Source organism: Pteronotus mesoamericanus, unplaced genomic scaffold (genome assembly GCF_021234165.1).
Source record: "Pteronotus mesoamericanus isolate MK-2021 breed Mesoamerican mustached bat unplaced genomic scaffold, CSHL_Meso_final contig_221, whole genome shotgun sequence".
Classification (NCBI taxonomy): Eukaryota; Metazoa; Chordata; class Mammalia; order Chiroptera; family Mormoopidae; genus Pteronotus; species Pteronotus mesoamericanus.
The window spans coordinates 4,026,021-4,097,573 of record NW_026555092.1 but is presented as its reverse complement, the minus strand read 5'-3'; the positions used below and the strand labels follow the sequence as shown (position 1 = coordinate 4,097,573).

General features: G+C 44.7%; 1 protein-coding gene and 1 pseudogene across 4 annotated transcripts; one reads left to right on the top strand and one right to left on the bottom strand.

The window, feature by feature from the left end:
- Positions 1-16,757: 16,757 nt before the first annotated feature.
- On the bottom strand, positions 16,758-44,731 carry NCMAP (non-compact myelin associated protein). 4 transcript variants are annotated; one of them, XM_054571474.1, is made up of 5 exons: positions 44,543-44,731; positions 30,825-30,950; positions 27,239-27,327; positions 23,593-23,677; positions 16,758-18,568 (listed from the first exon to the last, which is right to left on the bottom strand). In XM_054571474.1, exons 3-5 carry the CDS (start codon positions 27,318-27,320, stop codon positions 18,427-18,429), a joined length of 309 nt encoding a protein of 102 aa, XP_054427449.1. In that variant the 5' UTR covers positions 27,321-27,327; positions 30,825-30,950; positions 44,543-44,731; the 3' UTR covers positions 16,758-18,426. The 4 variants fall into 4 exon arrangements, with proteins under 4 accessions (XP_054427449.1, XP_054427450.1, XP_054427452.1 ...); XM_054571475.1 differs by lacking the exon at positions 30,825-30,950; XM_054571477.1 differs by lacking the exons at positions 30,825-30,950; positions 44,543-44,731 and adding an exon at positions 29,993-30,043.
- Positions 41,706-42,471, top strand: LOC129069444 (rho-related GTP-binding protein RhoN-like; annotated as a pseudogene).
- Positions 44,732-71,553: the final 26,822 nt, after the last annotated feature.

Genomic DNA, 71,553 nt, shown 5'->3' with positions numbered 1-71,553 from the left:
TAATCGAGCTCTGTAGTACAATGAAATCTGCATTCTGACCCAGTGTCACGGGCTTACCCGTCTCCACACAAGTCTGGTTTTTGGAAGGAGTTGGAAATGCCCATTAGATGAGTTTCGGTTTCGACTGCCGGGGAACCACGCTAACGGGCAGGAAGTTGATGGGAGAGCCGTGGCCATCCGGGTGCGTGTCGGGCAGGGCTCAGACGGAGAAGCCAGCGGGCATCCAGGTCGTCGGCCACCTCGGAGCCCACCTTACCCCGCTTGGCCTCCTCGGTGCCCCGCTCTGGCTGTGAGGGCCTTAAGCACTGGACACATTTTGCCAGAATTCCACTAAGCTCTTTCTCTGGGGGAAAGCACGTGTCCCTACCCTGGCCATCTTTTGTAAAGGATCGCCCCCCGCCCCCCCCCCACCCCTCCACACACAAACACTCGCCTCCCTTTCTTGCTTTTGCCCCATGGCACTTAAATCACCCCTGAAAATATTGATATGTATTTGTCCACTCTCCTGGCTTTAAGACCACCATATGCAGACGACTTCCATTAATCTCCAGCTCCGATCTTCATATAGGCAACTTCCTGCTTGACATTTCCACTCGGGTTGCTATCACAAACGCAACATGGCCAGGAACTGAACTCCTGATTCCTCCCCGTCCCTCCATCCCCGCCATCCCACCTCCTCCTCCCAAAGCCCTCCCTGCCTCAGTGGATGACAGTTTCTTTTCTTTATGACAGTCTTGGTGTTATTCTTGGCTCCTCTTTCACATATCACTTCCAAACCATTAGTAAATCCACTCTGCTATTCAAGGCACCATCATCTTTTGCCTGAACTTCTGCATTGGCCTCTACTGGTCTCCTTGCCACTCAGCATCTTATTCTAAAAGCAGCAGTCAGAGTGATCCTATTAGAAAACCTTAAACATGTCACTCTTAACCTCAAAATCTTCTAATAGCGCCTCATTTTCTCAGAGCAAACGCCAAAATACTACCTGACTACCCCCCCACACACACATTTCTTCTTTGATTTCATCACCTGGTACCCCAACACTGTTCACTGCTTGAACTTCTTAAGCTTATTATTTCTTCCTCAAAACCCTTGTGCTGGTCATAACTTCTGTCTGGAATACCCTCAGGTATCTGGTTAGCAAATTTCAACTTTTTACCCAAATGTCACCTACTCAATGAGGTCTACCATGGGTGTCCAATTGGAAATTGCTCACACAGCCTCTCTGTACCCCCTGATGCCTCTTAATCAACTCTCATTTTTTCCACAGCATTATCACCTAATATTTGTTTGCCTATTTTTAATGTTTGTTTATTGTCTGTTCCCTGCACTAGAATATAAGCTCCCTAAAGTCAGGGCATTTTGTCTTTTTTGTTCTCTGACGTGTCCCTAGCACCTAGAACAGTGTCTGGCACATAGCATAGACTCAATACAATTTGTTGACTGAATGAAAGCTTTGTCAGAGGGTCAAAGATGGGGAAGTGACTGCCTTCCACAGGACAAGCTACTTGACCAGATGGAATTACAAAATCACCCTGCCCCACTTCTCACGGACTATTCTCTATGGTTCTGATCCGTCATTCTGTTATGTCCTTCTTTGACGGTCTCTGTTTTTTTTGCTGCCAATCCTGTAAATGCTGGTTTTCCTGGTGGTTCTATCCTTGACCCTTTCCTGGTTTCCCTTGAAAAAGGTGACCTGTCTGTTCTCTCTTGGTTTAATTACTATTTGTTTTCTCAAACCTATATATCTCAGGCATAGGTCACCTCAGACCTATATTTTTAACTCCCTGCTGACATTCACTTGGACTACTCCTGTGGGCACCTCATACTCAGCATGTCCCAAACTGAATTCAACTTCTTCCACTTGCCTCAACCCTCTGTTTACCCATTCTCAGTGAATGAGCCACTTTTCTCCCCATCGTTATTCTTTCTTCCTCAAAATCTACAACCACCAAATCCTTTTTGCCTCTCCTAACACTTAATACCTTGTAGATATGTCAACTTCCTTCTCGCCCCGTGGCCTCTAACTTAGGCAAAATTGATTATTGTCTGAATCATTGCAACAACCTATTAACCATTTCCCTACCTTCCAGGTTAATATCGCCGTCTTATATCCAGAGTGATTATCTAAGAAGACAATCATCATTTCACTCCGAGGTTAAAGCCCTCCAGTGGTTCTCCGCTGTCATCCAAGTGAAGTCCAAACTCATTGCTTTACCTAGTCCTATATGATTTGTTTATTGCTTCCTTCTCCAGACTTATCACATGGGCCAATGCTCTCCTTCTCCTCATCTCTGCTTTTTCCCCCCTCGCTTCAATAGGTATTTGTTAAATTTTTTAAAATATATTTTATTGACTATTATATTACAGTTGTCCCATTTTTTTCTCCTTTTTATTCCCCTCTGCCCTGCACCACTCCCCTTCCCACCAGCATTCCTCCTCTCCTTCAGTTCATGGCCATGGGTGGTACCTATAAGTTCTTTGGCTTCTCCATTTCCTATACTATTCTTAACTTCCCCTTGTCTATTTTTTACCTACCCTTTATTTTTCTTATTCTGTTTTCCTTTTCACCTATTCTCCCACCTTTCCCTCCCCACTGATAACACTCCATGTGATCTCCATTTCTGTGATTCTGTTCCTGTTCTAATTGTTTGCTTAGTTTGTTTTTGTTGTTGCTTTTTTTAGGTTCAGTTGTTGATAGTTGTGAGTTTGTTGTCATTTTACTGTTCATAGTTTTGATCTTCTTTTTCTGAGATAAGTCCCTTTAATGTTTCATATAATAAGGGCTTGGTGATGATGAACTCCTTTAACTTTACATTATCTGGGAAGCACTTTATCTGCCCTTCCATTCTAAATGATAGCTTTGCTGGATAGAATCGTCTTGGATGTAGGTCCTTGCCTTTCATGACTTTGAATACTTCTTTCCAGCCCCTTTTTGCCTGCAACGTTTCTTTTGAAAAATCAGCTGATAGTCTTATGGGAACTCCTTTGTAGGGAACTGTCTCCTTTTCTCTTGATGCTTTTAAGATTTTCGCTTTATCTTTAATCTTTGGTAATGTGATTATGATATGCCTTGGTGTGTGCTTCCTTGGGTCCAACTTCTTTTGGACTCTCTGAGCTTCCTGGACTTCCTGGAAGTCTAGTTCCTTTGCCAGATTAGGGAACTTCTTCAGTAATTTTTGAAATATGTTTTCAATTTCTTGCTCTCCCTCTTCTTTTGGCACCCCTATGATTTGGATGTTGGAACATTTAAAGTTGACCCAGAGGTGCCTAAGCCTCTCCTCATTTTGTTTGAATTCTTGTTTCTTCATTCTTCTTTCTGCTCCAAATCGTTGATTTGAGTCCCAGTTTCCTTACCTACGCTGTTGGTTCCATGTATATTTTTATTTTACTTTGCATAGCCTTCATTTTTTCCTCTGTTTTGCAACCATACTCAACCATTTCTGTGAGTGCCCTGATTACCAGTGTTTTGAACTGTGCATCTGATAGGTTGGCTATCTCTTCATCCCTTAATTCTATTTTTGGAGCTTTGATCTGTTCCTTCATTTGGGCAGTAATTTTTTTTTGTCTAGGTGCACCTATTGTGTTGGAAGGGGTGGAGCCTTAGGTATTCACCAGGGTGGGCCAACTCAGGGCAGCTACATTGTGGCGCTGTATGTGGGGGAGGGCTCAAAGAGGGAACAATGCCATTTGCTCAGCTCTAGCTTGGCTTTCAGTCACTTCCCCTGCTACCCACAAGCAAACTGGGTCCCTGGTACTAATTCCCAGGTAGGTGGGTTTGTGTACATTCTAGGACCCCATGAGTCTCTCCAACAAATTCTCCTGTGAGGCTGGGAGTTTCTCCTGCCACTGCAACCCCGCACAGATTTTTACAGCCAGAGGATTTGAGGCTTTCTTTTCCTGCTCTGGAACCCTGGGTTGCGCAGTCTGCCTTTCTCCCGAGCTGTTCCTCCAGGTTTATCCACTAGCGAATGTGGGACCGCCCAGTCCACCAGCCGCCACCTCACCCACCTGGTCCTCCAGCCACTGCTTTGCCACGCGTGTGCCCCCCCCCCTGCCCTTCCTGCCAGCCCAGCCGCCTGTCTCTGCCCCTCCTACGGGTCCGGATGAATGTTTCTTCTTTAACACCTTAGTTGTCGGACTTCATACAGTTCGCCTTTCTGGCAGATCTGGTTATTTTTTGTTTTTAAATTTGTTGTTGTCCTTCTTTTGGTTGTGTGAAGAGGCAAAGTGTACCTGCCTATGCTTCCATCTTGGTTGGACTATTTTTTAAATTTTTTATATTTTTCCCATCTCTCACTTCTAAGCTGCAGCCACACTGAACTATAGAACTACTAGTCTAACTATGAAAAGGTTAGGTTTTGAAAGTCAGTTATTTGTCTGTGTATTGATAAGCCTGAAGTGACTAAGAGGTGACTCAAATGTCATCTCCTCAGATAAGCCTTTTCTTTATTTTTCTTCATAGTACTTAACAGTACCTGACAATGTTATCTATCTTGTTTACATACTTACTGTCTTTTCATTTATCTTTTTTAAAAAAGCTCTATGAGGGCAAGAATCTTGTTCATCCTGTTCACCATTAAAGCCTTAAGGGCTAGAACAGTATCTAGTACATTCTTGGGGTTCAATAAATACTTGTCAAATGAATGCATAAGAGTTTAAGGCTCAGTTACCAAAGGCAATCCTACCAGTAAGTGAGTCTGCTCTTTGAGATTTTATAACTTTTGATTCTATCAAGAAGACTCCACATTGAAAAATCTGCTGAGGCAGCTGCTTTTCTTTCACAGGATCAAGTCTCTTCCCTGGAGGTGCAAGCCCAAGGAGGACCTGCAGCAAACAGTGCAAGCACCTCATCTAGGTCTTTATATCTTTAATGTAGTGAGAAAGTGAATCAGGAGATTCACTGCTTTTTAAGAGGTCATTTCTAGTGTTGTTTCTTGTTCCCAAGTTGAGTAAAAGCCTACTAGTTCTCCCATCTTTTTGTCATGCCCTGATTGATTGACTGATTTCACTCATTCATTTATTCATATTCAGCACTTACGTGGGAGTGATCATCTAGAATATAAGTCAGAATCATGTCACTCTTCTCTTCACAGCCCTCCACTGACTTTTCACTTCACCCAAAAGGAAAAACCAAGGCCTTACAGTAGCCAACTTCTGTCTCTACGTGATCTATCCATCAACCCCCAGCATCTCTAACCTCATCTCCAACTTCTCTGCCTGTCATTCACTCTACGCCAGCCACACTGGCCTTGCTGTCTGGAACTCTCTTAATGCCTGCAACTCTCTTATCTCAGGTAGCCACTCCCTCACTTCCTTCAGTTTTTTATGCAGATGTTATAATCTCAGTGAGGTGTTTTCTGGCCACTCTACCAAGAAGTGTAAGCCTTATATGCCCGACTGCTATTCCTGACTTCATTTTTCTTCCTAGACCTTACCACCATCTATCATACTTTAGACTTAGTTTCTTATTTAGTATCTATGTCCCCTCACTAGGATGTAAGCTCAAAAAGGGCAGGAATTTTTGTCTCTTTAGTCCACTGTTGTATCCTCAAAGCCTAGAACAGTGCTTGCTCTAAAGGCATTTATAAAATTGCTGAATAGGTGAACAAATTAGTAATCACTTTAGATGGGCATCAGAAATATCCATTCATCTTCCAGCTACTTTTCCCCAAAGCCAGAGGCTTGGAGCCTCTAGTTCTGTCTCATAAAGTAGGAGTTTAACTTTCAGGGAGCCATTATACTAAGATTTAGGGACTCCCAGAGGCACCATTCCCCATTTTCTCTTTTTGTATTTTTTAGAATTTTATTCTTTAATTTTTGCATCTTTTTTGGCACTATTCCCCTTCATAGAACATTTTCAAGAAAGTTGCTTTATCTGCAGGGAGAGAGAATATTACAATCTCTTCAAAAAGAAAAATAACAAATCAAATTTAGCCTTACCTACATTAAACCCTTTCCTTCATTAATGGCAAAAAAATCTCTTCTAGACTTGATATATTTATTTATTGTGCATTTATTATAGTTTGATGCAGAGCATCACTGAAATAAATGTTTCCTAGTTTAAAAAAAAAGGAAAGAAAAAAAAATCTACTCAAGCAGATAAGCCTCCTCCCTGCAGGCATGGTGAAGAACCACTTGGCAGTGAAGGGTATCTGCAGACCATCTCCTGTTCACCTTGATCCTGTGCAGATCAAAATAGGTCTTAAAATCAAGCAGCACTCCCCAGTGAGCCACTGGTGGCTCTTTTCTGGGTCTTATCTTTAAGATTTCAAACCCTGAGCCTCAAAAGATAATAATAGGCATAGCCCTGGTCGGGTGGCTCAGTTGGTTGGAGCATTGGCCTGTGCACCAAAATGTTGTGGGTTTGATCACCAGTCAGGGTACATACTTAGGTTGTGGGTTCGGTCCCTGGTCAGAGCGAGCGTGTACGGGAGGCAGCTGACAAATGTTTCCCTCTCCCTGTCTTTCTATCTGTCTAACTCTTTCTCTAAAATCAAACATATCATCGGGTGAGGATAAAAAAAATAATAAAGACAATAGGCACACAAACTTGGTGTTGATCCTCTAGGCACAGATTTCTCCATGTCATCAACCACTTTTCCTCTTTGCTTGTTGACCGCTGTTGATGGTGGAGGTGTTTCACCTGTTGCCTATTCTCTCTGTCCTTCAGAATCACCCCTACTGAAAATATAACATCCTAAAATCTGGTATAATTTTTGTAATTTTCTCATCACCTTCAGCTTTTGCTATCATACCCACTTTTGATTCTATCATTTGCCTCATCCTTTTAGTACTTCTTTTGTGTTTCCTGTAGAAAATGGAATTAAGAACCTTTGTAAAATAGCTTAAAAACTAAACACAAATCTACGAAACCAGCTATGGACTAAAATAATCCAATACTCAAGGCTGATTCATTTTGCTCCAGAAAGTGTCTTTGAGCACATCAGTAAGTATATTAGTTATTTATTGCTTAATAGCAAATCACTCCCAAAATTTATTAACTTAAAACAATAAATATTTATCTCATGCCATTTCTGTGCAATAGAAACCTGGAGTGGCTTATTTGGGTGGTTCTGGCTCAAGGTCTCTCAAGAGGATAAAGTCAAGATACCGGCCTAGATTACAGTCATCTGGACCTGGAGATCTGTTTTCTAGAAGGCTCACTCACATGGCTATTGGCAAGAGCTCTCAGTTCCTTGCCACGTTGACCTCTCTGTAGGGCTGCTTGGGTGTCATCATGGCACGGCAGCTGGCTTCCTCCAGAGCAAATGATCCAAAAGAGAGCAAGATAGAAGCCACAACGTCTTTCATGACCTGACCTCAGAAGTCATACACCATAGTTCCCACACTACCCTATTGGTTACACAGGTTACCCCTGTTCAGTGTTGGAGGGGACTACACAATTGTGTGAATACTAATGGCTGAAGATCATTGGGGGCCATCTTGGAAGCTGGCTCCCACAGTATTTGTAATTGAAAAGGTGTAAGCATCGGAGCTTGTATGCTTCCAGATTTAAAGGGACGGTATTATTTCTCTCCTCTTAGGACCTTTGCACTTACTTGGTCCCAGTGGCCTGGAACCACTGTTTTCTCCACTCTTCCTTTGCCCATTCCACCTTGCCTACCTACCCTTAACCCTTTAACTGGCCAGCTCTGATTCTTTCTTTAGGATTTAGTTTAGATGTGACTCCTTCCAGGAAGCCTTTCTGATTAGTGGGACTCAGTATTTATTATCTGATTATCTTTTAGAAAGTTACTGAGTCCCCAAAACCTTGGGCCCAAACCTCCCAAAACAGAAGCCCCATATTCCACCTATGCTCTCTTAAGTGTATTTTCCACTATATTCTAATTATATATATATTTATATATATATATTCATCTCTACTTCTGTCCCCTACAAGAAAAATCCTTTGAAGATAGGAACTATGTCTTTCTCCTTTATTTATACTCAGTATCCAAACCAGAGTTTGGCAAGTAGTTTCCACATAGATGTGCAGAAAATACACATTTTGTTAAAAACAATATTCTGCCAAAGCTAAAGATTTCCATCATAGAATAAAGTTTTAGAATACAAGAACAAACAAGAATATAGAGAAGTTTTAACAACAGGCATGAGTGTAACTACAATTTTATTATTAAAAGTTTTAGTAGTTGATTTCAGTCTGGTTTCATAGCACAGGAATAATCATTTCTTGGCATTAGAGGGTTTCTGTAGTCACCATTCATCACATTTTTTATAATAAATAGATGCTTTATGATGCTTAGGTTGCTCAAGACTTTCTCCGTATTTATTTCATTGTCAATGATAATTGCATGACATTTTTGTGTACTATTTTTCCATTCTATAAATAATCAGATTCACTATGCAGTTAACTATATAAAGGCGAGAACTCTCTTGGCAATACAGGAAAATAAAAGCTTAGTTGAATCTATCATTACTCTATCAAGCTGCCAAACTGTAAGAAGATGTCTAGTTGCTTTTGCATATATAAATATGAAATATATAAGACGCAAGTAGTCCTGGCTGATGTGGCTCAGTGGATTGAGTGCCAACCTGCAAACTGAAAGGTCACCGGTTTGGTTCCTGGTCACGGCACATGCCTGGGTTGCAGGATAGGTCCCCAGTAGGGGATGTGCAAGAGGAAACCTTTCTCTCATGCATTGATGTTTCTCTCCCTCTCATTCTCTCTCCCTTCTCCTCTCTCTAAAAATAAATAAAGAAAATCTTAAAAAAATAAAAATAGACTCAAGTAGCAATCTGGGATTTAACAAATCTCATGCTTTCTAATCTAATAACAAATCACTAGATGGCGCTCTACCCTGCCAGTATAACATACCTCTTTGGCCTGGACTTGTTACTAGGAAAAAGTACACTATCTCTAATTGCTTATAGCCAATCATTTACAGCAAGGGTGTGAATAACACCCCCCACCCCTGGGGGAACCATTGACAGAAATGGGAGCCCACCTGCCCCTCACATTTTTGTACTACTGAGTGTAAGAAGGCTGAGTCTTTATAGCTCCAGGACATCTGCTCCCACAGCAGGAGCACCTGTCATTCCTCCACTCTCCTAAAACCTAGGCAGCACCTGGAAAAACAGTGAAGAGCTTCCACACCTGCAAGGCAACTAACTAATGGACCATCACAAGCATCCACCTAGAGGTTAAGATACGGTGGTCTTTAACCCCACTCCAAAAAGTTTGTGTAAATGTAGTATACATAAATAGGAATGTTAGCCTGGATAGATTAGATATTTTATATTGGATAATCTTTTGTTGGGTTAACTAATCTTAGAATTAAAGATATGAATGTTTTTTAAAGGCTATCTCTGGTCTGTTCCATTTCTTATGTTAAAGCTGTCAAATGAATGTGAAACAATTCACTGCACATCTTAGACACTCCATTATTTTGACATCCAGGAGTAGTAATTTATTTTTCTAGAAGCTGACTTTTCATTTCCCCCTGAACATTTAAGAGACTTTCAAATGTTAAACTTACATCAAACCTTTGCACCCTCTCTCTCCTCACACACCTGGGCGGTTCTTTCTGCTTCACCTCAATTTCCTCGAAATGGCGAGTCTACAAGTCAGATTATTAAAATGCAGATTCTTGGGCCCCACCCCCAAATTCTAATTTCTTTAGAATGCAGGAATCTACATTTTAAATAAGTAGCCCCAGGAAATTCTGATAGGGAACTCACTTTTGGAAACACTTGATTTATCACTAAGACCCTGCCAAGGACTGATTCCTAAAGCCGGAATCTTCTGCTTTAGACTCTGAGCATAATTAAACCTTTACCAGTTTTCCCTGGTAAATCTTTGCAGGCTTCCACAATGGAAAGCCAGTGTTTATCACGTCTCCCAGATGTTCCTTCTCCATGTAGTCCACCTTGCCCCAGCTTCCTCTTAGAGTCCACTGCCAACCTGAGCCATCAAAGTCCTGGCTCTCAAACCTCAGACTTAAGAATGGGGGCCTCAGAATGAATGAATGCATTAATTAATTAATTAATGAGAAAAAAAAGAATGAGGTCCTCTGACATCAGATAATGGGACCCTCACAGGTACAGAACACCACTAAATACCTCTCTTCAGCTACAATCCCTCAAAACTTTGGGCAATCTCGTGTTGGTCCCCAACAAAGACCTTTTCTACCTAAGGGAAATGTAAGAGGTGAAGATCAGAATGAATGAATGAAGTGGTCCCAAATTTGACCCACCACAAGCCCCAGATACTTCTGGTGCTGTCCTGATAAGGAAGGGTTACGTGCTGATTCTTCAGGACCTCATTCATTATCTTCTAAAGGTTTGGGCATCAGTCCCAGCTCTTCAAGACCTGGCATCTCAGGTCTGAACCTCATTTGACAGTCTTGTTTCCAGGAAAAGCCATGGCAGTCTTTCTTTTCTCCTCAGCCCTTAGTGATGTCGTCAACAGCCATATATTTTTGGCGGTGGAGGGGTGGTTAGGAGTTGATGGTTGGCTTGAAGCCCAAGGTTATTTCTCCTTGATTATAAATCTCTCTCAACACCAACATAATTCCAGATTGTCTGAACCTCTAAGAATATTCCGCACCTTGGTAGACGGTTTTCTGTGATCACTCTGGTATGAACTGAAGACAAAGCACCTTTCCCCCTCTAACGGATACTTGTGAATCTGGTCATGTGTATTGTGTCTGTCACAAACATCTGACCTAAGAGGCCATCTTTCTGGGAAAGGGAAATGTTTGGGCCCTGACTCACAAAATATGGATGGGAAAAAGGATAGAGTCTCACATTTAGATCTCTTGGATGATTATGAGGATTACTAAGGAATATTAGTTTGTTTGGTTTTTTTTATTGGTTGCCTCTCACTCACCCCCAGCCAGGGACCTGGCCTGCCACCCAGGCATGTGCCTGGACTGGGAATAGAACCAGTGACTTCTGGGTTCGCAGGCCGGTGCTCAACCCACTGAGCCACACCAGCCAGAGCAAAATATTAGATTTTACAGATAACTTAGTTAATAGTGTCAAAGTTGTATTATAATCTTGTTACAAGGGAAAAGGGTTCTAGTAGGCCAAATTTAAAAAATTGCTTTATTATGGCCAAGTGAAAATGGATAATCATTGTTATAACAGATAAAGAAAGAAAAATGTGGCTGGTTTAGGATTACTAGGCTATTCATAGGAGATTCTCGTACACTCAGATAAAAGTCAGTTGGGTAAGTTAGTAGCTAGTTTCCCCGAATGTCTAAATCCTATTAAAATTCATCAGAAATTTGCTTAAGCATTTTCTCAGGAATGCTATTTTTTTTCCCCTAGGACCCTTTAGGAAATTATGGCCCACAAAAACATTTTTCCCCAGATCACTTTGGGACAATTTACCTTTTACTATGATTAAATGAGTTTATAATTGTAAAATGTTTAGCCTACTGCTTGATACATACAAAGTGCTATAGAAATGTTTGAGGGAGGAAAGAGAGGAGAGAGGCAGAGAGAGAAAGAGAAAGACAAAGTTCTTAGAAGCCACATTTCTCTCCTTTTAAGTCTTAATTCTTAAATCTTGTTAAAGAAAAACTACCCAAAATTTGGAAATAAGCAAAAAGAATCATTGTATTTTCTTTTAATGTTTTGGGGCATTGTCTAGCAGGCCCTATCAGTGATTATCCAATTGCTTAGAATACTTTTATAGATATTAACTTGTAGAAACAGAGCAATGTAAGTGACTTTGTCCAATAACAATGCAAAAGAATTTTACCTAGCGGAAAGGATAACCTCAAAGATCACAGTTTTACTGCCCTTTGGACATTAATTTTATTTTCTCTTTTTCTGATTTTTAGTCTGCCATTCTTTCTTTTGGGGTGATATTTATCGATCTGTTTTAATGTTCACTGATCATTTTCTTGGTTGTATCCAACGTAATCTTAATCACATCCAAAGCATTTTTTATTGCGGAGGCTGTGTTTTCAGCTTCAGGTTTTCCATTTAGATTTTCTTTTATAGTTTAAAATATCTCCTCAAATTTTCTATCTTTTCAACCACTATTTACATCTTCTCCTGTAGATCATTAACACATTTATCGTTGTTATCTTAGGTTCTTTGGTAATTCCAACGTTTGGGTCAGTTGCAGGTCTCTTACTATTGACTGATCTTTCTCTTCATTACAGGTCACACTTTCCTGTTTTGTTGAGGCCTGATAAGTTTATGACATATTGGACATTGTGTATGATATGTCATAGAAACCGGATCCTGTTCTCTTCCTCTGAAGAATGCTGAGTTTTATTCCACTAGTGCCCTTCATCCAGTTCTATGAACCCTTCCCACATTCCACTCTGTCCCCACCCACGGTGTTCCCAAGCCTCCCAGGCAGCGCTTTTGAAGAATCTTACTGTGAAGAAAAGCAGATAGGTGGGTAGTGCTTGAAGTGGGCTGTGTGGTCAGTAAGTTTTTGTTTGTTCGTTTTAAATATAAGAAACAAATTACATAAATTAAATGGAGTGTCTCTGGTGGAGAAGAAGAGTAGGAGTGGGGATTCAGGGTGAAGGGGAAAAAAAATCATTTACCAAGAAGGGGTCCGTATGGTCAAAGATGAAGTGTGCCGTGAACTGAAGAGACTGGAGAACTATCTCTGTGGGTGGCAACGACCATCACCCTCTTCTGCCCTTCCGCTTCTTACTATGCAGAGCAAACTGCCCAACTGGCAGGTTCTTCTATTCAAGGTTGTGGATACTCACACCTTAATGGGCTTGTTTGCTTTTTCCCTCTCTTTTACCCACCACACATGCCTCCCAAGGCAAGAACTGGAAAGCTGGAAAGAATGCATAAATTTGTTTCTCTGAGATCAATTAAGGCATCGCAGCAGGCTTTAAGAGCACCAGGGGGCCAGGTAAAGTTTACTCAAAACTATTGAGTGTGACTTGGGAAGGGACCCTCTCTGCCAATACCTGGCTGTAATTAGACAGACGGTCTCAAATCACTAGAGACTTGAAGGTCAGTCTTTTTTTCTACCTGCTTCTCCCAAACGTGGGCAGACAGTTAGAGCCTGGGACGGTAGTATCTACTAAACCACAGCGGTCTGCTCCTTTGCCAGGAAAGTTTTTGTGCAGGGAATGGTGTCCCGGGACAAAGGGCTACAGAGCTCAGACAATGACCCTGCTGTGTGCCCCCAGACAGTGGGCCTGCGATGATTCCTAAAGACATTTTTGTTGGGTTACTGCACACCCACAAATAGCTGCTTTAAAGAGGAAAAAGAACAAAACTTGACAGCTAGAGGGTTATTTAGAAAAGCCATTTTAAAACTAACAGATACACAGATGCGCCCATTAGCTCTTGTAATAGACTCTGAATTGTTCTCCCAGCCTCCAGTCTCACCCACACCAATCCATTCTGCACATTGTAGCAGGATTAATCTCCCTAAAGGACAGATTTGATCGTGTTACTTCAGGGCTCAAGTACCTTCAATGGCTCCCCATTGCCTTTAAAATAACCAACTGCCCTGGCTGGTGTGGTTGAGTGGGTTGAGCACCAGCCTGCGAATGGAAAGGTCTCTGGTTTGATTCCCAGTCAGGGCACATGCCTGGGTTGCAGGCCAGGTCCCCAGTTGGGGGTGTGTGAGAGGCAACCGATTGATTGATGTACCTCTCGTACACTGATGTTTCTCCCCCTCTCTCCCCCTCTCTCCAAAAGTAAATAAGAAAAAAATCTTTAAAATATATAATAAAATAGCCAATCATTGAAGATCCTTCACACTGGAGCCTCTCTTCTCTCCCCAGCCCATCCCCCACTGTCCCCTCGGACAGCTGGTGAATTTAAGTGTCTCTCTCCAGTAGGGGCTCTTTCCTCTTGGGGAAAGTTTTCAATTAGCAATAATTGTGCCTCGGATAAACCCCGTTGGCTAGGATACTGTCACTATGCAAAGCTAGGGCTCTCTTCTTTTTTTTCAATTTTTAAAACATTTATTGATTTTACAAAGAGAGGAAGGAAGGGAGAGAGAGAGAGAAACATTAATTTGTTATTCTACTTATTTATGTATTCACTGGTTGACTCTTATGTGTCCTGACTGGACTGGGAATTGAACTGACAACTGTGGTATATTGGGACAACATTCTAACCATCTCAGCTCTCTGGCCAGGGCCAGGGCTCTCTCCTTTATCTCTCTTCCTCTGCTCCCACTCTTCCCCTCACTCATTTCTACTTGATCTTTATCATTCTTAGTGTAGATGTTATTTTTTCTGGGGACCTTCTTCCCTACACACCAATGTCTGGGCTGAGTCAGGTGACTCAGCAAGAGGCTTACAAAACACCCTGAATGTCAAAAATAATAGTTGTTTAATTGCTTGTCTTTCCTGCTACACAACAAATTCTGTAAGATGAGGAAGACAAAGATGTCTGTCCCTACCACTTCTATTCAAAATAGCACTGGAAGTTCTAGCCAGAGTAATTAGGCAAATTGTAAAGGAAGAAGTAAAATCATCTCTATTTATAGATGACATGATCTTATATCCAGAAACTCTAAAGATTTTACAGAAAAAAAACAAACTTAGAGCTAATAAACAAATTCAGCAAAGTTGTAGGATGCAAAGTTAACATGCAAAAATCACTAGCAATGAACAATTTCCTGAAAAGGAAATTAAGAAAACAATTCCATTTATAACAGTTTCAAAAAAGGATAAAATATTAGGAATAAGTTTAACCTTATTCCTAATTAGGAATAAGGAAAAAGTGCAAGATTTGCTCAATGAAATCTACAAAATTTCACTGACAGAAATTAAAGAAGACCAAAATAAATGGAAAGATATTCCATGCTCATGTATCAAAAAACATGATGTTATTAAGATGGCAACACCCCCCAAATGATCTACAGGTTCAATGCAATCCTTATCAAAATCTCAGCTGTTGTTTTCTTTTTCAAAATTGATAAGCTAATCCTAAAATTCATGTGGAGATGTAAGGGACCGAGAAGAGCTAAAATATCCTGAAAAAGAAAAAAACATGGAGGACTGAACAAAGTTGGAGGACTTATGCTTCCAGATTTCAAAACTTACTACATATCAAGACAGTGTGGTATTGGCATAAGAATAGAAACAGAGATAAATGAAATAGAATTCAGAGGCCAGAAATAAGTCCTAATACTTATGGTCAATTAATTTTTGATAAGTGTACCAAGAAAATTCAACTCAATTCGGCACTATTACCTGAGGCTGAATGTACATATGCCTGGTACACAGTAAGAGCTTAGTGAAGGATAAACATCACTATTGGTGATTTGAGTTCCATTCTAATGTCTCTTATACTCCTATGGATCCCCCAACTTTGGCATCGAAACACCTGTGGTGGTTCACAGCATGTCTTCAAAGGACACCGCTTTTGTAATATTCATCAAATTAACAAGTTTTCAAACTCACAGAGAGGTCTGTTGATGGCAACACACCTTCTCATCAACCCCTCAAAGTAAGAATGCAGTGTTTGAAAAGGCTCAGGCTTTTCCCTCGGGGTCCTATTTCCACGGTCAGGAAAAGGAAGTCTGTAGAGAAGGTCTTTGCAAGCTCCAAACTTAATTGAAATGAACGCAACAAACATTTGGTTTAATTTTTTTTTTATTTTTAGACATTTTCCTTTAAGCATTTAGTATATTTTATTGATTAAGTGGCAATAAGGCAGCATCTGTTCAGTTAGGAAAGGCACCTCTTAGAAATAAAATACATAAATATATTGCAAGATCCCGGCCACAGGAGGCCGGCTGCAGACTCCTTGAGAGCAGGGACTGCGACAATGCGATAGCAGCGCCTCAGCTTGCACTTAGGAACCCTTTCATCAGTTAAAACAAAACACTAAAGCCCTTTGATTCTCTACCCTCACTTCTCTACCTTCTCTTCGTTCCTCCATTTCCAAGCTTTCATTTAGCAAAAGAACATGTATTAGAAAATAATTCTAGTAATTCCAGGACCAGTCAACTGTGGGCTGAAGAGTCTGGTCTTAGGGCTGGAACATTCCAAACAAATTATTTATTATTCCAAAACAAATTATTTAGGAAATATATCTAGTTGGAGCTTGAGTCCTTAAAGAAATGGCTTTGCCCGGGTCCCACGCCTTGCTCCTTGGGCCTAAGCGGTGGGGGAATGAAGCAGGGATCCTTGGAGCGTGGGCGGGTTGAGGAAGGGTTCCTCTTGCTATGATCATGGAAGCTCAAAGAAGGCTGCCAAAGTGGCTCTGCCCCTGCTTCCGGTTTGGAAGCGAGGCCACGGACCTCTACTCAGACACGTGGACAAGTCTGTCCTCTTTAGTTCAGCTCACACCCAAATCCATGTTCTTTGAGCCAGGATGGTGGAAAAGAGTATGATACAACAAAAAGATGGACTTTGAAGTCAAGAGACCTGGGTTTGAGTCTTTGCAACTTAGTAGCTGTGTGACTTTGGACAAGTAATTTTTTTTACTTTGAGTGTGAAATTCTTATCTATGGAAAAAGAATACCCCCTAAGGTTATTAGGAAAAATAAATTCTGTAAGATAGCTTAAGTGAAAGCACCTTGCAACATGCCTGGTACTTGATGGATATTTAAACAAAGTACAGGCCCTGGCCATTGTGGCTCAGTTATTGGAGCATCATCTCGTAATCCAAAAGGTTATGGGCTTGATTGCCATTCAGGGCACATGCTTAGTTTGCATGTTCTGTCCCCGGTTGGGGTGCATGGGAGACGCAACTAATCGCATCTATGTTTTTCTCCCACTCTCCCCATTCCTTCCTCTCTCTCTCAAAACAATGAAAAAAAAAATGACCTTGGTGAGGATAAAAATAGTACGGAGAAAAGATGTCTGAGAAGGAAGAATTTGCCAGGGTTTCTCCAGACGTATTCAAGTGAGGATGACAGGAGGAGCTATGTGACCCAGTGGGCAGTCCTCTTACCTCCCTGATCCTCAATTTCCCTTCAAAGGGGATTCTAACCCCAAGAGGGAGAGATTCCTAGAATCTGAGGTTAAATGTCAGAGTGTCATTTTCTGTTACAGAATAAAGATTTATTACCTCACTTCCAGATGCCTTCACTATGAGATGCACAACTGACTTAAAAAACAGCCTTTTGAGATTGAGAGAGAGGGAGACTACACGAATGGACCCATTAATTTTAAGACACATTTGATTTCAGAATCATTAAAGTGAAAAAAAATTTTGCAATTGAAGAAATTTCATAATAGTGATGCTGGCTCCCATTTATTAAGCATTTGCTGGTGCCAGGCACTGCTAGAGCTGCTTCACTAAGACCATGACTTGTGATTGTAACCTAGTGAGGCAGATGTTATCCTTCCCACTTCATGGTTAGGAAGCTGAATATGGAGAGGTCAAGTCACTTTTCCAAGGCCACACAATCAGGGACTAGGGCTTAGAAGGCAGGTCTTCTTGATTCCAAAATGCTTTCCCCTCTCAGTAGATTGTACTCCAGGAAAAGGAGTCAAAGACATCAGTTCTCTATAGAATTGATTTGTGAACATGGTACTTTGAATGTGCCCTGAGTCTCTTCAAAGTGACTAGGAAAAGCATAGGTAATACAGAGTTGTAATCTAATTAGTTTCTAAATACTGGTCCTTGGAGATAACATGTTAACTGGAGAGTGAGGATCGTTCAGAATCCATATCCAGGGGAGTCAAGAAATGAGACGAGCCACGGTTAATCTGCCCAGAGGGAGAGGAGGCACCCCGAACAGCCACCAGGCTCATTCCCGGTCCATGGACACTGCTGCAAGCTTTAGGCCCAGAGGCCCTTTTCCTCAAGGTCACCCTATTCCTTCTAATATGACTCTATTAATGATTAGAAACCTTTGGAGAAGAATTCATTTTTCCCCTTAACCTTTCTTAAAAGAGGAAAAACTTTGCTGATGAATCAATCATCCTGAGCTAGCTAGTGGTCATCTGCTACTGGAATATGTTACAAATTAATGAGCTGGTATCCTGATTAATTAGTTCCCCTGATTATGGGATTGAATAGTTCACTGCAAAGCTGCGGGTATGGCCCTTATTCTGATGTGACCCAGTTGTGACACTCTTGGATCATACCCTGATCTTTGACCCCTGACCAGAAAACTCCTGGTCTGTCTGTCTAGCTATCATGTGTGAAGAGGGAGAGAACCAAACCCACATCATTGAATTCCCAACATAGCTCTACTTCCTCAGATGACAAAAGAGTGCTCCACAGTTTTCTGGTAAGGTGGCAGCAGAGGTATGGACATAAGTGGGGGTGGGGGCAGGACAGAGCAAGCATGGGGTTGGCGGTTACATGAAGAGGCGGTTACATGAAGCGGGGGTTGCATGAAGCGGGGGTTGCATGAAGCGGGGATTGCATGAGATGCCCTTGCTGACCTAACTGGAAGGAATACATAGTGAAGCTGCCAGGGGAGAATGCGCTTCTTGATCTTGGCTGGAGAAGGCTCATCAGACAGCAGCCGAGATAGCACCAGCGTGGCGGTCACCGAGTCTCCATTTGGACATCATCAGAGCGGAAGGTCACAGTTGCGTGGTGTTTGCCACGGCTGCTTTTCGGGCCCCGGGCAGAAGGGGAGGCTGACTTGGGGCTCTTGGGCTCCAGCTCCCGTCTTGCTCTCATTTTCCTGCAATGAGATATGTACACATGGTTGAGTGTTCCCCCTTGTATACCCAGGGAGTGAGTTCTGTGACTATGGATCTGGCAAAGAGATTAATGTAGGTTATCATAAATCATGTTGCTTAATTGCCAAGAACAAAAATTCACACCTGGAGGGTACCTTAGACATCAGCTAGTCTGACCCTTCGATTTTTTTTTGTTTGTTTAATCTATAATAGATATTTAATTTAATTTTTTTCTTTTAATGAATCAGTAAAGTGTCAGATAGTTGGCTGTATTAGAGACAAAACAGGGGACTTCAGAAGGTCAAGGTGGTGATTTGCCTCCTTGCACAACCACATCAAAATTACAACTAAAATATAGAACAACCATCACTAAGAACTGTCAGAAATAGAGTTGAATGGAAGTGTGACAACTACAGAATAAAAGAAACCACATCCATCCAGACTGGTAGAAGTGGTGAAGATGCGGAACAGGCTGGTCCCACATCCACATGTGGTGGATAAAAAATTGGGAGGGATATCTCGGGAGCAAAGAGTCCCAGCCCCACACCAGGCCCCCCAGCCCAGGGTTCCAGTGCCAGGAAGATAGGTCCCCACAACCTCTACTTGCAAAAACCAGCAGATATTGAGTCAGTGGAAGAAGCTTCTGGAATCCAAAGCAGTTCCCATTAAAGAACCCACACACGGACTTACTCAGGTGCAATCTCTTTGAGCTCCAACACCGGGGTAGCAGCTTGATGGGCACCAGTGGCATACGGGGAGGAACTGAGGTTTCTGGCATCACGGCGAGAGCTGGGGGACAGTTTTCTCTCAGACAGAAAGGCGGGCAGAGGCCATTGTCCCTTTCTGAATCCTCCCCCCAACAGAGCCACAGAGCCAGCAGGCCAGTGCCACATCTGAGCCTCCATCAACCTGGCTAACACTGTTTGCCCCACCCTGGAGAGCTTCTGAGATTTTGTCTCACCCAACTTATGGGCCCACCCAAACTGTAAACGGTGACTTTTCCATATGAATGGCTGGTCTTGGCTCCTGTTTCACTTCTTAAATCCTATCAAACAAGCAACAGCCAGCCTCAGTGGGCCCCTAGTCCCCATACTTCTTACAGGGTGGACCCAGGCATGACACTAGCTATAGTTGGCTTAGATTTACAGCTTGGCTTTGCCTGGGGATCTCCAAGCCCAGCACAAGAGGCAGACATCTCAGACTGCTTTATAGCTCATGCAGGGTGACCCTGGGCACAACACAGGTGGGGGCTGACCTTGGCATGCACACCTGGGAAATCCCAGAACCTGCATACCAGGTGGACAACTATAGACCACGTCAGAGCACCACCACCCTGCCCCTGCACAGCTGATCCTCCATGGAGGGCAGAGGTTGGTGGTCAGTGGTCACACCCAGCTCTTGTAGCTGACTGGCTTGGGTAAATCCCTCCCATTGATCTGCCAACAGCAATTAAGGCTCAACCACAAGAGGAGGGTGTACTTAGCCCACTAAGGGTACACCTCGAATACCCAGCTTGGATGATGGGGGAGGCTGTGCCACTGGACTCTATAAGACACATACTACATTAGGCCATACTACCAAGCCATGTAGTCATAGCAGCTCTACCTAATACATAGAAAAAAAGAAACACGGGGAGGCTGCCAAAATGAGCAAAGAAACATGGCCTAAATGAAAAAAAAAACAACAGATCAAAACTCCAGAAAAAGAATTAAATGAAATGGAGATAGGCAATCTATCAGATGTTTAAAACACTGGTAATAAGGATGCTCAAGGAACTTAGAGAGGACTTCAAGAGCATAAAAAAGATCCAGTCAGAATCAAAGGATGCACAGATTGAAAGAAAGAACAATTTCCAGGGAAACAACAGTAGAGTGGATATAGCTGAGAATGAAATCAATGATATGGAACATAAGGAAGCAAAAAACAACACATGAGAACAAGAAGAAGAAAAAAGAATCTAAAAAAATGAGGCTAACATAAGCAGCCTCTGGGGCAACTTCAAGCGTTCCAACAGTCCCATGATAGGGGTGCCAGAAGGAGAAGAGAAAGCACTAGTAATTGGAAATCTATTTGAAAAAATAATGAAAGAAAACTTCCCTAATTTGGTGAAGGGAATAGACATGCAAGTTCAGGAAGCACAGAGAGTCTCAAACAAGATGGATGCAAAGAGGCCCACTCCAAGACACATCATAATTAAAATGCCAAGGTTAAAGATAAAGAGAGAATCTCAAAAGCAGCAAGAAGAAAGCAGTTAGTTACCTACAGGACCATCCCCATTAGACTCTCAGCTGATTTCTCAAAAGAATCTTTGTGGACTAAAAGAGATTGGCAAGAAATATTCAAAGTCACAAAAAGCAGGAACCTACAGCCAAGATTACTCTACCCAGCAAAGCTGTCATTTAGAATGGAAGGGCAGACAAAGTGCTTCCAGACAAGAAAAAAGTAAAGGAGTTCATCCTCACCAAACCATTAGTATATGAAATGTTAAAGGGACTTATTTAAGAAAAAGAAGATAAAAAATATGAACAATAAAATGGCAAAAAATACGTATCTATCAACAATTGAATCTAAAAAACAAATTAAGCAAACAAGCAGAACAGAGACAGAGAGCGTTTTGATGGTTGTCAGATGGGAGAGGGTAAGGGAGAATGAGGGAAGAGGTGAGGGGATTAGGAAGTACAAATACGTAGTTACAGATTAGCCATGGAGTGTAAAGTACAGTGTAGGAAAAGGAGAAGACAAAGAACTTATACACATTACATATGCCCCACGGACATGGAAAACGGTGGTGAAACTGCCCCAGGGAGTGCGAGTGCTGGGTGGAGGGGGCAAAGGGGGCAATTGGGACAACTGTAATAGCGTAAGCAATAAAAAAGAAAGAAAATTTTTAAAAAGACAAAACATATTAATTCTTGGTAGTGTGAGTTAAATTTTGCAACCTCATTATGCTTGCTAAGTTTAATGCCAGAAGTCTTTAGTAACTCTTAACATAATTGAGAAGAGATTATACTTACAGCACGTATCTTGTCTTTCATGTGGCATAAAATTCAATAGTTAATAGCATCATTAATTCTAATGTCTACATGATATTTCATCTTGTCTGCCTATCACAATTCTTCTTCAAAAATTTAAAATCCTCAGAAAAGTTGCACAAATATTACAATTCAAGTCCAAACACCTTTCACCAAACAATTCACTAGTTGTTAACCATTTGCCACATTTGCTTTTTTTCTTTCTCTCTCTCTCCCCATTTACACACATGCACACATACATCTAGAATTTAAATACATCTAGAATTTAAATACATCTATTTAAATGTATTAAATACATTTAAATATATCTAGAATTAATGTTTTTAAAATCATGAACCATTTGTACGTTAGTTGCAGACATCATGCCACTTTACCCCTTGATAATACTAAGAACAAGGGCATTCTCTAATGTAACCATAATGCAATGATCACAATTTCAGACCCTTCCATATGAAAGATCATAAAATCAGTCCTGAGAGGTTAAATGACTTGCCTAGTTTTGACAGACCACATGTCATTGTAAACAGGGGTGAGTGGAGTCTCCATCCACGTTACAAGCTAGAAAACGAGCTCAGAGCTCCGGCAACTATAGGGAGGAATGAAGGGTACATGGGGTGGGGGGCTGATGACACTTATGGTTTGGGATAGACTCACATTGTAACACCCCAAAGATTTTTAAAAATAATTTATTAAATATTATTATTATTATTATTATATGACATGTAGTGGTGGGAATATTTTCTCTGAAACCAGCTGAACTGGGCTTGAGTCCCAACTCTGGCAATTAGGGCTAAACAACTTTGGTTATGTTACTTAATCTTCCTGTGCCTGTTTCATGTCTAAAAAAATTGGGGATAATGGTAGTACCCACCTCGTAGGGTGGTTGTGAGTTAATACATGTAAGGAGCTTAAAACCACACCTGGCACATAATAAGGAATGAATACAGGTCATCTACCATTATAAATGATATTAATTTTGTTATAAAAACAATGCCTGTTTACTGGTCCTCAAAAATAAGGAAGCACAGACTCTTCCCCTGTAAAAACCAACAAGCTACTAACTAGCAGTCCCACACAGCCACACTGCTGGTCAACACCTCGTGTCTCCTTTGAACCCTCCGTGGATGTGTGTAACCCAGGTGTATGATTATGCTGTGCATATTCTTTCTAAACTTTGACAATATATGGCAAACAGCTTTTCTTACAAATAAATATGCCTCTACAATATCTTTTTAAAAATGGCTTCCAGGCCTTCCAGGATGTGGTTGTACTTATAGCCTTTTATTTTTTTTTTTCATTAAACTTTGTTTTAATGGATCTCCAAATTCTGTGACAGATTTTTGGTCAAGTTGTTTCGATTAAAAAGTACTGATTTCAAAAACTAATAATTTAAAAATTGCCACACGTTATAACTTACCATCTTTTAATTTTGATTTCTTCCCTGAAAAGAATAACCTTTCAGCAAAGTTGTGACTAAAGGTAATAACACAAAATTTATTCTTTATACAATCAAGGTATATTATTTTATTTCCTCTTACTTGATCCCAGAAAGTGGAGTCACATTGTACATACCGTCCAGGATTTGTCACCTCAAATATTCATGTGGTTCATTGAATATAATCTAGCAGAGGACTCCCCAAGAGAAGAGTATTGAAACATTCCTTTATTACCTGTATATTATGTAAAGATGTTTGCCACAGTGCTCAAGGCCTTTTATCATTGTCCTTATCATCATATTTACAGTTGATCTTAGCCAAAGCCTGAAGCGATCATTATATTTAAAAAATATTTCTCCAAGTACAAAAATATTTGGTCACTGTGAAGTTTCTATAGTAGAACAGGTATCAAAGGAGGACTCTCAAAGGGTTAGAGCATTGGATGATGGACTCATTTGCACTGCTGGGTACAAGACAGGCACCCCCAAGTGTTAGTTCCCATTCATTCTGGCATCACCAAAGGGACCAGATAGTTCCAAAGCCCAGAATATGCCATACCTGTTGTACTTCTTCAGCAAGAGCAGAACCACGGTGAGGATGATGATGATCACCACCACAACGGCAGCAATGATGGCTCCAGAACCTACAAGGAGGACAGGAGTGGAGATGGTAAATGTGCAAACTGAAATGCAGAGAATTTATGGACTAGGATGGGGACCCCTACTGTGTCTCCTGACAACCCCCCGGGGCGAGGGGAGGAAGGGAGAGTGCCGAAATTCACTGCGGACCCCAGGACAGAGTCAGGTCTAGTGTGGCAGTGCACCTCTACTCACAATGGGGTTTGCGGAGCTGTGTCTCCAGCACAGCACCTGCCAAAATTCTGCCTTAGCAAGTCCTGTTTTTATCAGCCTTAATACTTAAAAGAAGCTTCAGACTTCTTTTGTGAAACAGCAAGCAAAATACCTGGCCTACTTTTTTATTTTTTACTATTATTCATTTTATTTTTTATTTCTTTATTTTCTTTTATTTTTGTTTAAATTTTTTGAATGTATCGGGGTGACATTGGTTAGTAAAATTATATAGGTTTAAGGTATATGATTCTATAATATACATCATCTGTATTGTATTGTGTTCACCACTACAAGTCAAGTCCCTTCCCTCTTTTTGATAATATGAAAGTAATATATAGTTTTTGTAGATAATTTTGAAAACATAAATACAAGCAGAAAAGAAGAAAGAAAGGATAAAGACCTCATTGCTCCAAGAACAACTGATTGTCTACATATATATACATTTACTAATGTGATCATGTATATGTACATTAAATATCTATCAATCTTTTTAATCCTATGTCTGAAGATCCATCTGAAGGAAATATTCATAAGTATAGAAAATGTGCACTTAATAAAAGTAGAACCATGTTCCATATACCATTTTATAATAACATCTTGATCATCTTCCCAGGTAATTACATATTGTTCTTCATTACTTTTTATGGCTATATAGTACTCCATTGTTTGGATATGCTATAATTCACTTGCCAATTCCCTGTTGAGGGTATTTATGTTGTTTTCCATTTTGCACTATGAAAGCGAGGCTATCATTGTAACATATTATCTCAGGCTCTAATTTCTTTTAAATGGCAGCTCACTTTTAAACAGGTTTTATTTATTTATTTTTAGAGAGAGAGGAAGGAAAGAGAAAGGAAAATATTGACTGGTTGCTTCTTGCAAGCCCCCAACTGGGGACCTGGCCCACAACCTGGGCATGTGCCCTGACTGGGAATCAAACCAGCGACCTTTCAGTTTGCAGGCTGATACTCAATCCACTGAGACACACCAGCCAGGACATCAGGCTCTAATTTTAATATCATCTCCCAGTCCTAATGTCTAACTCTAATTTTAGGTTTAAAAATCAACATTCTTGTTGGAGTTGATATTGAAAATATTTTAAAAATTATTAGAAGGTTCATACTTTTAACCAATCTATTTGATTCTGAGAAGTTTATCTTAGAGAATAATCCTAAATACAGAAAACTGTATGAATGATGTTTATTATATTATTCATATTCTAAAATGGCAATGATTCAATAAGGTGCAGCATATCTATCCCATGAAATATTATGCTATAATTTAAATGATGATTATGAAGACTATGGTAACACTTACATGGTAACACTTACAATGATATAAAGTATAGAAAATAGAATGTGAGCCCTGGCTAGTGCTGTGGCTCAGTAGATCCAATGCTGGCCTATAAACCTAAAGGTCGCCAGTTTGATTCCCGGTCAGGGCACATGCCTGAGTTGCAGGCCGGGTCCCCAGTTGTGGGTGTGCGAGAGGCAACCGATCAATGTATCTCTTGCACATCGATGTTGCTCTCCCTCTCACTCTCCCTCCCTTTTCCTCTCTCTAAAGCTAAATAAATTAAATCTTAAAAAAAAACTCTAGTATGTTAAATTAATAATTTTAAAAAAAGAAAATAGAATAGAATGTGATATTATATACATGCCCACAAATACATAATACATACATATTACATTGAAACCATCAAAATATATGCGGACAAACATAATGTTGACAAAAAAAGTCAAATACAAAAGAATAATGCATGGTATGATTACATTTATATAAAGTTCAAAACCAAGTAAAACTAACCTCTGGCGGAAGGAGTCAGAATAGCAGGCTCCCTTTGGCGGCCGGGAGCAGAGAGTGCAAGGGGCGCCAGGACCCCCGGGGTACTCGTGGTGGTCTGTTTCCTGCCCTGGGGGCTGGTTACACACGTGTGTTCACCTTGTGACAATTCATCCCACAGCACATTTTTGTGCATTTTTGTGCATTTTTTTGCACTTTTGAATATATGTAATGCTTTTATAAAATGTTTACTTAAAAAATATGTGCAATATTGATAGGAGGAAAGACTGGAAGGAAAAGGGAAGGGGGTGGGGAATCCGGCGATGAGAGTTTAGCTGAGGGTTTTTCAGCCTCAGCGGGGCCATTCTTTGTTGCGGGAGCTCTCTCTCGTGCGCGTTATAGGGTGTTCAGGAGCAGCCCTGGCCTCTTCTCACTAGATGCTGGTAGCACTTGTCTTTCCTCCCCCACCCAGCGGTGACAACCGAAAACATCTCCAGACATTGTCAAATGTCCCCCGGTGGTAGAACTGCCAGATAAAATATGAGCTATCCATTTAAATTAGAATTTCTAGCAATGAATAATTTTTTAGTATGTCTCAAATATTACATGGCTCATCCTTATAGCCAAAAAAAAAATTATTGTTTATCTTAAAGTCTAAATCAACTGGGTATCCTGTATTTTTATTTACTAAATCTGGTAACCCTGTCTAGGTGGGCAAAATCACCTAGCTGAGAACCATTACGTTCAGTTAAGTAAAAACAGAATTATTCCCATCTTGCTGAGAGTGACTATCTACCCTGTACTTCCCTTCTACCCTGAGAGTTGTTTTGAGACATACCTCAGTAGGTCTCTGTACTCAACAAGAAGCAGGCTAACGCATGGGGGCCTGTCTCAAGGGTAACCGTTTCTGGGCTTCCATGGCAGGAAAACATCCTGCCCTTAAGCCAGCTTCCTGTTAGCACCAAGTCTGGAACTGCTTATCACTGGGGTACACTCCATGCGTGTTGGGAAGCCTGTTCTATTAGCAGAAGTACATACCACGCCAACTGAAACGACTGAAATGGGCCGGACTTCCCCTCATACAATCAATTGGTTTTCTGAAGAGTGACTCTCAAATTTTTCTCCCCAGGGATCCTGATAAATGTCTCCCCTGGGATAACTTCATCCCACCTCCACTCATTTACTCCTTTATGAACTGACAGGAGTTTCTGCCTTGCAAAATTAGTATGGAAGTAGCTATATTTTAATGTGACCAATTAGGGACATCTTACAAAAGATTCAAATTTCTGTTGCTCCCTCATAAAAAATAGAAATAGTAATAATACTCATTAGGTATTTAGTATGCATCAAGCTATTGTTAGCTCTTGACATAGATGATCTCTTTTAGACCTCACACCTACCTTATGTGGCAGTTTCATTAATATCTCCATGTTATAGCTGAGGAAACAGGCACAGAGCACTGAAGTCACATGCTCAAGGTCATCCAGTGGGCAAACAGTGGAATGGAGACCGAGACCCAGGCAGTCTGTCCCACCACCCCTCCACCCGCTGCCAAGCCAAGGTGACCTTACTTTTATACAGAGAGTCATCTTCTTTGGTGGTCACATTCAGTGACAAGATGGTGGTATCTCCGAAGGGGGTGGGTGTGGTCATCTTGATCCTGGTCAGAAAGAAGATGAAATTTTGTTTCAAATCAGAATAAGCTTTATAACCCCTGTGTGACGATGTTTTTGGGGGTTGTTTTTTTTGGGGGGGGGTTTTTTTTGTCATTATCTAGTTGGTTGGAGAATATTCAAGCCTTCAGTTTCTCTTAGCAGTAACTAAATGACAGGACCCTTTACTATAGACCGTGGGGAATTAAAAATAATGTCTGATATTTGTAAAGAGCTTCATTTTTCAAAGCAGTATAAATTCATTCAACAATATTATTAAACTCCTCCTGACTGCATTTTATACAGAAGGAAGGTCTACAGTGATCTTCGAGAAATGGTGTGAGGGAGGTTATTATTATTGCTATTCCACCGATGCGACTGAAGCCCCCCAAAATGGGGTGGATCCCCATATTTACCCAGTGGAATTTAACCCAGGACATCTGCCTCCCATGCTAGCGAGCCTCCAGACATTGTCAAATGTCCCCTGGTGGTAGAACTGCCAGATAAAATATGAGCTATCCATTTAAATTAGAATTTCTAGCAATGAATAATTTTTTAGTATGTCTCAATTACATGCTCATCCCCAAAAAAAATTATTGTTTTTGTTTCTGGGTACAACAACACCTGGAAAGATGTTCCTGCTTTCAAAAGCAGGTGGAAAAAAACAACTAGGATTATTAAGTAGTTAGTGACATGAGCCATTCGGTTCTGAAAAATGATTCCAAGGACCAGATCCGTTTGAATGGGCCGGGTGGTTTGGGGGTGATAGGAGGGAAGACAAGGGTCAGGTTGCACACACACCTCAATGGGAAGAGCGTTAATGTGTGTGGAACATTTACCACGCACCCGCCAGGCTCTGTGCCGGGTGTCATGACACATGGTATCAACTCACTTAATGCCCTCAACCATTTACATTTTATGGCTGAGCAAACAGGAGCGAATTGACCAAAGTCACACAGCTAGGAAGATGTGCAGCTTAGACTCAGACATACTCTCTGAATGCACAGTGTACCTGCTTTCCCTGACACCCACAGGAATCAAAGTTCCTAACCCTGTCATCTTCCCCTTGAAGGGTGAGCCAGCGGGCAGGCAGTTAATACAATGTCATGCCACCAGAAACAAATCTTGAGATCATCCACCAAGAGTTATTTTTTAAGCGCAATGACATTATAAACAAATGCTTTGAACTACCAGCATCAAGAAAAGAAGGGAAACAAACCAGGCTTTGCTTTTTCTTTTTCTTTCAGAGCAGCCAAGCTCTACCGCTGCTGGCAGTGCGGAGGCCGGTGGAGGAGCTCCACCTACTGAAGAGTGGTCCAGGCCTGTCTGGGGTCCTAGGAAGCCACGGGGTTTCCCCACAGTTGCTCCCTCTTCCAGAGAAGATATATTTTATACATTTAACAAAATGTTTGTGCATCAATTTATTGAACTTGGTAAAATTCAGAAATATTTTTTTAATTATAAAGAATAATATAATAGGAGCCCATGTACCCAGCACTCAGGTTGAACAAATGTTTATAATCATTTTCTTCTGCTCTTTATTTTTAAAAAATAGACTCAGTTGAAATTCCTTTTCCATGCTATCTCAGTCCCTCCTCCAAAGTAACCACTACCTTGGCCATTAATGTATATTCTTTTCATCAAGGTTTTTTTAATGGCTACTACATATGTCTACGTCCATAAACATAGTATCTCCATAACCATTGTGTATATAGTGGGTCGACATATTTATTAAATAAATAGGAGTTGAGTGCCCACTGCGTGACTGACCCTGTGCCAGGTGCTGGGAATACATTATGAAATAAAAGACAAACTCCTTGCCTCCAGAAGCTCACGAAAAGCAGTCATCTCCCCAGTGCCCACACTCCTAAATCTGGCAGCAAATGCCCGTCTCGGGCCATTTGCACCCTCTTTCTCCAGCCCTTCAGCTCCTCACACCAACATCTGCCAAACTGCCGTGACAATGGGCCACTCCTTCGTCCCCTGTCATTCCTGTTCTTAGCCGTCTCTGGCCTGGCTGACCCAGGCTTCACCCGCCCCAGGCCTCTCCCGACAGTCCCCATCTCTGCGGTGCATCTCCTGTAGACCCTGCCAGTTCCTGCAGGAAACACCCCTCCACTGGGGTCAGGTCGCCTGCACCCAGGCCGCGGGCTCGGGTGGCTGTGGCCTGCCCTGCCCATGGAAATGGTCCTCTGTGGCCAGGCCCTGTCGATCCATAGAATGGACTCTGCCATCACTTTCTCTGCTCTCCTTTAGGTCCCCGCCCTGAATAAAACCTCCCAGCTTTTGTCTGTCCCTCCTCCCAAAGACCAGATCCTCAAGACTCCCAGTGAGGAGTCTCATGTGGCTTTGCCCCCCGGCCTTCCCACCTTGGCCAACCTTTCTTCTTGGATGGACTTCCCGTCTCCCCACCGCCTTACACAGGCCCGGCGGGCCACGCTCCACTGCCCGCTCCCCCTCCAAAATGATCATATCCTTCAAGACTCAGCCCAGTAACCCCCAGGAAACTCCCACCCAGCACTCAGCAGAGCACACACCACCACATGCGCCTCACTTGCTTTGTCTGGCAGTTAACTTCCCTTGGTCATTTTCAGGTCCTTGTGGGTGGAGACTATTTCTGGTTCTTTTCCATAGCCTTCTACTGCCCCCAGGTAAAGAGTCCAATCTTCTCACCTTTGCCGGAAGAAGTACTTGAGGGAGTAATTGTACTTCTCCCATCTTGGTTTGCTCATCTGTAAAATGAGGTAGCTTTTCCCAAGGGAGCTGAGGGTTAGAGGTTAAGTATGAAAAGCGCTTTTTAGTGTTACAATGGATATTAGGAAATATGTGCTGAGCTAAATCAGAGATAGGTGGACCTGGAGCTCAGAACAGGAAATTTTTTTTCTGTAAAATAAGTATAAGTATGGACCAATATGAGAACATGGAATGAAAGTCTCCCCAGACCCCACCCCACTCCCAAGGAGAGGTGCTTGTCCCCCAACACTGTCGCCCAGCCCAGCACATAGCTTTAATATGCATTTGCCTGAACTCCCTGCTTCTATCCCCACCAATATCAAGCTGAGAAGATTCACCAGTAATGCTTTCTCGTGATTCCCTTTAAAAACAGCAAGGAGAGGCAAATAGGTGGCTGCTGATCAAGGGTCACTTAGTGAGGAAGACATGGCATAATCACTGGCTAAGCTAAATCCTGACTGTGGACACATCTGCCACCATCCAAGTGCCTGCCACACGGCAAGACCTGGTGCCAGGTATTTTTAAAATCCACGTTCTGATTTAATTAGCAAATGTATGTAAAATAGGTTTTCCTTTCCCCTTGTTTCAGATGAGGACCCCAAGACTGAGGGATATAAAGCTAACTTGCCATGCTCACACCTCTGGAAGCTGGCCCTGCACACTTCAAAGTCTTCCCACTGCACTACTGTGCCTGGGAACACATCTTAGGGGCGTCCGGGGCAAGTCACTACGGGGACAAGCACAGGCACACACGCTCTCGACCCACACTGACCAGTAACGCAGCTGTCTAAGGCCACCAGGACACGGGCTCCTCTGCAGGATAACCTCCTGGGTAACCTCCCAAGTTCCAGGTGCAACTCCCTTTTGGGTGGGCCCAGCTACTCAGCTACTCTTCTTTCTGAAAGAACAGTGAACAATCTCAGAGCGTATCTTGCCTCCTCTCGGGACTGAGGGCTCTCAATCACATCTCTGTTCCTGCCGCATCAGAGAAGGCGGGAGGGAGGCTGGTGGAACATTGATGGCCAAGGATGTGGGTGTTTTCATGTGTGGGGCCCAGAGAGTCCTGTTAACCAAGTGAGGTCCAGTAGGGGGATTTCAGTATCAGACATGCCTATGACCAGGGGCTATGGCTACAGAGGAGCGGGGAGCATACAGGGAGGGTGATGCTGATTTTCACCAAAAGAGATTAATTTAATAATAATAACAACAACAACAATAATAAACTGCACTCAGTGCTTTGTGTAGAGAGTCTCATTTAATTCTCATACCTGTCTGGCAAAGAGGGCATGATCACTGTGCCCATTCTGCAAATGAAGAAGCTGAGGCTCAGAGCGGAGTGAAATCAATATAACCTCACAAAGCTAATGTGTAGCTGTTCTAGGATTCAAGCCAGGCCTGTCTGGTTCCAAGCCCCTTCTCTATAAATCCTCCCAGTGAATGTACAATGTACAAATGGCCCTCGCAACAGCGGGCTTTGATGGGAAAACCCCTGCAGGCTGGGGCACCGCAGAGAGAGCCAGAGCCCTCTCCCCAGACCCTTGCCCCTGGCTGGTCCTACCTTACTGGTCCCTGCCCTGAATAAAACCTCCCAGCTTTTGTCTGTCCCCTCCTCCCAAAGACCAGATCCTCAAGACTCCCAGTGAGGAGTCCCGTGTGGCTTTGCCCCCCCGCCTTCCCACCTTGGCCAACCTTTCTTCCTGGATGGACTTCCCGTCTCCCCACCGCCTTACACAGGCCCGGCGGGCCACGCTCCACTGCCCGCTCCCCCTCCAAAATGATCATATCCTTCAAGACTCAGCCCAGTTACCCCCAGGAAACTCCCACCCAGCACTCAGCAGAGCACACACCACCACATGCGCCTCACTTGCTTTGTCTGGCAGTTAACCTCCCTTGGTCATTTTCAGGTCCTTGTGGGTGGAGACTATTTCCCTGTCTTCAGCAGAACCTTAATTACATCTACATAAACAATAAGGAAATGTTATTCCTTGAGTTTTTTACAAATGGCCTTGTGTGGGAGGTCAGTTTGGGAAGTGAGGGGACATCATGACCATTTATTCACTGAGCCACCCCCTCTGTCCCTTGATCAAGTGTAAGTGCCAAATCTGGAAGATCAGTGTTGCCAGGCCCACCTGTCCAAAATATCTCCCCCGCTGCTCTGCCCAGTGGTACCGTCCTTCCCTCCGGCTTGGCCTAAAAGTTTCTCACTGGATGAGATAACAAAGACAGTACCAATCCCAGCCGACCCTACCCGAATGGCCTACTGTAACTCAGAGGAGGGAACCCACCAATGACCTTCACCCACCCAAACATTAGGGTTGATTTCTCCCAATCGCCTGAGAGATGGAAGGTTCAGCATACATTGGTCTCTTCCACAGACAAGAACCTCGCTATTCCCAAGCAGCCCCTTGAATTATTGGGATGTTTTAATTATTAGAAAATTAACCTTCATGTTGGAACCAAAGTTTCTCTTCCTGTGATTTTCACCCATTGTTCCTAATCTTCTTTCCATGAAGGTAATCTGCTACCTCTCACATATGACAACTGTCAGGTTAAAAGCACTTCTCTGAATGAAATGTGAAACTCAAACTTCCATTGGATGGACAGTTAAGGTAGCTGTTTTGATTGACTGTAAACAAGCATAAGAAAAAGTCTGAAAAAGTTTGGGGCACAACAACAGGTGTGTAAGAGCAGTGTGCTGTGGACGCCTGTAAAGCTAATGAGCTATTTGTTTGCATTAATCCAGTGTAGTATCAACAGGCTTTGTGCACAGGTACTGTGCTAAACACACTACATGTTTTATCTCATTTAATTCTCATAACAACCCTATGGAGTTCATAATTCCTGTTTTACAAATCAGAAAAGCCAAGAAGTGAAGAAAGTTGACCAAGATCACACAGCTAGTAAAGAGTAGAATTTAGACTCAGAGTTGATAAGTTTCAGGAAAAATGTCATTCTAGACATTTCAGGAGCACTCTGGAATCATGTGTTCAGTTTGGGGTGCTGTATTCAAGGGAGATATTGACACGCAGAAAAATGAGAATCCTCAAAGATTGTTTAAATCAAGGACTCCTGGACAAAACCAAAGGGGAAGAGCTGAGGGAGGGAAGGAGAGAGAGGGCAAGGGAAAGTGGTGGGGGGTAGGCAGAGACAAATGTATTTGAAAAAATAAATAAAAATAAATAAATAAAATTTTTAAAAAAGATTGTTTAAATGATCTGAGACTATTCATCTGAGGAGAAATTCATCAGGGAACATACAATTGCTATTTTCAAGGGCAGAAAGCTTAGAAGCAGGTTGGGATCACAGGGCATTTACCAGTCATTTGTAGGTTCAGTACAGAGGGACATACTATAGCCAACTGCTATCGCCACCTAATGGTGGGAGGTAAAATTAAAGTGCGTACTTTAGTTGTTCATACACACTCTGTTGATGTGCCCCAAACCTTTCTCAGACATTTTCTTATGCTTGTTTATGGTCAATCAAAGCAGCTGCCTTAACTGTTCCATCCAATGGAAGTTTGAGTTTAACCCTCATGCAGAGAAATGCTTTTAACCTGACAGTTGTCATATGTGAGAGGTAGCAGATTACCTTCATGGAAAGATTACAACAAAAGGGTGCAAATTGCAGGAAAAGAAATTTTGGTTCCAATATGAAGATTAATTTTCTAAACTGCAAAATGCTATGGAAATAAAAGGCAATGGCAGCTTCATTATGAATAGTGACGATATTATGATGAGCTGCTGCCCAGTAACTAGGTCTCCATTTTGTTTGTGTGCAAATGTCTTTCTGTACTTAAGTGCGGGACTTTGCATTGCTTCCTGCTAGCCCTGAGAAACTCCAGCTCCATGAAGCATGGTGTTCCAAGGAGGGAACTGAGGAGGGATTTACCAGAACTTCCTGAGGGTTCAACTTTCTTCTCCATCTCCACTGAGGGCAGAGGCAGAGGAAATAGTGAAACCTCCCCCGGGAAGGCAAAAATCCCAAGGCAGTTGGTAGAGTGTGGGGGCTGCTGGGTGAGCAGGGGAAGGACAAGCCACGGATTCTTAGGGTGAGAATAAGCAAAGCAGGGTTGTCTTTCCCACTTATTTTGCTTATAACTTCAGAAAGTTCTCTCCCCTCTCTGGACCTTGGTTTTCCCATCTATAAAATGGTCCCATTTGAAGATTATCTCTAAGAGCCTTTCCAATCTGTCGTTCTATTGCATACAACAGGATTCATAGCTTAACTCAAGAATCAGTGTCTTCCAAAAGCTCATCTTTCTTAGCAGAAACCAGCTACTCCGGGGCTGTTAGGAGAGAGAAGTTAGCAATGCACAATTCATGCTGGAAGGCAGCTGAGACTGGAACAAACTGAGGAGAACTCCACACAGGGGTTTGACGTCACAGGAGCAGTGCATATGGGACAAACCTCCAGACACTCTGTTGGGTACGTAGTAACCCGAGCCCGCCTGAATCCTGAATGGCCACTTCCTACGCTCTCCATTTTCCATTTCTATTGGGTTCCACATCATCTCCCCCACTCCAGCTGCCCTGCCCGTGCATGGCTCTGCCCCATTGTGTGTCACAGCTCCCAAAGGTGGGATCTAAATTGGCTTAATGCTCCCCTGAACTTGGGGCCATTCACAATGACGTAGCGAACATGTGTTCAATTATCGCTTCATTCTTTTATCCTCCCATTCACTCATGCACCCACCCTCCCACCCATCCACTGCACACAATTCACCTCCCACCTGCTCTTCTGTCCACTCACCCTGTCATTCATTCAGCCAGCGCCTGCCACGTACACAGCACTGAGCGGATTGAAAGAAGGGCCGTGGGGGTCACGTCCCTAGAGCTCCAAGAAGATGAGAAATGGAATTGTTTCCTTTAAGAATCTTTCCTTCAATCAGTAATCATTGGTGATCGTCGCCCTCATGTCTAGACCAGCACTGATCAGAGACATGTCTGATCAATAGCACATTGAAGTTCTACGGAAAAAAGCAGTGGCCTGAGGACCTAGAAATCTGGGTTCGAGACCCACCACATCTATGAAGTCTTATTCACCCTGTCAAATTCTGGCTTGAACATCCTTTACTTCTGATTTTTGTGGCCCACATTGTAAAGAAAGTTGCCTCGAGGAGCTCCCAACCCAAGACACGCAAATCTAAGTTCCACATACTAATATTTATAAATAGAAATCCCAGATGGGCACACTGTCCCTCCCAGGAGCATGCCAGCCCCTTTCCCTTCCCTCTTCTTCTTCCCCCAGAGGTGTGCATCCCCTAAACCCTAAGGGACCCCACAAGACTTGTAACCAAGGGAGCAATGGACAGCGGCAGCTCAACCCCCACTAACTCCCTGACCCTGTTTGCGAGGCCCCTTTCCTCTGACTTTTCAGTGAGCCAGAGCAGCCCCACCTAGGCTCACTTCTTTCCGATGACATTTCTAGAGAACAAAGCAGCCCTCCCTAGGCTCTCTCCTGTCGCCTCATCTATCTTAAGGCCTTCCTTGTTTCACAATCCTCAGCTTTAATAAACATACTCTGCAAATCGGGGGCGGGGGGGCGGGGAGAAATCCTAGATAGAAATGGTCACAAGGCAGATTCTTGCCTAGTGCCAAAGGGTAATGACAAAACAATGCCAGGAGTTAGTGGGAGGATGAGACCTGTGGACATAATGGTTGAGTCTAAGAGCTGGAATGTGACCTGTGGCCTCCACTTGTCCCTTTGTCTTTGGACACAAGCCAAGGGCCCAGCTCCCAAAGGTCCTCAATTTATACCTGAGTTCTAGGTGTCCCACTGTCCCCCAGGAGGAAAAAAAGGTGCAGATTTAAAGAATGTATGCCCCAAGCGAATATGTCAGAAGAAAATAATTCTACCCTGACACTCCTGTCAGGAAGAAAAGGAAGCTAACATTTAAGCAGGCACTAACGAAGTGCTAGATGCTACATTCCCACATTTTCTCATTTAATCAATACAAGGTGGATCTTTTTATCTCTACTGATAGGTTGAGTGACTTGCTCTAAGTCTCTAAGTCTTAGAGTAAGTAAGTGGAGGAGCTAAATCCCAAACTCGGATCTTCTACCTCCAAACTGTCCATGGCTGCCAAGCCTCCCAGGAGGTGCGCAGTATTCCTGGGACACTCTGAGGGTCAGCAGCCCTGCTGGCCGGGACTCTGCTCGCTATTCTTTCTCTCTGTTTAATATTTAGAGCCCAAGGAGTTCAACAAACCTTGAGATGGCAGGGTTCCTCGTGCACAGCACCATTGACATTTGGGCCAGATAATTCCATTTTGGGGCCTGACCCATGCACTGCAGGATGCTTAGAAACATCCCCGGCCTCTACCCAGTAGATGCCAGGAGCCCCCCACCAGTTGTGAAAAAAATGCCTCCAGATGTTTCCCAATGTCTTCTGGGAGGCAAATCACCTCTGGTTGTGAACTACTGGAGAAGAGCTACAGGCCTGTCTCTTGACAGTTTCCTATCCTTTCTACCCAAGAAAGTCTAGACAAGAAGGGAAATGTCCAGTCTGTATTTACATCTGTGGATAGACAACCAATAATGACAACGATGATGAGGACAACCGCAAATACAGCAGCTACTATTTATCAAGCGCTTACTACATACCAGTTACTATGCTAAGTACTTCATATATACTTTCTCACATATACTATCTCTATTTCCAGATGAAGGAACTGAGGTGCAGAGAGGTTAGGTAACTCACCCAAAGTTTGTGTGGTAATGCACAGCAGAGTTAGGGGGCATTAGTTTCCTATGGCTCTTGTAACTAATTACCACAAACTTTGGGGCTAAAACCAAGGTGTTGACAGGGCTGTGTTCCTTGTGGAGGCCCTGGGGAGGATCTGTTCCTTTGCCTTTTCCAACTTCTGTGGGCCACCTGCCTTCCTTGACCCATGGCCCCTTCTCCACCTCCATCCTCAAGCTAACAGTGTAGCATCCTTTTTTTTTTTTTTAACATTTTATTTATTTATTTTTAGAGAGAGGGGGAGGGAGAGAAACATCAATCAGTTGCCTCTTGCACACGCCCAACCCGGGACCTGGCCTACAACAGACGCTTGTGTCCTATTGGGAATTGAACCAATGACCTTTCGCTTTGGGGGATGATGCCCAAACCGCTGAGCCACACTGGTGAGGGCCAGTGTGTCATTTCCCCTCTCTCTCTTTCTCTGACCCCTGCTCCCATCATCTCTCCTCTCCTCTCTCACTCTCCTGCCTCCCTCTTATAAGGACCCTTGTGATTACATTGGCCCCACCAGTAATCCAGGATAATCTCATCTCAAAATCCTTAATCACATCTACAAAGTCCCTTCTGTCATGTAAAGTAACATAGTTACTGGTTTGGGGATTAGGATGTGGATAACTTTAGGGGGCCCGTCATTCAGCCTAATACATAGGATTTGGACTCTATTTGTCTGACCCTGGGGTTAGCGCTCTTAGTCCACTCCAGTCTCCCTGCGCCCTGCCTGCACAGACATAGCCCGTAGGCCAGAAGCAGCGCAGTGTCCTGAGGTGGATCAGACCTGTCCAGGGAGTGGCAGGCACTAGCATGCATCAGGAGAGGGTACACGACAGGGAGAGAGAAAGAGCCCTGGAGGCGCTGGGCCAGTTGGAGCAGGGTTGTGGGAACTGGGCTCAAGAGTCAACTGGACAGTCCTGATTCCTTCTCTGCCAAGCAAGTCCCAGCCCTTGCTGTAACAGTGGGGAACTGCAAGCCACCCCGCAATCCTTTTGACATTGTTTCTGTAAATGCTGATTCTGGCTGGTATGTAGCTTGTGGACAAACAACACAGTCACATAAGAATCCTAGGAACTAACTTCAAAGGATACAGACTCCAGCCTTCAGGCGTCCCAATTCCGGGAGACCTGCTGACCTTTAGGCACGGAGCCGGAACGACCAAAGCAGCACGACGCACGCCGGGCCGTCCCGGGCCTCATCCGAATGGACCGCGCTCATCCGCACGTAGAGAACTTCAACCCCGTGCCCTTGATCTCTTTGTTCTGCCTACCCTCTCCCTCTTTAGAAAACCCTCCGTCTGCACTGCAATGTTGAGATGGGCTTTGAGACAAGAGTCCCCCATCTCCCCGGTGGCGGGCACCTGAATAAGCCACTTTACATTAGAACCCATCTCTTCAGTATTGGCTTTTGAAGCGGCACGTAGCCAGACCTGTATTCAGTTACCCTACCTCCAACCTAACTTCAAATACATCTGCAGTTCATTCTGTCCTGAAGGACTACCCCACCCCAGCCCTTGCCAGCCAGGATTCTGTCCCATCTGTGGGATTTATTTGCCCAGTTAACCGGCAACCATTCTCAATTTTTCCTTTCCAAATGCCCTCACTGCCAATGTAACCACGCGCGCGCGCACGCACACACACACACACACACAAAGAGGCTTGCAGTAACCTAGCATAGACTTTTATTTAGAATTCATAACTTTGCTTAAATCAACCTGTAAACCCACCTAGATCCCCCTTGATGTTATATGATTTGTGTAACCATATCCTGTAATTTGCTAAGAGTTTAACAGAAGGGTCGAGACTTAATTAGTTAAACTCTCTTTCATACCTATGCCATCTGTGACATTGATAATAGCTGGAGGTGTTTTGTTTTTTCCCAGGGAGAAGCCCAGGATGCTTGCAGGACCAGGGGGCCAAGCTGGCTCAAACCACCTGAGACCAGCTGAAGCGGCTTGGAGGGCTCTATACTACCTCTTCATGAACTAGTCTCATTATACCCTCATAATAATACTAAAACCTCCTCTCAGAGGTGGAGATTTTCCAAAGTTTTTGAATGTGTGATATATGTACAGGCATTTTCTAATTGGTCATTGACAGTAATATCCCTCCCTATACAAGTGATGATGAAGCTCACTTTGATGTTTATGCATTATTTCCCTGAACGATGATGAATCCGATCCTTTGTTAGGAGACAGCTACTTTGGGAAGTGACCCTCCCACACCCCCCACATGTGTCCTTGCCTGCCAGCTCTCAATGATGTACGTTCCTCCTCATAAAATCTTCTCAGTGCTGTCCTTTGGCCAGCAACTGCTGAGTAATTGGACCCAGTTTTGTCCAGTAACAACAAGGGCTTAGAACATCTTTAATCCTGGGAGTCCCCTTCCTGCCCCGTTCTGGTATGCAAGATTGCCCGGCCCCTCCACAAACCTACGAACGCTTTACAGAATCCAGAGACAACTCTGCATGGGTTAGCCAGGCTCGCCCCTCCCCAGCCAGCCAGGGCCTTTGACTTCCCGCAGCCCTCCTGCTCCACAGTGACTTAGGAATGATTTTGCTGGCCCATAGGAAAATGACAGGTAAAAGGATAAATTAGGTTTTGCCCCATCCTAGGAGAAATGAAGTTTAGGATCTATCTTTTCCTTTTAAAAAATACAGGAGGGACTATGGTTAAACATAGCAGATGGAATAGAAGTATCCCTCTCTGCTTCCTCCTGAAACCCCTCCCAAATGATAGTAAAGGAGTCATGACATGTAAATTCATAAGGCTGCCCTGACTGGTGTGGCTCTGCGGATTGAGTGGCGGCCTGCGAACCAAAGGGTCACCTGCGAAACAAAGGATTCCCAGTCTAGGGCACTTGCCTGGGTGGCAGGCCAGGTCCCCGGTAGAGGGCACACAAGAGGCAACCACACACTGATGTTTCTCTCCCTCTTTCTCCCTCCCTTCCCCTCTCTAAAAATAAATAAATAAAATCTTTAAAAAATAAAATAAAATCCACAAGACAAAAGGGAAAGGAGAGAGAATAACCACATTGGAGAGAATCCAATCCAGTTTTGAAAGCTGGAAGGGCTGATGGCGGAGTGTGACTTCACAACCTAGAAAAGGCCAAGGCCCAAACCTGCTGACCGAGGAAATTAATAAAGCTGAGGGTACTGACGAAGCCCTAGGAAGACTCAGGAATGGGTAGCAGCAGATCCTACCGAAGGTCAGGGTCCCATGTGGGGCTCAAAGAAGGAATTTGCAGCTCAGCGCCGTCTCCTCCTTTGGTTCTCCCTCACAGAAGCCTCCTCTGCCCTGAAGAATATGGTAAGTTCGCCTTCCGCACTGAGCGAATCAGGAGGTAGGCCTGCACAGCTGAAGATGACAGCCATGTGTGGCCATTTACATTTAAATGAAAATGAATGAAAGTTAAATAAAATTAAAAGTTCAGAGTCCCAGTCACGCTAGCCACATTTCAAATGCTGTCACCGTGGCCTGTGGCTTCTGCATCAGTCAGCACAGGTCTAGAATGTGTCTAGCGAGGCGTAATGTTCCATTGGACAGCGCTGCTCTAGACCCTGACCGTGGAAAGTGTGGTCCTTGCAGGAGCCGCAATGGCAACTCTGAGGACCTCATTGGAATGCAGAATCTGGGCTCCATTCAGACCTGCTGGCAAGATCCATCTCCGGCTGAAAATGAGGTTGAAGGAAAGTCTAACTCCTGCATGTGGGGCTCCCCATCTTCTTAGCACCCCTGGGCTGCTGGAACTCCAAGTGCCAAGCAGGAGATTAGAAATGAGGTTCTGGGGAGGCCCGCCAGCCAAAGACAACAGACATAGGTACTGACTGATGTTAGAGGATCCGCCAATTAAATGACCAGGTTCTTGCCAATCAGCCAATGGGGAGGTTGATAGTTAACAATCTCCCCCTCCCTCAACACCTAGAGTTTCCCAAGAACTCCCTCCCCTCAAGGAGATTATTCGGGTCAACAGGCCTTTGGGAGTAAAAGCCTCAAACATGATAAAGGGAAAGCAAACAAAACAAATGAATAGATAGAAACATTTAAAGCAAACAGACACTATAAAAAACAGAAGAAAATGTCAACACCCTCAGGGAGATAAAATAATACATCTATAAAACAAGAACAGGATGCTATAAGAAAAGGACGTTCTGAGAACAAGGAAGGGTTCTAGAAAATTAAAAATTGACAAACGAGGTTAAAAAATATCAAAAGAAAGGTTGGAATATAGTTGAGAAAATGTCTCATGAAGTGGAACAAAAAAACATAAAGGAAAAGAAAGTAGGTGAAAACAGATTACCCCAGGAGCTCCAGCATCCTGATTGGAATCCCAGAAGTGATTAAGCAGAGAAAATCAAAGGGAGGAAATTATCAAAAAACAAAATAACGCCTGAAAATGTCGCAGAAATGAAGGATATGAACTATGAGAATGAGAGGGCTCTCTGAGTCCCCAGAACAATGAGTAAAAAAGACCCCCAACAGGGCTCATCATCACGACCTTTGGGAACACAGGGCATAAAGAGAACGCTCCGCACACGCCCAAAGATTTTTTTTTTCCAGGTTAAATACAAAAGACCCACAATCAGATGAAATCAGAATGGCACTAGATTTGACAGCAGCAGCACTAGAAGCTCTGAGACAACCCTCCAAAATTCTGAGGGAAAAGAATTTCCAGCCTAGACGTGCACAGCAAGCCAAGCCAAATATTGAGTGAAAGAGCATAACAACGATATTTTGGGGCAAGATTTTTTTTAAAAAAATCTGCTCCACCCCTTTCCATGCACCTTTGCCCGGGAAGCTCCTAGGAGCAGGGATTTTCAACCGGTGCGCGCACCCGTGTGGCGAAAGAATTTTTAAGGAGCTGGAAGCAGGGCAGAGGGGGCGCCTCCCCCTTCCCCTTAATGGCTCAGCGCCACCCGTGAGATGCCGATGTTGGCCGCGTGGCCCGGGAGGGGGCTGCGCGGGAGCCAGCGGAACCCGGACGTGACCAGGACCACGGAGGGGCAGAGCGGCCGCGGCAAGATCGTGGTGGCGGGGACGCCGGAGTGCGGTAGGTTGCTGTAGGAGTTCGCAAAGGACGCCTCCCCGGGGAGTGACGTCCCCGCCGTGTTTGAGAACTACCCCGCGAGGTCTGAGATGGAGAAGCAAGCGCTGCACCGAGCTCAGCATGGGGGGCACTTCGGGTTCCTCTTACTATGTAACGTCCTGCCCCTGGCCTGTCCTGATTCAGACGCTGTGCTCATCTGCTTGGACATTAGCTGGCCAGGAACACTGCCCAGTGTCCTCAAGAAGCGGCAAGGGGAGACTCAGGAGTTTTGCCCCAATGCCGAGGTTGTGCTGTTGGCGGTAAACTGGACGCGCAGATGACCTGGCCACACTGAGGGAGCTGTCCAAGCAGCGGTTTATCCCTGTTCCACACGAGCAGGGCACAGTGCTGGCCCAGCAGGTGGGGGCCGAGGGCCACGAGGGGCGCTCCACTGGGCGAAGCGTCAGGGGTGTCTTCCACGTGGCCACAGTGGTCCCCCTGGGGCGTGGCCATGGGCAGCTCGGTACTTACGGGTTCTCACGCCTGGGACTGCAGCGATCCGCTCCGCAGGCAGGACGGCCCGATTAGGGAAGGGAGGGGGAGCGGAGCGGGAAGGAAGGCGAGATACACAAGGATCCAGCCAAGAGCTGCAACCTCATGTGAGGAGCCGGGAAGGGGCAGAGTGTCCGGAGGGGTGATGAAGGGCACAATTGTTCCCCTGCCTGCACCCTGGCTTCCTGACATCCTGACTCTGGCTGGAACGTCAGGGCAGGCTGAGTGAGAAATCCTCCCAGGCGAGGGACTCGGAGGCAGAAGGTGCCACCAGTCCCCAAGGCTTCAGCCCCCTCCTCTCCACAGGAAGCTGAGGGAGCTGACAGGGCCGGTGTCTGGGCCAGAAGCTGGGGGGACGGGGGAGGGGAGGACGGTAGGGAAGCTGGCATCAAGCAGCGACCTTGGTTGAGTCTCAGTATATGAAGGGTGCCTTTCCTCCCTGCCCAAGTCCCCACACCCTGGTCCTGGCTTCCTTCCCCAAGGAAAGTGTCCATTCCATGACCTTCCCTTTTCCTCTCCTCTCACTTCTGCAGCTGTTCTCACTCATCCTGACCTCCGAGCAACATGCACTAAATTAAAAGGCAAGTTGAGAAGCCCTTCTGCCTTATATCCTCCCGTCTCAGCTCCTCTCTCTCTTCCCCCAACAGTCTCTAAATGAAGTCCATGTCCACAGGGGAATAAAATTTAAAACATGCAATACCTGACTATCTAGACAGCAAATTAGACAGTCAAATAAGCAAATGACAACAGCCAACACAGCAATAGCCATCTGGCATGAGTCAATCAAAACTATACCTATTATATCTGTCAGGTCGGTAAACAGAAAATATTTTTTGGTGTGCGGCAGAATTTTAGTGATTAACTTATGTGAGCCATGAGATGAAAAAGGCTGAAAAGGGCTGCTCAAGTGGGGTAAGCTGAGCCTGAGAGGGAAGGGGACCCAGGGACGAGGGGGTGCCCAGGGCCAGCGCCCTGCGGCAAAGTGCGGGCAACCAATCCCACTGCTGGGCGGAGGGGAATGCAGGAGGATTCCACCAGCCAAGAAAAAATGAAACTGGTAGATTTTCTGATGTTTTATCCAGACTGAAAGATCTACTTTTCTGTTGGAGTGTTTGGGGGATTCATTTATGATAAAACAAACGAACAAAAAACAAAAAACTAAGCCCTTCCAAAAGGTGTAAGGTACGAAACCCCTTCCCTCACAATTCCTCTTCCGCCGCCCCCCACACCCTCTGTGGCAGACCAAGGAGGCAACCCCCTGTGACTCTGGGATTGTGTGGAACCTTGACTGAAAGCTGCTAAGCTCAATGCCCTCTCCTTACAAATGGGGCAACGGAGGCCCAGAAGGGCCACCCAGGGACACGGAGAGAGAAGAAGTTTCATTTGGTGAGTTTTGGAGGACTCCTTTCTGATTCCCTCGAGACAAGATCAGCAACAATAGCAAGAACCAAAACCAAACCTGAAGGGAGCGCGGCTGGTGAGCGAGATCCCACCTGGCCCTGTGTTACCCGCCTGAGCTTTGCTTTCAGCCACCCTGCTGACGTAGCTGCACTACATTTCTGAGAAGAACAGACTTAGTTACTTCTAATTTCCTGAGTTACATCTAATTACCGCCTATGAAAGCAAGATCATGTAGATGCAATTGAGTTTTGTACACCATGAATAAGCCAACTGTAAGCTTTGGGGAAAAAACTGGGGTAGGAGTGCAGGGTAACAAGGCAGACATAAACGAGCGCCAGCAACCTCCTTGGAACCAGGTGCCTTGACCCCCAGTGCTCTTGGGTAGATCCTTCTTATTATTTGTAAGAATCAAGGCCAATGTCCTCTTACAAATGCCAATAATCTGACTTTGTTTCGAATGCTGACCTTCCAGTGGTCTCGCTTTTGATTCTTTGCCTCTCTGTCCACATTTCCCAAGGGCCTGGCTAGCAACAGAGTGTTTGCAATAAGTGAAGGAGGTCAACTCTGTTTGGAGTGTCTGCACCTGAGTATGAAATTTTAAGAAACCTACTATTCTGTAATCTTAACATGTGACATTCTCGCTTTGAGTCTCAATGTCCTAGTCTATGAAGCTCATCTCCTTACCTATTTAACAGGGTCACCACCAAAACCCCAACACAGAGACCTGATGTAGGGGACAAAACCTGGGCTGGAAGCTAGGAGTCCTGGGTTCAAATCTTACCTCTGCTACTTGCTGAGTGACCTTGGGCAAGTCACTTCTTCAGTCTGGACTTCAGTTTGCTCTCCTGCAAAACGCACAGCCGGGGCCCAGTGGGACCTCCTCACATGCTCCTTCCATCTTGTGACTCTCCCAGACTCCCAGTTTGGTTCAGGACATGGCCCCTCAGCCTCCCCAAGACTCGCCTGCCTCCCACACCCTCCATTCCAGAAGGAACACCCTTCCCCTTTCCTGCCCAAGCTGGGGCCTGGCAAGCGCTGGGCTGCAGAGAGGACAGGAGGTGGGGAAACTATCCCAGCAGTTCAAGCCTCCGCGGTAAGGGCTGGCCGGTGGCCAGTCACAACAGGCCCCGAGATACAGAGGGGCATTTGTCTGGGGGACCCAAGGGTTTCGTTTAAACCTTCACTGTTGCTTTGGCCCACTGCCTCTTTTCTCCCCTCCCTCTCAGGCGGCAGCACCAGCACAGGCTTTGTTTTGAGGCGGGATGTAGATGTTTCTCAGATCTGAGCAGACAAAAGTGGGGAGGGTGGCAGGGGCAAGGGTGGCCGCAGTGAGGGTGGAGGGTGGAGACAGTGGAGGAGGGGCGGGAAGGGCTTTGGATGGAGCAGTGGTGCAGTAGAGACCGTTCGGGAGGAGGGGGCTAGTTCCCGACTCCCTCATTGATTAGCCAAGGGACTGTGCGATAGGTACTTCCTTCTCCTCTCCACGCCTCAGTTTCCTTGACTTTAAAATGGGAGTGACTGCCCCACCCTTACCCCCGTGAGGACTAAAATAAAAGGATGAATTTACAAATAATGTGGTGTAGTGAAGAAAAGGGTTTGGAGTTACGTGAAACTGGGTTCAAGTCCCACACCTGTTACCTCTAAACTCACTGTTGTGGGCAACTTATTTACCCTCCACAAGCCTCATTTTCCTCATTTGAGGAAAAAAAAAAAAAAGAGGTATATGCTTGGCTATATAAGAGTGTCAGGATCAAATAAGAGCTGACAGAAAGTACCTTGCCCAATAAATATGTTTGAATGAATGAAGAATTGGTCAGGGCCACATCGTGATTTTTGTGGGCCCCTCCCACCGTAATACATTTTCATGGGCTCTAAACATTTTTATTTTTTCTGATGTGAGAAAAATAATTGAAACATTTTCTCCCACCCTAACAGTTCCCCCCTTGATTTTAAAAGAGATTAAAAAATTTGGTGGGGGCCTCAAGCCTACCTCAAACTAGAACTTACGATAGTCAAAAAGTCCCCACAGGTTTTGGATCCCATAGACCCCTTCAGTCTCAACCCTGTCTGAGCTGAGCCCTCTCAGTCCCTCCGGTCCCTGCCACAGGGCCTTTGCACATGCCCGATCACCCTTCCCTCACCTACAGACACTTATGGTACTTTAACCCTAGTGTTACTTCAAATGACTATGCTGTGCACTCTGACAGCGCCATGCCCCTCTGTCACCGCTGCCTGTATTTAGCATCTTCTATTTGATGAATGGTTGTGTCCCACGCCAGACTCTGAGCTCCATGAATGCAGGGGCTGTGCCAATTTGTATTCACCTTTTGAACCCCTAGTGTCTCGAACACTGCTTGGCACATTGTAAGTATGAACATGTAGTTGTCGAATGAGGTAAACGACTGACTAAATGAATGAGCAGTGGTTCAATGACTGCTGGCTAAACTACAGCAACAATCAAAGATCAAGTGCAGATCGTCTGGCTTGTGCCTTCCCACCACACGTGGCTGTCACAGTGATGAAGATGTGGCACTAAGACACAAGACAGGCCATGCGTGCCGTGCAGCTCAGAGAGAGGGGTGGGGCTGAGCAGGGGACTGAGGAAGAGGGCAGGCTGCCTGGGGCAGCACCGTGTGATCATTAAACCCCTGGGCTGTGGGGTCAGGGAGACCTGGTCTAAATCCCAGTAATCTATTACTAGGTCATATTTACTTGGTTCTACATACCAAGCCATCTACTAAGTACTTCATGGTTCTTGACTGGCTCATCCACCCTAAGTAAAAAGCATATTACAAAAAAGCAGTTTAAAATATTTACATGAGGAAACTGAGGCTCAGAGAAGTTAAGTAACTTGTCCGAGGTCACTACCTGAGATGGGTTGTGAACCCAGGGAGTCTGACTTCATGTCTGCTCCACATTTTGAGGACACAGCAATAAGAATAAACATTTAATGAGCGCTATGTGCCAAGCACATTTCTAAACACTTTACAAAAATGTTTTATTTGTATATTTTCTATTTCATTTTTTAATAACTCATGTTATTCCATAACAACCCTATGAGGAGAGTATCACTATCTCCATCTTACAGGTGAAGAAACTGAGGTCCAAAGAGGTTAAGTAAATTACCTGAGGTAACACAGCCAGCAAAAGGGGTAGAACTCGGGGGAGCCCAGGCAGAACACTCCAGAGTTCATGCTTTTTTTTTTTTTTTTTAAATGTGTATCTATTCTTTCTTTAAAATTTGATTTGAGCCCTGGCTGGTGTGGCTCAGTGGATTGAGTGCTGGCCTGTGAACCAAAGGGTCACTGGTTTGATTCCCAGTCAGGGCACATGCCTGGGTTGTGGGCTGGGTCCCCCGTAGGGGACGTGTGAGAGGCAACCCCACATCCATGTTTCTCTGCCTCTCTATCTCCCTGCCTTCCTTTCTCTCTAAAAATAAATAAATCTTAAAAAAATAAAATAAAATTTGATTTGAGAGAGCGAGAGAGGGAGAAACATCTGTTTGTTGTTCTACTTATTTATGTACCCATTGCTTGATTCTTGTATGCGCCCTGACAGGGGATCAAACCCGCAACTTCGGCATATTGGGACAATACTCCAACCGACTGAGCTACCTGGCCAGGGCCTTAGAGTTTGCGCTTTTAACCACATGACTTCATAGCTTCTGCTCAATGAATGAGTGTTTTTATTATTATTTTACTGGGATTTTGTAAGGGGGAGAAGGGAGCAGCAACATTCTAGCTGGGAGGAGCAGTGGGTCAAGACTGGGGGTCAGGAGGTGGGGATGAGCACATTCAGGAAGGGAAGTATAAGATTTGGTGAGGGGATGGGACAGGGAAGGCTGGAATGGAGATTAGGTTTCAGGGATGTATTGGGGTCAATTGGGAATTTCCCTCGGGGAGAAGCTGGCATGCCTTGCTCTTTCAAGAATCATATGTTAAGAATTCTGCATGAGATGCCTGAAAACTCAAAAGTGTCAGAGCCAGACTCTGCTGGGTGCCCTTTGGAAAGTTAGTTAACCTCTCTATGCCTCCACTCCTTTTCTATAAGATAAAGGTAAAAACAAAAACAAACAAACAAAAAAAAAAACCGGGGCAGGGGGGAGGGTCCTCCTTCATTGAATTGCCATTTAGGTAAAAGGAGATAATGAATATAAAGCCCCTGGCTGAATGTTTGACACAAAACAGCCCTTTAATAAATTTCATTTCTCTCCCCTCCCCCACCTCCAGGAAGATCTCCCCAAACCCTTAGTCTTACCAGAATTAAGGCTAAAATAAAGTGACTGATCTAGAGCCACTAACATTTCTGGAGACCCCTGGTCAGTAGGTGAGGGAGGAAAAAGAGAAAAACGTCGACCTATCCAGTTTCAAGATGTGTTCAAGGTGGGGGGGGAAAAAGAATACTTATCATCTCTTTCCTTCTCCTTCCTGCTGTGTCAACCCGGGGTTATGTAACTGAACTTCTCTGTGAGGTAACCCTTGGGGGCCTCCAGGAGGCAGGGCTGGCAGTGACATAAATAAATATTTCTGCGCTCTCTGCCCAGGTTCTGAGCAAACACCACAGCCTGAAAGGGAGGCCGTGACAAGGAGGAAGCTGGGTGAGGAGTGAGCGCTGGGTGAGGAGTGAGTGCTGGCTGGAAGTCAGGAGATCCATGTTCCAGGCCCAGCCCTGCCTCGAGGGACATGGACATTAGGTGACAAGCTTTCACAGTAGAATGACCTGGGAGGAGAGACTCCAGTGTGGTCTGGGAGTCGTGGAACCCTTGGCCAGTTCTGTGTGCGGAGAGAATAAAGCTCACTCCCCACCTGGCCTGTCATTCAAAGCCCTATGCCTCTCTCCCATCCCATCTTGGTACCCACACACAAGGCATCTGGGCTCTTTGGAACTACTGAGTTCCCCCCAACACTATTTGTCCCCTCTCCTGAAATGTCCTTCCTTTCCTGTGTACTGGTGGTGACAGGGGAAACAAAGGGATGGGTTTTGGAGTTAGACCTCAGCTTGAGTTTAGGTTTAGTTAAGTCAACATGGGCTCGTGATTTAACCCCACGGAGCCCACTTTCTCACCTCTAAGCTGGCCTTGTGATTCCTGTCTTGTTCCTTGTTGCACAATCAAATGGGATAAGAGTTGTTAGTAATCCGTGCCCATGACTCAGCCTTACTGTGTACACCAGGCACAGGTAAGGGTCTGCGTGCCTAAGTCATCTGGCGATGCACACCAACCCCCAGCCCAGTGGGCACTACAAGTGCCTGTTTCCTTTTCCTCCAAGACCTGCCCAAAGCCTCCCTCTCAATCTCAAGTAGGTCAGTCTATTCTGAGAATCTTCACAGCATCTCACAGGACCTCCAAAGCGGCACTTATCACATGAAAGCGTTATCGTTAGTGGATATGGCTTTCTTCTGTCCCAGGAGCTCTCTGTCTTAGCCATGGCCACACTGGCGCACTCAGCATGGGGTCTGCCATTCAGAAGGCACTTGCGTGAATAAATGAATGCATGCATGCACACGTATGGGCTGCATGAAAGGGATGTGCTTAAGGAAATGCCCAAGGAACTTTCTGGGCTCTGGATCCCCTCACTCAGCTCCATGCAACGCCAGGGGCAAGTCGCTCGCTCCTTTGGGCTTTCATTTTGCTTGGACCTGGAGTATAATTTTCTAGTCAATAATGAGGATACTAGTGCTAGCAAAGGATTTTTGGCTCGCAAGGGGTCTGAGAGACCTGGAAGCTATGGAGTGAATGTAGAAATACTGGAATTTCCGGAATAGTCCGGTAATTTATGAATGGTAGGCTTACTTCCACAGTGCCTGGGCTGGCTACATCCCTAGCATACAACTGTCTACAAACGCTTACTGGATTGGGGATAGCGTGTTTTTTACTCCATCGTGGGGCTGGGACATGCTACTGTGAAGGAACAGAAGCCACCAGCCTTCTTCCCTGGGGACCCACTCGTTGGGAAAGGAATTAGAATTAGAGAGCTGCCAAGCCCTTAGCTTTCTACAGTGTCCCTCCGTCATTTCAGTACTACCAGTCGCTTCTGATTGACTACACAATAAAGCCCTAATTCTTTGCCTTGGCAACCAAGGTTTTCCATGAACTTCTCAGTCTAACCTATTAGCACCTGTCTCCTCCTTCTCTCCCTAACTCTAGGCAAGATTAGAAATTTCTTGTCTCCTAAACCCATCCATGCTTCCCAGCACTAGGAAGCTGGCCGCACAGTATCTCCTATTCCATGCGCTCTTCTGCCATGTGACCTCCCCCAATCAAGATGCAGAGTCTATTTTCTCCACTCCCTAGAACTTAGGTGGGCCCGGTGACCACTAAGTACCACTAGAGTATGGCAGAAGTGACAGGTAGTCACACAGAAGTGACACAGGTATAGCCCTTGAGTGGCCACCTCTGCTTCCTGCCTCTCAGAATGCTTGCTCCTGGAAACCCCCTCTCAGAACCCAGCTGCTATGTGGGAGAAGCCCAAGGCCCACAGAGCAGTCCCAGCTGCGCTCCTGACCCGCAGCCAGCATCAGTAGGCTGCCCAGGGAGTGAGCCACCCCAGACACTCAGGCCAGCTGAGCCTTCAGAGGACTGAACAGCCGACTGAAACCACATGAAAGACCCCCAGCGAGAACCTCCCGGCTGAGCCCAGTCAACCGATAGAGTCATGAGAGAAAACAATAATAAACTATTGTTTTAGGCACTAAGTTTTGGTCACACAGCAACAGATAGCCAGCACACTGGCCTTCACTCCAGTACTCTCTTCCCAACTCTACATCAACCCAAACTTTCCTCTACTGTGAGACCCACCGGTCCCCTCCTCCCCGAGCCACCTCCTCCACCGCTGACCACCTTTAATAATTATTTGCACCAATCATGACGGCTTGGTATTGAGATCCCTGGACCTACTTTTCCTTTAAAACATTTATAAAGTTTATTCTAAACAGAAATGGTCTATCACTTCTGAAAATGGACAACCAATGTCACTTGCCCTGAATAGGAAGTTAACAAAATAAACTGGATGACACAGATCAATGTCATTAATCGTAGCTAGACAGTGCTACCTCCCAAAGTGGCTGATCCTGAGCGCGGTCCTCTCTTTGTTGCAAGGGTGGCGATGACACTGGTAGCCAGATGGAGTCCCAGTATCTGGGCCATCACAGTATGTCAGCCCCCAGATCCCTGGCTCACACAGCTAAGGTTATGTGTCCATAAATTCATCAGTTCGGGCAGCCTTGCGATTCTACCACTTTCCTGACTCCAGCAGGTGCCAGGGGTCCCCAGTGGGCCAGCTCTGCAGTGTTTGGCATTCTCCAGCCTCTCCAGTCTCTTTAAAGAATTGGATACATAAAATCCCTTCCTACCTAAAATGCTTAGTTCTACTTCTGTTTCTTGCACTAAGCCTTGACTTCAACACCTAGACTTGCAGGACCTCCTGGATTTGTTTCTTTTATTATTTATTTCTCCCATGACTACGGTCAATGTGGGTCTTTCTTTGTATATTCCACCTTCTGCAGCTTTATTTGCCTAAGAATATTTTTCATTCGGACCTCGTGTTTGAATGACAATTTGGCTGGCTTTAAAATTCTGGATTGAAAGGGTCCTTTTCTTTTAATTCTTTTTTCTCTTTACTTTCTTCTTTCAATTCTTAATCACACTACTTTTTGCCTTCCTTCATCACGTGTTGTTATTGACAAGCCCATCTGATTCTTGTTCCTTTCTACGGAGGATTATTTCTCTCTGCTTTCTTTCTCTTTGCCTTTCATAGTCTCAATTTCCCCCAATCTCTGTGTGCTGATTTTTCCTTATTTGTACTATTGGCTACACCATGCATCCTTTCAATCTGAGTTCATTCATTTCTCTTTAATTCTTGCACATTTAATCTCCATTATTTCCTCTTCTCCCTTTTTTTTTTTTTTTCCTTTCCTTTTGGGACACCTCCTTCTATTCTCCATACCTCTTGGCTTTGCTTTTTTATTTATCTCTCTCTCTTTTCCTGCTTCAATGGGGAGTTCTCAATCCCATCTGCCTCCTTCCTACTTAATTCTTCAACTGTATTCATTCTGATATTTATGACATCTATTGTCTTTTATTTTAAATGTTATATATTTCATAAGTAATGTTATCACTTAGTTCTCTCTTACGACCTTACCCTTAAGGTCTGTGACTGGAGTGAAGGGGGTGGGGCGACATGGAAGACAGACAAATCAAGTTCCATTTTCCTGAGAGAACGACTAATACCACTAGTCCTTTTCCCCCAGTTCTCTGTCTTTTTGTTTAATTGCAAAGGGCAGTGCAGCGAGGAGGTCCGTCAGAGCTCGCACAGCGGTGGGCGTGGGCTGGAATCCCAGCCATTCCCCTTCAGCTCCAGGCCCCGTGTCTCCATCGGGCACAGGAGGCAAAGTGCCCAGGCCCCACAACAGTTTCAAAGGCCCACAAATATGTTTTCACTTCTTTCAAAATCGGAAGAAAAAAAGAAACTCTTAGGTTGAAGAAAATGTTTTAATATACCAATGCGGTCATTAATATAACTGTAACTATGTTTTGTGGAGGAAGAGGCCTATGAAGGCAATACGGCCCGGGGCCCCGGGCCGTCAGAATGCTTCCCTGACTGGCTCTGTGATGACCGGCACTTCGCCTTGTCTCTGAACAAGGGAATAACGCTCTTCACTTCCCTGGATGCTGTGGGTGTTAAAGGGACTGAGGCATGTGCAGCATTTAGCACTGTGTGGGCACCAGCCAGCTCTCAGCAGATGGGAATTAACCATTTATTTCCCGGTGTGACCTGCAGGCTAAAACCTTAGGAAACCTGGAAGCAGCTTAGGAGACTGGGCCCAGCAGTCGGGAAATCAGTTACACGGCTGCTTTTTATTGCACAAATGACTAAAGAGATCACCTGGGGGTGGAGCAGTAGATGGAAGCTTCAAAGCGAGGCCATTCTGTGCTTGGGAGGGGGTGCTGTGAGAAACCAGACAGCAGGAAAAAAAAAAAAAAAAAGCTGTCTTAATTCCCAGCGCAGACCATGGGGCAGGTGTTGGCCTTGAAGAAGTGGAGTGAATGAATGGACGGATGAATGAATGATGAGTGAACTGTGGAGGGGTTTAAAAATCCTGAGCCTGTTAATCCTAAAAGTTGGCTCAACAGGTCCCAAGACACAAGTTTCTCTAAAGGAGAAGGGAAACTAATATTTACTAACCCATCCTCACTGCGGGCACTTCTGCCCAGCGTTGCCCTGGAGCAAGGCTTGCTGACACCCTAGGGTCTGTGCTAATCTCTGTGCGGTGCTTCTAACACCACCCCCTCCCGCCCCTTGGGGATCCCCCCCAGCAGGTATCTAGGATCTGGCAGCCCCACCGAGGGCCCCAACAGCTCAGGAGTGTCCCACCCAGGTGGGAGGTCCCTCCGAACAGGACTGGCATCTGGCTGAAGAACGGGCTTCTCTGTCTTAGAGATTGACACACCCTCATCCTTAGGCCAGACTGCAGCCAACACCCGCAGGAGTTACAAACCACAGGAGAAGTTCCAGCCCCACAGCCACACTCTGGCCCCACCCCTCAGCTTTACCTACACAGCCCTGCTCAGGAATCCTTGGAGGCTGACTGGCCAGCTCTTGACTTTGCTCAGTTCCCCTTCCCCTCTTCCTGCCTCCTCCTGCCTCCCTAAGATCTATCTGTCCCATAAGAAATTCATTTGCCAGGAAACAAAGAGGGATATATCCTGCCAGATCCCAAAGCAAAGAGCGGGATGCCAGGGGCCAGGATGCCAACAGCATCAGAAGACGGATGGATAGAGATGGGGAAATGGATAGGAACAGCATTTTGTTTTTTTAATTAAAAGGGTTTATTGGGCATCTTAAGATCCATTTTACCTTTTTCTTTTTTTTAAAAAAAGCTTCCTTTCTGGGATATTGGAAGATTGGAAAATAAAGGGAAGGGCTGCTGCATTTTCATTTCCCAGGGCACTCCAGAGCCTGCTGCAGCAACATGAGCACTTGAACTTAGGAGGCTTGGGGTCTCCCCTATCTCTCCTTGACGGAGCATATGTCACCCTCTCGGGACCCCCGTTTCCCCATCTTTAAATGGAGGGTGCCCTCTATTACTGTGAAGGGTCTCTGTAGCCCTAACACTCTCTGACACCGTGTCCTAGGAACAACACAGTGGGGGTGGAGGTGGGGGTGGGGGGTGGGGTGGCAGGGATCAGGGTGGACATGGCTTTCCCCCTCTCGGACCCGGAACCGGACCCCGGGGGTCTCAGGGACTGCTGTGTCAAGGGCAAATGATAAGCAATTCTGAGAAGTGTTATAAGCAGAAGCTTCACACTTGGCTCTTTTGAAGGCTACAGTGCTTCCTGCCACCTGCTGAGATGTTCCCCAGATCTCTCACCTCCCCCTCAGACCTTTGCTTCTCTCCCCCAGGGGGTGAAAACCCCACATGGCTCCCTTCCAGGAGTCCGAAAAGCTAAAGATCCCTAACTGTGTTTAGAGTGGCTCCACCTCGAGGACACAGCTCCCTTCCGGCCTGCGGCAGGAATGACCACAGCCCACAGTGGTGTGACATGGAGTGCAGGAACCTTCCAGGGGCTGTTGAATCAGAATCGCAGATTCCGGCAGAATCCAGCACATCCCTCTAGCCCAGCTCACTGCGCGCCTGGCTCACCACACATACCAGGTAGACAGTTTGCTTGGCACCACACTGCCCCCTTCAGCTGCCTCACCACCAGACAGCATGGTGACCAGCAGGGACAAGGCAAGGAATGCCCCACCCTCATGACGGAGTTGTGGGAGCCCCTTTCCACCTTCTGGCTCCACCCGGTACCCATGGTTCTTTGCTGGCTCTTGGCACCTCTCCCCTGTCTCCTTACCCCGTAACCTTGGGGTGGACACTTAGAAGACAGGAGAAAGGTACCTGACCTACCTAGAGCTCCAGCTCCTTCATCTCCTCCCATGTGGCTATTGGGGTTCAGGACCCCAGGATTTTATATGCCCTCCTGCCTCCGTGCTCTAGTTGATTATCATGTGGCCCCTCCCATCCCCTAAGAGAGGGGACTGGGGATTCCGAACGAGTCACCCCAAGATGTGCCTCTGTGGTTGTGCAGATTGTTTTGAGTTAAATGCAACTTCAGCTGTGGGCTCAAGAGAAGTGTCTGCCCTCCATCCCAACTACCTAGAACAATCAAGAGCCTTGCCCATAATAAGAGATCATCAGCAATAACCTCTTTTGACATATCTATAGGGCAGGACAAACTTACTTATTAAACATCTGCTCTCCTTTTCATCCCACAATGATCCTTTGAAACTCCCAAGGTATCTTACCTTGTCCTTAGCTCAGCATGTCATATAGCCATGGTCTCTTTCTGTCCCTGAACCTCTTGTGCATGTGGAGTCTCTGGCTCTCTCATGTATGCGGAGTTCCCATACATATGTATGTATTACATTTGGTACATACATTTGGTGATTCTCTTGCTAATCTGTTTCATGTCTATTTGATTAGTAGACCAGCCAAAAGAACCTCTAGAGTAAAGAAAGTTTCTTCCTCGCCCACAGAGGTTCTGCTACTCTGCTACTCTGGGCTCACGTTTACACTGGTCCACCCACCTAGACAGTTCTTCTGTATCCATATCCATCTGTTAGAATCTGGCCATTTCTAAGTTCACTATTTGTTGATACTTACCACAAGCTAAGCATAGACTGTATACTCCTTTATTCAACAAATATATATGGTAAGACCTACTACATAGGTCAGGCACCATACAGTGGTGAATCAAATAGACATTGGTCCCTGACCCCAAGGAACTATAGTCTAAGGAAATTATAGTTCATTGAGTGCCTACCATATACAGATCCTGTAAGCACTTTATATGGACTATCTGACTTAGTCTGCCTGAGAAATTGCTTCGTTTAAGGGGGACATCAAACTTAACAAGTAAAAGGTCGTGTCCAAAGCAAAGTTAGATCCCGGGGATATGTGGCAAAGTGGGTATTTCCAGGACTAGAGGGCTTCCGTTTTCCTTCTCAACCAGCCCTTGCCTTTGACAGACCCATCTCCTCCTCCCACCCGTGTACCCAGACCACAGAGCCGGAGCCCGACCCAGTGTCTTTCCTCTGGAGCCGCTAGTCCAGGGAGCCGCCCCCGGCCCCGAAGCCCCGCCTCGGAGGTGCTCCCAATGGGTCGACTGAACTTCCCGCTCTGAACTAGAACCCTCGGTTCCTCCCCTGTGTGGGTTTTCCTTCCCCTGAATTGCAGATCTTTCTGGGGCGGGTGGTGCTCTGCTCAAGACCGCGGGTTCAAGTTGCCACCAAGACGCCCATTTTAGAGGCGAAACAAGCAGAGTTCCTGACTGGTTCAAAACCCCTTCTACGTCCTGGCTGGCCGACTCAGCACCCTTTTTTTCCGGGAGGTGGGACGAGGAAATTAACTGTTTTCTGGATGTCTGGAATATCAACCCCCGAACGCAGGCTGGTGCTCAGGGCGGTTCTGAGCGATGGGTTGACACTGTTTCGCACTCTGGGCACCTTAACGTGCCCCATCCTCATCGCCAAACGGGAGATGATCAACCTTCCTCCCACCGCCCGTGCCCGCCGCCCTAGCAGGCGGACCCCAGGCGCTTCCTCCAGCGAAGGGGAAGGGAGGACCGCTCCAGTCCCCACGCCGGCTCTCCTCCAAGCCGGCAGGTGGACCGCGAGCCTCCAGCGCCTGGGCTGGGCACCCCGAGACTGTTACCTGCTCCGGTGAGTCTCACGCCAGACAGCCGCTCGCTCAGCCTGCAGCTGGCGCCACGGCGCGGCCGGGTTCTAAAAGCCTGGGGACCCCGCCCCCGGCCCGCCCCGCCCCGTGCAGGTGATCCGGGCGCCCGTGCCTGGGGGGCCTCCATGGGGGCGGCAGGATCCGGGCACTGGAGTGGCAGCGCCTCCCCGCGGTGTCTTTGCGTGTCTCCCAAGGCCAGGGTCCCTTGAGGGATTCTAGTTGTGGCACCGCAGGGCGCCAAGCCCCCAGATCACATCTCCCAGGTCAGACTATTCTGAGCGCAAATGGGGGAAGAAGGGGCCTTACAAACACACCAGGCCGGACGGGAGCTTCTGGGGATTTATGTAGGTGTCTTCACAGTGAGATTGTGCTAATCTGAGTGAAAGGTTTGGGGGGCATGCTGGAGTTTAGACAATCACAGTGTCACACCAGGAGGTTTGACAGTTGGCGAGAGTCACAACCTCTGCTCTGTAGAATCAAGGACCTCTCATGGACCTCTCTCCTCCATCAGACTGGTTTACCTCCATATCCCTGGAGTTCAGAACACTATCCAGGCCTCAGTAAGGCCCTCAATCAATATTTACAAAAAGTGGGAAGGCGTCTTAGGGGAATTCTAATCCCTCTCCTTTCACAAGCAGAGAAACTGAGGCCCAGGAAGCAGAGGAGAGTTGTCCAAAATCACACAGCAGGTGAGGGACAGAACCATGGGCCTGTTGCTTCCACCTGAGCTACTAAAACTGAGAAGGAGTCCACTGTACTTTCGTGGGTATGACTGATTAAATCATTGGCCATTAGCGATTGAGTCAACCTCCAGCCCCTCTCCCTTCCCCAGATATGGTGGTGTTGCTGGGGGGTGGGGCGAGACCCTGAACCATCCAACCCTCTAACCACTTGGCTGGTTTTGGCAACCAGCTTCCATCCTTAAGTTAACTAGAGACTTTCCAAATATCACTTCATAAATCAGCCATTATAATATAAATTCAGGTGTGGTTGAAAGGTATTTGTTATAAATGTTGGAAGACATCCATTTCACCTTTCTCACTCTGAAGCTATTTCAGAGACAAAGGACAAAAGCCAAACATAATAACAAAAGATGCCCCTTTTGTTCTAATCATTTGGGAATTAGAGGGATTTGGGGAGCTGTGAGCCAGGAACTGTCGATGAAGACCGAAATATGTTTTTCTTAATATAACTCACAATCTCTCTCTCTCTCTCTCTCTCTCTCTCTCTCACGCGCACACACACACATCTCCACAAGTTGGAAATGCCCGAATATTTGTATGGTGCCTCGACTATAAAGTCCAGTTGGCTTGGCCGTTCTCCATCACTTGGAATTGTGGTCATTTTTCTCTTTTTACACATTGAATATAATTTAATAGTCTTGTTCCCTTTGCCTGATGTGGCACCTTAGATGACATGTTCCTGGTTTGCCTGAGGAATATATCAAGGCCAGTGGGTTAGGCTGATTCTGGACTGAGAGCTAGGGGCCCTCTGCCTTTACCTGCGACACCGAAGGCACATTTCCCTGCCTCTGTGGGCTCAGACTCTGTGGATGTAAAATCCAGGGGAGACCTGAAAGTCTATGAGTTGCATCCAGCTCAGCCCGAACGGGGGAGGGGGCAGAATCAGTGATTCTGGTCTTGGAGGCCCCTGTGGCTCAGGGCAGGAATTTCCTCATTAGCAACCAAACAGCCACATGGTGTTCTTTGTTGTTTTTAATCGAATACATTAACATGTAGTATTGTGTAAGCTTAAGATACATATATGTTAATTTGTTAAATTTTCATTTCATAATATAACTGCAGATGCAGCAATATTTACCACATTGCATCATTATAGGACAATAATACTATTGTCTATATTCATTGTACTGTGCATAAGCTCTCTACCACTCCTTACAAATCTGTACCCTTTAACATCATCCCTCTTATCCACCCCTCCCCCTGCCCCGGTAACCACCATGTTACTGTTTTTTACAGGTTTAACTTATTTAGATTCCACATCCAGTACTCGCTTTCTTCTGCCTGATTATCTCACTTAGCATAATGTGCTCAAGGTTTATCCACGTTGTTGAAAATAGGAGGATAACCTCCTTTATCCTGGTTGAGTAATACTCCTTTGCGTGTATGTGTTGCAGATGGAGACAGGGTCCAGGCTCTCGGTGGTCATGAACAAAGAGTTAAATGGACCATTCAAAGATAAGCGAAGCAAGCAAAAGTTTCTGGCATCATAACTGATAAATCCTCTGAGAAACAAGAGAAAGCCTAAAACCAGGAATACCCACCAGAGCCAATAGTAACCATCAAAATATCCTGGGGAATTAGCAGAAAACTTGACAATCAGGATCCTTTTAATTAGAGAGAGACCAAATCCTGAAATGGCCCCATACTTTCCTGCAGCTGAAGTGGTTGGGCAAAAAGACAGGAAAAACCCAATCCTTAAAGGGAAATGCCATAATCTGTTGTATTTACAGTTTTAACATAGCAAACCAAGGTGAATAACCACTTGGCAGAAAGCACATCATTCTGCATTTATAATGCATTGGTTTCTGCTAACCCATTGTAAAAGCAAGCAGTACATACAGTATTTTCAGGACCATCTCAAAAGTTCCAAGTTAATTCTTTTTTTGCTCCTAGTAGCTAGTCCCTTCCCTACTCCCAGTCCCAGGCAGGAGATAAGAGAAAAAGAAAAAAGGGATAGGGACTCTAATCATACAGAAAGTGTCAAGAATTGCGTTTTACCAATTAAGAATCATGGGCACAGTACCGTCATAACAAGTTACACTAAAATATTTAATTCCAAAGTAAACACATATCTTACAAGTTCCGAAGTCAAAATCATCCAGACTCACAAAAATCCTCATTTCTTCCAGGAACCAAAGGGATAGTAGCTTCAGGCTTGGTTCTCTTGGCTTCATTCTCCTGAAGATGCGGGAGCGAAGCCATCACCGGCCGGAAAATGGCTCTCTTCTATGAAACGGCTACAGCCTTTCTAGGGTTTTTACTTAAGCTTCTCTACACGGGGGACCTCCCACAGTCCTTGATTGCCCACTTGGGGGAGGAAACCACAGTGCTAATTATTATCAGGTGTCATGTGGCCAATGATCGAATCACTCGTGCCTACATAAAATGAAGCCTCCATGAAGACTCAAAAGGACAGGGTTTGGAGAGCGAATAAGAAGGCGGCTGCCTGACAGAAGGGTGGCGTATCCCAGGCCCACGGGGACAGACGCTTCCGTGCTCAGGACCCTCCTGGACATCACCCTTTGTATCTCTTTATCTAGTTATTCATTCATACCTTTTAATATCCTTTGTAATAAACTGGCGATCTAGTAAGTAAACAGTTTTCCCAAGTTCTGTCAGCCACTCTAGCAAATTAATCAAACCCAAAGAGAGGGTCCTGGGAACCTCTGATTTATAGCGGGGTCATCAGAACCACAGGTGACAATCTGGACTTCCAACTGGCATCTGAAGGTGGGGGGCGGGGTCAGTCCAGGGTGGGACTGAGTCCTTAACCTGTGGGATCTGACGCTAACTCCAGGTAGTGCCAGAATTGAGCTACATTGTAGGACACCCCGCTGGTGACAGAAAATTGCTTGATGTAGAAACCCTTCTCCCCTGCTCTCCCGCATTTGGGGACCAAAAGTATCAGAAGTAAAGCAGGGTATTTCAAGTAGAGGAGACACAAGAGTGTGTTTTTCCATAACAGTGTATAAATAGAACGTGGAAATGGCACGTGCAAACTCTGACATCTATATAAAATGTATGTCTGTGTACTGATTCAGATTTGAAGAGACTGGTGGAATAGAAATAAAGCGTGGTGATTTTCCATGTTCTTTCTTTTTTGTAAAGATGATAATGTTTATATAAAACAGTTTCATAAGTCAATGAAAATTGCTTATAAAATTACTCAACAAACCACCCCTGTTTCAGATGAGCCATATGGATTCTTAGACGCTGGGAGATTTAAAAATAACACACACACACACACACACGCACGCACACACCCCTTGCTTTTTCCACATAGAAAATCCTCAAATGCAATAGTTAGCAGAGGCTGCTTCTCCTTTTCCCATGAACAGAGGTGCTGCTGCAAACCAGCCTTTGGGCCCCAGGGTTTTATCTCCAGGCCAGGACTGTGCAGTCCCTCATTTCTCCCCTCTAAACCTTAATCTGCTGTTTATGGCTTTTGAGATGGTTGCTGGGGAAACCAGACAAATGTCTTGTAGGATTAGAATGCAATTTCAGGGGGGGGACGAAGCACAGAGAATCATGAATCCAGGCAAATCCAAGTCCATATTGATTAATCCAGTCTTTAAGGAAAAAAAAAAGAAGAAGAAGAAGAAGAAGCCCTGACCTGGGTGGCCCACTTGAGCGTCATCGTGCAAAGCAAAAGGTCGTCAGTTTGATTCCCAGCCAGATCACATGCCTGGGTTGCAGGTTTGTTCCTTGGTCGGGGGCACATACTTGAGGCAGTGATGTTCCTTTCATACGTCAATGTCTCTCTCTGTCTCTTTCTCCTTCCCTCCCCTTCTCTCTAAAAATAAGTAAGTAAATCTTAGAGGGAAAGAGGGAAAAAACTTAACCAGGCTAATTGATTTTTAAGTCAATTCCTTGCCTCTCAGCCAAGAGGGTAGAGAGAGTAGCCAAGGCCAGAAGGAGTCATGGTTCTTAAATGTCTACAGCGCAAGCAGTGTGACTTTTTATGTGGCTGATCCCCAGGTAAATGTGTGGTACCCAGAGACAAGATCCAGAGGAGGCAGGCACCCCTTCCACACGCCAGTGTCCTGCTCTGGGGTCAAGTCCCATTTCGTCTCCAGAAACATCTGCGCAATGGAGATCCAGGAAGAAGAGAGTAAAGGAGTCCGAGCGGGGCATCTGTAACCCCCAGCAAGTCACTTGAGTTCCCTGGGCCTCTGTTTTCTCGTCTGTGAAGTGACAAGTTGGCCTCTTCCAGCTCCCTGGGAAGTTTGACTGACATGATTACCCCATTTTTTTCCTCCCTCCCTCACTTAACATCACTACCCCTTATAATAGCCAATCCAGGTAATTACCTGGCAACTTCCTCATTTTATGTTACATTCTTAGGAATTCTGTGATTCAGTTTCAGAGTGTTTGCATGAATCATTTTCAGTTCATTAGAAGGGAAAATTTCTCTTTCTAGAATGAAAATGAGAGGCTATAAGTTAAGTTGAGCCCTTTGGCCATCAGCAGAAGCGGTCTTTCCTCGCCTTTGCAAAGAAACTGTGCTCCTCAGCCCCCTTAGAAGTGCAGGATTCTAGAAGCACTTTCTTGCAGCAGTTAGCCCATTTGCAACTATCTCAGCTGCTGAATTCGCCTCTCCCCTGGTACCACCTGGGTCCATCCTAATATCAGCCCCACTAGGAAACCCATAGCTAGAGTGGAAAGAACACACGCAGACAGGGGATGCGGTTCGACAGCTCCTCCACTTACTTGAAGTGTAACCTCAGGCCGATCCCTTAACTTCTCTTTTGTTTACTCTTCTTTGATTCGTTCATTCATTCATTCAACCATTATTTACTGAGTGTTTGCTATGTGCCAGCAGTGAACAAAAGAGACAAACCTATCCTGATGAAGCCTATATTCTGATGTTTTAAGAAAACAATAAACATAAGTAAGCCAATGGTATGGCCTGTTAGAGGCTGGTAAGTGTTCTGGAGAAAACTAAAGGGAAGGTGAAATAGTGGTAGCTGCCCGCTGTCCACTGCAAAGGGTTGAGATGAGGAATGAATGAGTTAATGTTTATGAAATTCCTTCCTCAAACAGTAATGGGCTGTGCAAATAGAAAGAGTAATTGTATTATTACTCTTTCCTTTCTTCTGTTGAGTATTTTCTTGTAGCCTAATGGTCAGGGTGGTTGGGGACACAGGCTATGAAAGAACTCACAAAGAGAAGTGCCGAGAAGAAAGTTGGTATTCACTCTCCAAGAAAGGAGAGGGGTACAATAAAGGTAGTAATTATGATATTGCAAAAGGACATTTTGTTAAATGAACACATTTACAGATGGTAAAGCCCCCAAGAACAGTGATCCAGGGGTGGAGAACCCAGGTCAGCTAGAATCATGGCCTGGGGCTGCAAGGTACAGGAACGAGCTCTGGCCCAGGAGGTCTCAGTCCTGGCCACCCCTTAGAATCACCCAGGTGCTTTGAAAAACTGCTGAGGTGAAGGTCGCACTGCAGAGATCCCTGAACCAGAGTCTCTGGGGATGGGGCCAGACATTCACGTTTTTTCCCCCCACAAGCTGCCCTGGACATGCTAATGTGTGACCCCAGTCAGAGCTTCGCCTGGCCACCAAGAGGGAGCGGCCTGCCCGAGCGAGCGCTGGCACCCGGGCCTGAGGTCTCCCTCTCCCAGGCAGTGTCCCGACGGGGTGCTCAGCACCTCACCCCACCGTGTGGGAGCCCCCTCAGGAATGCTGTCACATCTCGGCCCCTCTTCCCAGCCTCTTGCAGGGCTGAGGGCTGAGAAACTCTGTGACTTCTTTGTGATGGCCAAGCTGTTGATCCCTCCCAATTCATTACCTGTTACAGGCTGACTTGTGTCCCTCCTGAAATGCATATGTTGACGTCCCACCCCCAGTCCCTCAAATGTGATCATATTTGGAGATAAGGCCTTTAAAGAGGTAATTCAAGCAAAATGAGGCTGTATGGGTGGGACCTAATCCAATGTGATTGATGTCCCCGTAAGAGGAGATTAGGCACTTGCTTCCTCTGCCCAGACAGCCATTCCATCCATTGCCGCTTAGTCGAACCCTGCTTCTCCTGCAAGCCTTAGTTCGCTGCTGCCCCCCACCCTGGCTTCTTGAGTTGAATGTGCTGTTTATTTAGACTTAGTCCTTTTTGCTTTCTAACAATGTACTTGAGGCTACTCTGCATTTCCTCTGAACACTGCTGTGGTCACATCCCACAGGTCTCCATAGGGAGCACTCCCGGCGTTCATTTCCCAAAAGCTGGGTTTTCCTTTTTAACTAGAGACATTGAGAATGGTACTTTCGAATTTCCAAGTGGTCAGATTTGTCTTTCTATCCTTTGATGGTTAATTTCTAATTGTATTATGTTATGGTCAATAAATGTGGCATATGGGTGCTATAGACATTGTTTGTGCCCCCCACCTCAAATTCATACACTGAAATCTAATTCTTAATGTGTTAGCATTTAGAGGTAGGGCCTTCGGGAGGCAATTCGGTCTTGAGTGTGGAGCCCTCATGAATGGGATTACTGCCCTTATAAAAAGAGGACAGCAGAAAGAGCTCCCTCAAACCTGCCACCACCTTGTGAGGGGAAAAAAAAACAGCCATCTATGACCTAGAAAACAGGCCCTCGCCTGACAAGGAAGCTGCTGATGCCCTGATCTCGGACTTCGAGACTCCAGAACTATGCGAAGTAACCTTCTGCTGTTGCCAAGTCATCTGCTCTGTTGTACTTTAGTATAGCAGCCCAAACGAACAAAGACGATGGGATCGCACGCAAAAAAATTTTTTAATTGAAGAGGGAGAGATGTCAAGGTGGCCAATGACGCAGGCTGTGAAAGAATTCACAAAGAGAACAAACTGTAGAGAATAAAGGTTGTTTTTGGTTTTTTTTTTACTTTCCAAGAAAGAAGAGGGGCATGCTGTGGAGAGAAACACCAGCCTCGAGGGGTGGGGGCTTTGGGCTTTTATTGAGTTATAATTGGATTAAAAAAGGGTAGGGGTTCTCTTGTGCGGCCCCTGGGCAGTTGGGTTGTTGTAACTCGAGGCTGCAGTTTGTTCCAGTGTTATCTTCTGCCTGTGGCTATAGGGAACCGGTTAGTCACTGTCCCTTCTGGCTTCCAGTAATTTCCAGTCCTGAGGACAAGCTTGGAAGGGTGAAATGGCAGGCATGTTTAACAAAGTCACAGGCCTGCTCAACAAATGGTGCCATGATGGCAAATGGGGCTGGCTTTGTCCTTTCAAGAGATATTTGTTGTTCCACTTACTTATGCATTCATTGGTTGAGTCTTGTATGGGCCCAGACCGGGGATCAAACCTGTAACCTTGGTGCATGGGGACCACACTCGAATCAACTAAGCTACCGAGCCAGGGCGAGACTATGGGATTTCTGTTCTTTGTAATTTGTTGAGTATTTTCTTGTAGCCTAATGGTCAGGGTGGTTGGGGCCACAGGCTGTGAAAGAACTCACAAAGTGCCGAGAATAAAGTTTGTATTCACTCTCCAAGAAAGGAGAGGGGTACGGTGTGGAGACACACCAGCACTGAGGGGTGGGAGCTTTGAGCTTCTATTGGATTATAATTGGATTAAAAAAGGGTGGGGGTTGCTGTGGTGTGGCCACGGGGCAGTTGGGGTGTTGTAACTCGAGGCTGCAGTTTGTTCCTGTGTTATCTTCTGCCGGTGGCTGTAGGCTGCGCTTAGTCACTGCTCTGTTCTTGCTTCCAGTATTTCCAGTCCTGGGGGCAAGCTCGGAAGAGTAAAACAGCAGGCATGTTTAACAAGGTCATAGGCCTGCTAGGCAAATGGTGCCACAATAGCAAATGGGGCTGACTTTATCCTTCCACTAATGCTTGATGACCTGTAGTGAAGTTTAGTATATGCATGAAAAGAATATGTAATACTGCTCTTTTCGGTTCAAAGTTATATATAAAGATACACATACTTCTACTCTGTTATATATAATTGATCACATAATCATGTATCATGATATTATTTTGATTAATCATGTATATTATATAATGTGTATATATATATATATTTTTTTTTTCAAATTATAAGAGAAAGTTTATTGAGAAAGTTACAGAGGTAGTAGAAGTCAGCCACCTGGGCTGCGTAGGCTCAGGAAACAAGTTACAGTAGCAAAAGAAGGGCCCTCGGAGCTTAGGAGAGAGAAAGGCAGAGGTAATGTGCTTTGGAGGGGAAGAGGAGGAGGAAGGGAAAGGGGTGGGCTTGCTCTCAAGAGGGAGAGTACACCTATATAACGTATATTTTATAGGACTTCTCCCAGACAGACCTTGTATGTTCTCTCCATTACACATAATATATGATCAAGTTGTTTAATTTTGTATTTATATTTTTACAACCCGTGCTTATTTTTTGTCTACTGTACCTCTGAAATCAAGGTGTAAACAGGCTGGTCTCCTATTGAGGGCTTCGGAGGAGACCGTTCCTTGCCTCTCCCCTGGCCTCTGGTGGTGGCAGGCAATCCTTGGCATTCCTGAGCTTGGAGAACATCATTCCGACCTCTTTCTCAGTCTTCTGCCTTTGTGAGTGTTGTGTCCAAATTTCCCGCTTCTTATAAGGACACAAGTCAAACTGGGTCCAGGGCCCACCCTAATCCAGTATGGCCTCACATTAACTCAATTACCTCGCAAAGACCCCATTTCCAAATAAGATCACATATACAGGTTTCAGAGTGACATGAATTTGGCGGGGCGGAGTTCAACCCATTACAGTGCCAAATAGGCATTGCTTCCAAGAACATATACAAATAGCTTATAAGTCCATGAATAGAAATGTACAATGTCTCTTTTGCAAGAAATCAATTACCCCAGCAACTCAGCCAAAGAGAGACTGTCATCTCCCTGAACTCTAATTTTCTCCTAATGGTCATTGTTCAAAATAACCCCTCCCAGCTTCCTCCTATTTCTCCAAAAAATAATGTCCCACTGCTTTGTTAGGCTTGCCTATGGCTTTGCTATAGCTTTCATGGCCTGAATTGCAATTCTTTGCTGTTCCTGAATAAACACATTTTTTGCCATTGAAATAACTGACTGTTTTATGTTTTAATTTTTAAAAAAGATTTTATTTATTTATTTATTTACTTATTTAGAGAGAAGAAAAGGAAGGAAGGAAGAGAGGGAGAGAAACATCAGTGCAAGAAACATCAATCAGTCACCTCTCGCATGCCCCCAGCCATGGTGACGTGGCCTGCAACCCAGGCATGTGTCCTAACTGGAAATTGAACCCATGACCTTTCAGATCACAGGACATTGCCTAACCCATGTGACTGATGAGTCACATCAGTCAGGGCCCGACTGTTTTATTTTTAAGGCCAACAACATTTAATTTTAAAAAATCTATGTGATTTACTTGGAGAAATCATTTATATCAACACATCTAGCAACAGGATAGGCGGTACCTGATATTTTCATTACGTATTTATCTGAATAGGCACAAATATCTCCAATAAAATCTGGATTTCACATAAGCAAATCACAGCAAGATATTTTCTGCTAGAGCAATAATAGAGAAAAATACATGCAATGTTTAACTAACCTCCACGTAGAATCAAGGAAAGAAAGAGATAGAGAAATTAATAGTTTTCTTAAAGTCTATGTAAAGGTTATATAAAGTCTAAGAGTAAATCAGACTTCTCAGTTCACAGCACATTGTCATCACTGATCCATGCAGGATGCTTCTTATGTGTGTATATGTTTGTTTAATGTGTATCTTTTTATTTGTATATATTCTTGCATAGTGATCACTGTCTTTGTATTTTATTTCATATAATGCAAGTATTATATACATCTCACTGATTATTACTTTTGTCACTTGGTTCTAAGATCCAGGCACATGGCTGTGTATATGGCTACCGTGTTGCTATATAGTTCTCCACAATGTCGAATTCCCAGCTAGGGGCACCAGTTTGCCTCCATAAATTATGATGCAATGAACATTCTTAACATGTCTCTTTATGGACCTGTATGAGGATATCTTTAGGATAGTCCTGTGAGATATTTATATGTATATCTATATCAATATGTATTATATCTAGATGTCTCCAGGAGAACTACTGAGTCAGAGATTCTGTTCTCATTGCTATAACTAAATACTGCCAGATTGTTTTTGAAAATAACTAACCCAGTCTACATCGCCACCAGCACTACATCAAGTTGCCTATATCCCCATCCTCTGGCTATACTTACACTATTTACTTTTTACATTTTTGAGAATCCAATAGGCTTAATGTGGCATCTTGTTACCTAATTACTGGGTTTGAGTGTCTCTTCCTAGGCTTACTTTTCCATTTTTAAAAATTCTATTTTATTGACTATGCTATTACAGCTGTCCCAATATTTCCCTCTTTGCCTCCTACCCCCCAGCGCCCCTCTCTCCCTCAATCCCCGTACCACTGTTCCTGTCCAAGGGGAATGCATACAGTTCCTTTGGCTACTCCGTCTCCTGTACTGTGTTTCACCTCCCCACGGCCATTCTGTAACTACCTATTTGTACTTCTTAATCCCCTCACCTCCTCACCCAGGCCCCCACACCCCTCCCGTCTGGCAACCATCAAAATGCTCTCCATTAACATGAGTCAATTGTTCATAGATGTGTATTTACTGCCACTTTATTGTTCATAGCTTTGATCTTCTTCTTTTTCTTAAGTCCCTTCAACGTGTCATACAATAATGGTTTGGTGAGGATGGACTCCTTTAGTTTTTTCTTGTCTGGGAAGCCCTTTATCTGCCCTTTGAGTCTAAATGATGGCTTTTCCAGGTAAAGCACTCTTGGCTGTAGGGCCCTGCTTTTCGTGATTTAGAATAGTTCTTGCCAGTCCCTTCTGACGTGCAGAGTTTCTTTTGAGAAATCACCTGACGGTCTCATGAAATTCCTCTGTAGGTAATTAACTGCTTTTTTCTTGCTGCTTCTAAGATTCTCTCTTTATCTTTAAACTTTGACATTTTAATTTTGACGTGCCTTGGAATGGGCCTCCTGGCATCCATCTTGTCTGAGACTCTCTTTGCTTCCTGGACTTGCATGCCTATTTTCTTCCCTAAGCAACTTAGGGAAGTTTTCTTTCACTATTTTTTCAAATAGATTTCCAATTACTTGCGCTTTCTCTTCTCCTTCTGACACCCCTATGATGCGAATGTTGGCGTACTTGAAGCCGTCCCGGAGGCTGCTTATAATATCCTCATTTTTTTTTTGGATTTTTTCTTCTTCTTGTTCTGGAAGATACAAGGACTTTTTATAATTTGTTGTGTTTTGCTTCCTTATGTTCCATATCATTGATTTGATTCTTGTGGCTTTATCCACTCTGCTGTTGTTTCCCTGTAAATTGTTCTTTCTTTCAACCTGTGCACCCTTTGTTTCTGACTGGATCTTTTTTATGCTGCTGAGGTCCTCACTAAGTTCACTGAGCATCCTTATAGCCAGTGTTGGAAACTCTGCATCTGATAGATTGCTTATGTCCATTTTGTTTAGGTTTTTGTTTTGTTTTGTTTTGGTCCCCCAGGAGTTTTGACCTGTTCTTTCATTTGGGCCATGTTTCTTTGTTTGCTCATTTTGGCAGCCTCCCTGTGTTTGTTTCCATGTATTAGGTAGAACTGCTTTGACTCCATATCTTGATAGTGTGGCCTAATGTAGTAGGTGTCCTGTAGGGTCCAGTGCAAGAGCCTCCCCTATCACCCAAGTTGGATACTCGAGGTGCACCCTTCATGTGGGCTGAGTACACCATCCTCTTGTAGTTGAGCCTTGATTGCTGTTGGTAGATCAATGGGAGGGATTTACCCAGGCCAGTCAGCTATAAGAGCTGGTTGTGACCACTGACCACCAACCTTCACCCTCCATGGAGGATCAGCTGTGCAGGAGCAGAGTAGTGTGCTCAGACAAGGTCTGTAGTTCACTGGTTGCACAGGCTCTGGGATTTCCTGGGTAGTACAGGCCAAGGCCAGCCCCCCGACATAAGCTGTAAAGTAACCTGCAGATGGCTGCTACTTGTGCTGGGTTTGGAGTTGCCCAGGCAAATTCAGGGCAAACTGTGAACCTGGGCTGGCTGCTGCTAGTACTGGCCTGGGTCCACTTAGCAAGAGGTACAGGGCCTTGGGGATCAGTGAGGCTGGTTGTTGCTTGTTTAAGAGGAGTCAGGAAGTTGTGAAGTGTGAGCCAAGACCAGCCATTCATATGGAAAAGACACTGTTAACAACTTGGGAAGACCCATAAGTTGAGTACGAAGGAGTCTTAGGGAATCTTTAGGTTGGGGCAAACAGTGTTAGCCAGGTTGATGGCATCTAGATATAGCCACCACCTTCTGGCTCTGTGGCTCTGTGTGGGGAGGGTTCAGAACATGGACAATGGCCTCTGTCCACCTTTCTGTCTGGGAGAAATCTGTCCCTGAGCTCTTGCCTTGATGTTAGACACCTCTCTTCCTCCCTGTATTTCACTGGTGCCTTTCAACCTGCTACTCCAGTGCTGGGGCTCAGAGGGAGTGAAAGGTGAGTCCAGGTGTGGTTTCTTTAAGAGAAAATGCTTATAACTCCAGAAGTTTCTTCCATGGACTTAATCCCCGCTGGTGTTTGTAGTCAGACATTGTAGAGACCTATCTTCCTGGCACTGGAACCCTAGGCTGGGGGGCCTGGTGTGGGGCTGGGACTCCTTGCTCCTGAAATATCCCTCCCGAGTTTTTATCCACCACACATAGGGACTAGCCAATTCCCTGTCTCTGTCCTTCCTACCAGTCTGGATGAGTGTGTTTCCTTTAATTCCATAGTTGTTGGACTTCCATTCAACTCTATTTCTGACTGTTCTGAGTGATGGTTGTTCTATAGTTTAGTTGTAATTTTGACGTGGTTGTGTGAGGAGGCGAGCTGTGTTTACCTACACCTCCATCTTGACTGGAAGTCTCTTGATAAAACAGTTTTTTAAAGGCAGAATATAAAACACAAGAATAACAGTTTAAGTAATTTACCTCAAAATCAACTGATTTAAAAGTTAAATTCAACAATGTGTGCACCAGAGTCCTATTATCAAGAAACATGTTAAAATAGCAAGAGTGAGCCCTGGCTGGTGTGGCTCAGTAGACTGAGTGCTGTCCTGCAAACCAAGAAGTTGCCAGTTCAGTTCCTGGTCAGGGCACATGCCTGGGTTACAAGCCAGGTCCACAGTAGGGGGCACGTGAAAGACAACAGATCCATGTCTCTCTTGCACATCAATGTTTCTCTCCCTCTCTTTCTCACTTCCTTCCCTTCTCTATCAAATAAATAAATAAATAAATAAAATCTTTAAAATAGCAACAGTGCTCTTCTCCCTATTGTGTCAACATCATCCATGGCATTCTTCATTGAACCTAAATAATTAATTTTGCTATAATTAAACTATATGTACCTTATAGCTTATGCTTTTAAGGTTTTATTAAGTCTTGCCTCTAGGTCACAATGATATTCTCCTACAATTTGTTCTATTAACTTTATAGTTTTACATTCTATATTTAGGTCTTTAATTCATTTGGAATCCACCTTTGTATATTTTGTTTGATGGAGAACAAATGCTTATTGGGTTACATATGCTAAGTCAGTTTCCCTGAAACTATTCACTAAATTCACTGAGCACACTGAAATATGATTTCAATCTAGGAAGGGAAAAAGTATAAATTCTGAAGCACATAGAAAAGATTTCTTAAAAAAAAAAAAAAGAGTTTATTTATTTATTTATTTTTGAAGAGAGGGGCAGGGAAGGGGAAAGAGAGGAAGAGAACCATCAATGTGTGGTTGCCTCTTGTGTGCCCCAACTGGGGACATGGACCGCAACCCAGGCATTTGCCCTGACTGGGAATTGAACTGGTGACCCTTTGGTTTGCAGCCCTGCACTCAATCCACTGAGCCACACCAGCCAGGGTCATAGGAAAGATTTCAAATCTTGACATACTTCCCCTGATCTTCTGAGACATAGGAGGTGTAAGTCATTTGTAGGTCAGGGACTTGAATAGAGTGTCTCAAATTATGTTATTTGGGTAAAGCTTGTGGTCCAAAATGTTTGGAAAAGCTAAACTCTTTCTATATTGCAATGCTTAGAAAAGGAGCAAAAGTTTTTTTTGTTTTGTTTTGTTTTTTGGTGAGGGGATATTGATTTTTAAGCTGGTACTTAACAAAAAAAACTCAGAAAGAACCTTTGACTCTCCCTACTTTCCTGCCTAAGAGATTCAGACAGGAAGCCCTGTTTCAGGAAGGGAACCTTAACAGAATCACCTTAGCGTTAGACAAGAAGCTCCAGACAGGAGCCTGGTGACTCACTCTCCCCCTTCCCCCAACTCTAATAAGGAAATGGATAATTATCTAAGTAGGAGTATATGTTTTT

Bases quoted from the DNA above. Each gene is read 5' to 3' on its own strand.
- NCMAP (XM_054571474.1), bottom strand. From the start codon at position 27,320: ATGACCACACCCACCCCCTTCGGAGATACCACCATCTTGTCACTGAAT. The intron at 23,678-27,238 runs GTAAGGTCACCT...TCCTCCTTGTAG, and splicing joins AGATGACTCTCTGTATAAAA to GTTCTGGAGCCATCATTGCT. The intron at 18,569-23,592 runs GTATGGCATATT...ATCTCATTGCAG, and splicing joins TTGCTGAAGAAGTACAACAG to GAAAATGAGAGCAAGACGGG.